Here is a 72089-nt window from a genome sequence, read left to right as displayed (position 1 = left end):
TGCACTCACACACCAAGGGGAGATGCGCACATACATCGAGGGGGATATACACAAAGAGCAAGGGAGGGACACACACACACAGCAAGGGAGTGACACGTGCACACACAGCGAGAGAGGGACATGCGCATCAATGTGCTTATTGATTGAATCTGTGGATGAATGCCATGCCTCCAGGAATTCCATGGCTGTTCTCTGTTTGGCTTGTCCTATAATAGTAGTGTTGTCTCAGTCGAAATCATGTTGTTTGTCATCTGCGTGTGTGGCTACTAAGGTCGTGTCGTTTCATGGCTAGTTGGTGTTCATGGATGACAATTGTTCGCTGTCTTCCTGTTTGTCCTATGTAGTGTTTTGTGCAGTCCTTGCATGGGATTTTGTACACTACGTTGGTTTTGCTCATGCTGAGTATCGGGTCCGTCGTCCTGGTGAGTTGTTGTCTGAGAGTGGCTGTTGGTTTGTGTGCTGTTATTATTCCTAGTGATCGCAGTAGTCTGGCTGTCAGTTCTGAAATGTTCTTGATATATGGTAGTATGGCGAGTTCTTTGGGTCGTGGCATGTCTTCATTCCGTTGTCTTTCCCTGAGGCATCTGTGGATGAAATTGCGCGGAGTTTGACCCCACTCCGCAGCTCACCAATAGGAAACAAGACACTGAGAAATCTACAAAAAAAACGGACAGATAATCCGGTTTGACCTACCGAGAATGAAACCTGAAAGCAACAACACCCTCAGATTCTATGCACTGCCTAAAGTGCACAAACCAAACATCCCATTCAGACCAATAGTATCACTACCAGGGACACCATCACAAAAACTGGCTAAAGAATTACAGCAGAAACAGAAACACCTGATCAGCGGATCCAGACACTCTGTACAGTCAACACAGGAATTCTTGGATATCATCAGAAATACACACATAGACAAGGAAGAAACCATGGTCTCATTCGATGTAACGGCACTGTTCACCTCTATCGACAAAACCCTAGCCAGAGAAACAATAGCCAACCTGCTGGACATACAGAACAGACAACAAGACGGGGAACCTATCAACAAAGACGGCATACTCAAACTACAGGACCTGTGCCTCACAACACACGTCACATTCAACAACCAAATATATGAACAAATCAACGGCACACCCATGGGATCACCCATCTCTGGACTCATAGCAGAAGGGGTAATGCAAAGATTAGAACAAAGAGTCTTACCGCAAATTCAACCCAAACTCTGGGTCAGATATGGGGATGACACCTTTGTAATCATTAAAAATACAGAAATAGAGAACACACACCGGATCATCAACGCCACACTCACAGGAATCCGATTCACTGGAGAGGAAGAAAAGGACAACCAACTCCCATTCCTAGACGTGATGGTACAGAGAACACCGAACGCAGAATTCATCACAAAGGTATACAGGAAAGCCACACACACAGACCAAGTCCTGAACTACGAAAGCAACCACCCCAACACACACAAAAGAAGTTACATCAATTCACTGTTAAAAAGGACCACAATACACTTCAGTATACCAGAACTGCAAAAAGAGGAAGAAGAACACCTGTACAAAGAATTCGCCAAAAATGGATACCCGCGCAATTTCATCCACAGATGCCTCAGGGAAAGACAACGGAACGAGGACATGCCACGACTCAAAGGACGAGCCACACTACCATACATTAAGAGCATTTCCGAACTGACAGCCAGACTACTGCGACCACTAGGACTCATAACAGCACACAAACCGACAGCCACTCTCAGACAACAACTCACCAGAACGAAGGACCCAATACTGAACATGAGCAAAAGCAATGTAGTGTCCAAAATCCCATGCAAGGACTGCACAAAACACTACATAGGACAAACAGGAAGACAGCTAACGATCCGCATCCATGAACACCAAATGGCCACGAAACGACACAACCAGCTATCCTTAGTAGCCACACATGCAGATGACAAGCAACATGAATTGGACTGGGACAATACTACTATGATAGGACAAATCTAACATAGAACAGCGAGGGAATTCCTAGAGGCATGACACTCAATCACAGATTCAATCAATAAGCACATTGACTTGAACCAAATATACCGACCACTGCAACGGACAGCTGGAACTGACAACCGGAAGCGGCAGATACAAATCACTCTAAATGCCGGAGGAAACATCACAGAAGCGCTTCACAGTAGGATCCCAAGCACTGAGGATGTCACCTAGACAGGGGATGAAACATCTGCAACACAAATTCCCAGCTCGGCGAACAGAACCACAACAGTGATCATGTAACTATACGGGTAATTCAGAGGCACGGGCTGTGAATCCAAGGCAGTGTTTAACACCCTACCACAGTCGATGACAGAGCTTAAATTCGAATGACAAAAGTTGGAATAAAACCTAATTTCACTCATTGAAGCCCGAAACCGTTAAGATATATTTTTATTATTTTGCTGATAGTCGTTGGTAAAGAAATTTAACATTATTATCCAGTCCGAACTCAGTGTGACTTACATTTTTGGGTCCATTTTGTATTGAAAAATGGCCGCGTGGTCAAGGACAATTAGTGATGGACAACAAATGCTGCCCTTGCCCATGATGCTGGCATCCCGTGAAACAACAGCATTAACGGTGAAATAAACCAAGGAACGGTAGGTGCTAGAGATCGAAAATAAAATTCTCCAGCATCTCAAAGTGTTGGAGAATCTCAGCAGGTATGGCAGCCTCTGTCAGGAGAAATGCAGATAACGGTTTGAGACCAGTGACCCTGCTTCACAACTGAAAGCAAACAGGGAAATAATATTATTTATCCTGGTATCATGGATGGTTGGGTTGGAGGGAAAGGTGGGGGCTAGGTTTAAATTGAATGGATGGAGAAATGGCCAGAAAAAGAGAGGAAAAGAAATGAAAAGTGAGCAAAGGGATTGCTGATGAAAAACTGAAAGGAAAACAAAATGGCAAGTTATTCTCAGATTTCCTCATTTCCCATATTCCTGAATATCGTATCCATTTAGATATGTCCCTGTTTAAAGTGAGTTAGGTTCCCTCTATCTCTCTTCTCTGGTGGTGCCCTTGTAGTTGGTGAGATATTGAGGAAGGTAATACTACATTGTCAACTGCTTCTTTGAGAGGGAAACTCTTACTATGGGACTGTGCAGAGATGCAATGGCTTTCTCAGCCAGGAAGAGAATCTCACGAGTGGAAAGAGTTTTCAACACTGAGCGTGTGCACCTTCCGTGTGGGGAATTGACGTGATCCTGTCATTGGAAAATCAGTGGAGTTACTGTGGATGCTTATCTCGGGTTTGTATTGTCAGCCGCTGGGTCTGGTGACCCCACTCTATACACTGCATTTACAGAGTGTCTGGGTCCATGGTAAACAAATGGATATGAGGTGCCATAGAAGGAAAGCTCGAGAAATAGGGAGGTGCAGGACAGTACATTATCTTTATTGGGATTTCCCGGGACATTTGTCTCAGCTGGACCAGGTGTCGGGTACGAAAGCAGTTTGTTTCAAAATTGAGGTGGTCACTGAGCTGTGTCCCCTCCTTCAATATACTGTGTAACCTCACACCAGTGACAGGACTGTGCTGATGCTCACCATAAATTAAACTGGATTAATTCTGGAACTTTGCAGGCAGGTGTGAGTAACATATCCATCATCACCGGAGTGCAGTCCTCCGATATATTCACTTTCTGACAGAACCCATTTGTCTGCTGAGAGCAATATATTGTGTCCATCTCCCTGAGGAAGATGCTGAAAGAAACTTCCAGAAATACAAGGGAACAGAGTGACTGGTGAAAATGAGGAACAGCAGGAAATTAGAATTAATAAAAGGTATGTCTTTCAAAGTCTCATTGAATTTAAGGTTGGTATGTTGCTGTATCTGATGAGCTACATCCCCGAGTATTGAGGAGGTGGCAGTAGAGCTCGTGAAAGAATTACTGATTATTCTTCAAAGCTGGTTAGATTCTGGAAAGGATCCTCCAGACGTGAAAGCAGCTATTGTAAACCTAAATATTTAAAACAGGACGGAGAGAGGAAACAGCGAACTAAAGAGTGGTTAGCTTGATGTAAGCTGTGAGAAAAAAACATTGGAACCTTTTGTGAGGAATGTGACAACTAGACACTTGGGAAATAATGACATGATTCGGTAGAGTCAATCTAGAGTCAGGAAGGGGAAATGATCTTGATCTTTGATAAACCTGCTGGATATTGTGGAGATTTTCTGTTGTGACATCTACAATTGAGAACCTGTGGGAATGAAGTATTTGAATGTTCAGCAGACGTTTGACATGGTTGAATACAGATGAGTGGGGAATGTTAGAGTCCATGGGTAGGTAGGGGTGGAATACACCGAATGTATTATAAGTTGGATAATCGAGAGAATGAAGAGAGTAGTACAATTATCTTGAGTGAAGGATCAGTATTTGTGCAGTAGCTCTTCACAAGATATAAAATATTTCAGATATGAACAACAAATATCATCATTCACATTTATGATCATTAAATAGTGAGAGGTTGGGAAGTTCTGTTGTTGAAACAGACCTGGATGTACTTGGTCATAAGTCACAAACAGAATTTTTACACAGCAGGAAGTAAATGATATGTGGCTCTTCATGCAAAATGATTAAAGTACCAGAGTAAATGTATCTTTCCAAATGATAATTTTTTGTTGAGAGACTGTTAGGGTTATTGTGTACAGGTTGAATCAGCTTTATAAATAATGATCCTGTCAGCGATTCAGTCCAAAGGGGTTTCACCAGACTAAACCCTGGCATGATGCTACCATGAGGAGAAAGTGAAGAAATTTGTGCTTAATAAAGTATGTTAAGGTGTTTGTGAGTTTATATTTAAAAAATGCTGAAGCACATTGAGTGTTGAAGATTCAAAATTGCCTTATTAGATCAATTAAAGGAATACCCAGGCAAATTCACATTTCCTATGCATTGGAGTGCAAATATATCTACTGTAAATATAATGGATGGTGCCTGTTCTCGTCGAGGAGAGATCTGCATGGTAACAGCATATAGATTGTGGTTTTTGAGGGTGGTAGTGGTGGACGGTTCAGCCAGTTACAGTATTGCAAACGGAAAACGCAACAGAATCATCGAGCCTGCGATAAGAAAACATGCATCATTCTCCCTCACTACTAACTTCATGAGAGCGATGGCTGATGGGAGATGTGATCAATAGCTAGCGGTGCCAATATTCAATCCAGTCCAGTAGTTTTTGTGAACTGAAGGAACCATACTGAAAGGGGTTAAATGGAGCTGTTTGTTCAGGGACTGTGATTGATGCCAGTCTCCATGGATCCTAGTTGTGTCACTGGATGTTTTCCGTCTCTTATTAGTAAGGGGCCTCTTGCAGTGGTTTATGCCATTGTAGCAGCAGATGCATCAACTCCAACGCTCAAAGGGACACAGCTGCAGAGACACAAAAAGGAGATTTAAACATCTGAGAATAGTCTGGAATGATCCATTAATGGATCAGAATCTGAGAACATTAGACTGGAAAGCTGCAACAATGGACAGGAGTTTATCCGATGTTCTTTTCTTTTTTTCGTGGTCTAAGTCAACATTACCAGTTCGGATATGGGCTGCACTGCTGCTTATCCAGGCGGGTTACTATCCTATCCTCGCTATTGTTGGTGTTCCTGGTAAGTTTCTTCATCTCTATACATTTATTAATCTCTTCAACCAAGGCGAAATTCTTTGCTATTTCTATTACCTTTCTTTGACAAAGACAGAAACTATTGTCTTCAGTTTCAAATGCAAATTCCATTCTAAAATGCAAATTTCAGAACCGCCCTCACAAACATCTGAGAACAAGACTGTTCACAATACCGAAGTATCTTTCTTCCCTGAATTCATTTATGTCTCGGTATTCTGTCCATTACCAAACCAACCCACTATCAGCTCGATTATATGCCCAGTCACCATCTTGGCTTCAATGCTGACGCTTCATTATCTATTATCTATGCTTCAGTAAAATTCAGACGTTATGGTTCCACCTCTCTTCTAAGCACTCTTTCAGTTGCAAATATTTCGATCACATCTTTGTTCTTATCTCTAAAATAACTTAATGACAGGAACACTCTCTCAGAGCAGTAATGTCGGAAGAAATGTAATTCAGATGCACAGGTTATTACACAGAAAGACACTTTTCCACATCCTACCACAGACGATGTCAGAAAGTAAATACACAAGACAAGAATTTGGAAAAAAACAAGTTTTACTAATAACAACCATTACATCTCCAGCATTTACGTCTATCTATTTCACTGATCTCCTTTGGTAAATAGATCTTGCGTTACTCTCTGGTCTGGCTTAAGATTGATGTGAGACCCACAGCAACGTTCTTGGTTCTGTACTGCCTGAAAGAATAACCTCGCAGTAAATGACATTTGGTTAGGTCAACAAATGCTGCCCCTGTCAGCGATGCAGACATTCCAAATAATAACAAAATTTAAGGTTATATAAAACAAAGAATGATTCAACAGATCAGAAACAATGAAGAACGAGAAAGTGCCAGACAAACTGAGCAGATTTGGCAGCCCACTCGGGTCGAGAGAAAAATAGAATTGGCAATTCGATTCATACATCCGAACTGAACACAGTTGGGAAATAGTGTGATTGATGTTGGTGACACCGACATCTGTTATGAAGAGGAGAAGGATTGAGTTGAATAGATGGAAAAAGAGAGAGATAGAGAGAAAGAAACAAACAAAGGGATTGTTGATGGTCAGCTGTGATGGAAATAAAAACTGAAATTAAATATTACTTATGTTTTTCTTGTTCCCACATTATTGATAATCTTGACCATGTAAGGTATATGTCAAAGTCCCTCCTTAAAGTTATTTATGTCTGTTGGTCTCTCTTCCCTGAGTGTGATCATCGTCTTTTATTCAGTAATGGGAGGCTGGGCTAGTATTTACTTCCCTTTCCCCATTGTCCTTGAGAAGGTGTTGGTGAGCTGCCTTCCTGACCCACTGCAGTCTGTGGGCTGTAAGTAGTCAGTGCTGAGATCCATGCGGTTTCATGTATTTTGAGGCTTTGAAGTTACTGATATAACTGGGTGACTGGCTTGGCTATTTCAAACTACAACTGAGAGTTAACCATATTGCTGTGGAGTTACATCTAAGCCCGACCAGCTGAAGATGGTAGTTTCCTTTCCTGAAGGGCATGATGGTGCAAGGTAGGACAATCGACATTGGTTTCATTGTTTCATTTGATTCTTAATTCCTGATATTTTATTGAATTTAATATCCATCATTTGCGTTGTGGGATTCGGATCCGGTGTCTGGGTCATTACCTGATTCCCTGGATTAATATTCGGAGATAATACAGCTAGATCATCGCCTCCTCAGTATCTCCAATCAACTCGAATGGAAACAGTGATGTTTAATTGGTGTGACTTTGCTTCATGAGGCAAATAAATCATTGGCAAAAAATGCCATCCTCCTCAGTTTGTATTTATGAGAAGGCAAGATGATGGGAAGTCTCTTGGTGAAAAGGAGCTGGATGTCCTTGATCATGAGGCACTAACAGAATTCATGCAGAGCAGTCGGGTACTGGCAGGTGGAACTACATTGGGTTGAGATATCTGGTTGGCACGGACAGGTCCGACCAAAGGATCTGTTTCCATGCTGTACATCTCTCTTACTCTATGACTCAGCAAGTAATCGGCACAACAACTGAGTGGTATCGTTCATTACAAAATGATTAAAGAATAAGAGTGAAGACACCGTCCTGCAGTTGTGGAGTATACTTGAGACAGTATTTTCTTTCATTTATAATCAATGATCTCCTTGGTACAGAGAGACGGTGTAATGGAGTTTCACCAGGCTAATCCCTACGGTGATGGTATCATGAGGAGAGTGTGAAGGAGTTTGGCTGCCCTTTCCTTACCTCCTGCCGTTAGCTCAAGATGTTTAATTTGCAACTGAATTCTTGCCATCTCTGATTCTGTTGGTTTCTCCAGCAAGTTTAATTGACGAGATACCGCTGTAATTATCTCTCCTTTCCTCACAGAAGCAGTCAGTTCCAATTCCAACTTTTCTGCTAATTCTTGCAACTTGTCTTATTCATTTTTCGTAAAATTTCCAAAGTCACTGCATGCACACCCAGAAAACGTTTGGCGACTGAAATAGCCATTACAATTCTAAGTTTTCTCAACCCAATCAAACTAATACGCAAAATGAAACATTTGACTTTCGATAAAATGCAGAAGAGGGAAAAAAGAAAGCAGCATAACAGAGAGTAAAAAGAAAGAATAGCAAAAGAGAAAGCAATAGGGGAGAAAGAACTTTTGAAGAACAAAAACTGACAATTAAAAAGAAAAGTCAGTGTAAAAGGCAGGAGACAACGTCTGAGGGTGCGCTTAGTAAGGAAGAGAGTGAGGATGGGAAAGCTTCTGGTAGTCAGAAGCCTAGTGAGAATTTGTTTGAGTATGTTCAAGCGTTGCCTCAATTTGATGAGAAGAATGTGATACCCTTTTCATCTCATTTGAAAAGTTGGCTAAACAAATGCAGTGGCCAGAGTCTATGTGGATTTTGTTGATCCAAACGAAACTTGTAGGTAGTACTGGTGATGTATTCACAACCCTATCAGAGGAGGTATCGGGGGAGTATAAGGAGGTTAAAAAAACATTTTGTCTGCACAGGCAACCTTTCAGGAATTTAATGAGAGATCCTGGTGAAACCTACACTGAGTTTGTAAGGATCAAACAGACTAATTTCGATAGTTGGATAAGAGCTTTAACATTCAAGCAAAGCTATGATGCCCTTAAAGATGTTAACTCTTGGAGGAATTCAAAAATTAACTGCCTGAAGTAGTGCAATCTCAGGTGGAAGAGAAGAGAGTGTAAGCAGCAAGGTTAGCTACTGAAATGGCTGATGATTATGAATTGGTCTATAAACATGGTTTGGCTTCCAGAACCAGTTCTGGTCTCTGAGGGACACAAATTGGAGCAAACAGATATCCTCACATGCAAAGGGAAAGGTAGATCACAGTGTAGATCATAAGGATCATTTACCACTGTAATAAAGACAACCTTGAGGGGGACAAAGAAGTTAAAAACCTGTCGTGTTTTCATTGTAAAAAAGAGGGCCACACAAAATCACAGGTTTGATGGGCTGGGAGAAAACCAGATGGAGGATAACCAAACAAGCCTGGAAGTTTTGTTGGACTCGTAACAAAAAACGTAAGGGAAGGGAGGCAACTGCCTCAGAGTATACAAGATGATCAGTGGACGTGCCAAATCGGCAAACAAAACTTACATGAAAAGGTAAAGTTTATTCACATAGGCCAGGATTAATTGGTAAGAAGGTTTCAATATTAATTGACACAGGATCTTTTCAGTCTGTAATGGTGAGGGGTGAGGCTTTATGCACTCTTGACAGACTACTTCCAAAAAATGTGCTGGTCACAGGAATTCATAGTGAGGAAAAAAGTGCTCAGTTCTGTAAAGTGAGGCTAGAGTGTCCAGAGAAGATTGGAGCATGTGCGGTAGGTGTACTAGAGCCCTAACTTTCAGCTCTAGGAATAAAATTTGTCCTTGCAAATAATATAGCTGCTTCACTGGTAGGCGTGCTGCCTACTATAGTTGAAAAGCCAGTGGAGATGCAGGCAACTGAAGACCTGGAGAATATGTCTCCAGGAATTTCCCCTGATTGCATCGCCAGAAGATCACAGAAGCACAGGTTTAAGCAGGATAAAGGCACAGATAACGAAGCTTACATAGAGTTATCCAAAAGTTTCTTTTTGACCAGATACGTGGAAAACAGACGGAGCGAGTAGGAAAATATGAACGTATTTTTAGCTCTGCTAAACTGATGGAATTACAGCAGAAAGATGTGGAGTTACAGAAGTTATATCAAAAGATATTTAGCAAGAAAGATAATGAATGCATTCCTGTGTGTTATTACTTAACAAATGATGTTTTAATGCAGATATTGAGATCAGCACACATTGAAGCAGATCGGACGTGCACAGAAATTCATCAAATTGTTTTGTCTGTTGGATATAGAAAGGGAGAGCTGCGAGTGGCACGTGAGCTACAACTTGGAGATCATTTCGGGGTGAGGACATTACAGGCTGAAATACAAAGATATTTTCACTGGCCTGGACTTCACAAAGATGTAGTGAATATTGCCAAATGTCTCAAACATGTCACATATGCAGTAATAAAACCTGCAACTTTACTATCTATTCCAGCATTTGAGGAACCTTTCACAAGAGTCATGATAGATTGTGTAGGTCCCCTATCGCAAAGACTAAGTGGGAGTAAGTACTTCTTAACAATAATGGATGTGTCAACTAGATTTCCAGAGGCAGACCCATTATGCAGCATCACAGGTAAAAGAATTGTAGAAAAAAAATACTTATTTTTTACGTAGGTACGGACTACCAAGAGATCCAGATATATCAAACCTCACATCCGAACAATTCAAGCAGGTGATCGATAACTTGGGAATAAAGCAATTCCAATTTGCTACATACTATTCGGAATTACAGTGAACATGAGCGAGATGGCATCAAACAGTGAAGACCATGTTGAGGGTTTATGGCCAGGATAATCCAGATGATTGCGATAAGGAAATTACTTTTCAACTATTTGTGATCAGAGACGCACAGAATGAATCGACCAAATTCAGACTATTTGAATTAATTTTTGACCATGAAGTAAAAGAACTGTTAACATTGCTTAAGGAGAAATTAATAAGGCAGAATTCCGAGACCACCCATTTAGACAATGTGTCAAATTTTAGGGAACGATTAAATAGAGCTGGAGAGTTGGCTAGACAGCATTTAAAAGTATCGCAGCATACAATGAAACAGGAAGTGGATCAGAAATCACAAATTCGCAATGTTGCAATTGGAAATAAGGTATTGGTGTTACTTCCAGTCACAGCGGAGCCTTTAGAAGCAAGTTTTAGTGTACCTTATCTAATTGGGAAGAAATTGAATGAGGTGAACTACTTGGTACGGACTCCAGACAGGAAGAAATGTCACAGAGTGTGTCATGTGAATATGCTCAACAGGTATTTTGAGAGGGAAGGAAAGCAAGAGGAGAAGGTATTAATGATTACAACACAGAAGAAGACCCAAGTTCAGAGGATTCTGAATTGGACGTTCCTAATATCAAATTGAACAATGAGAAAGTTGTCAAAAATTTGGATAAATTACTGAGTTACCTTCCACGAGAAAAGCAAACTAACCTGAAAGAGTTATTACGATATCTTGGAGAGATATGCGGAAATAAACTGGGAAGTACGAACATAATTGTGCATGGTGTCGACACAGGAGACGCTGTTCTGATTAAATAACATCCTTAAAGGCATTATCCTCTAAAGTTGTCAAGGGTTCAGAAGGAAATAGAGCACACGCTCCAAGATGGCATAATCGAAATGAGTTACTGTGCTTGGAGCTCATGTATAGTCATGGCGCCAAAGCCAGATGTTACCCAGTGAACATGTGTGGACTATCACAAACTCAACTTCGTTACAAAGACTGATGCATATCCTATTGCATGTTTGGAGAACTTTGTCGAAAAAGTGGGAGAAGCTACTTACATTTCTAAGTTGGACTTGCTCAGAGGCTACTGGCAAGGACCTCTGTCAGAAAGAGCAAAGGCAATTTCGGCTTTCATAACACTAAATGGATTCAGTTCAAACTTGTGGCATTTGATGTGTAAAACGATCCAGCCACCTTTCAGAGACTGATAATGAGGTCATTGTCGGATTCCCCAACTATGTGGTGTCCATTGATCACCTGGTAGTTTTTAGTGACTCTTGAAAGGAACATTTACAGCATTTATAGGACTTGTTTGATCGACTTCAGAAGCCAGGCTTGCTGGTAAACCTAGCTAAAAGTGAATTTGAGAAAGCCAAGTCACGTTCCTGTGTCATGTTATTGGACATGGACCAATGGCCCCATGAGATACAAAAACGAAAGTAGTTGGGGAATGTTCCAAACCGTCGACAAAAATAAATATGTAATACTACGGTTCGTGGGATTGACTGGATTTTACTGAACGTTTGTGCCAAACTTTAAGCCGTGTGGCTGCTCCACTCTCCGAATTGTCAAGGGCAAGAACTCTCAGTGGACAGAGGACTGTCAAAAGGCATTTTCCAGCCTAAAACCTGTGTTAGACACTGCCCCAATATTAGCTATTCTGGATTACACGAAGTCTTTCAAGGTGGCTATCGATGCCAGTGATGTGGGCATTGGTTCAGTGTTCCTGCAGGAGGATGATGAAGGAATCGAAAGACCGATCGGGTGTTTTTCTGGCAAGTCGAACGTACATCAACAGAAATGTTCAACAGTGGAGAAAAATACTTTAAACTTGGTGTTGGCATTACACCATAACTGTGTTTATATTACCAGCAATGCATCTGAAACAATCGTACACACTGATCACAACACATTGACATTTGTGGAAAAAATTAAAGACAAAAATGCCAGACTGTTTACATGGAGCTTGTTGATGCAGCCATTCAATGACAATTGTGCGTGTGGCAGGTTGCGAAAACGTGAAAGCTGATGAGTTGCTGAGACTAGAATGAGATATGGAGGTGTTCGGTGGTGGGTATACAGCAGCCTGGTTTTGTCTGGGTTTGTGCATGTTTGAGTGTTTACAATTAGTACAGTATATCTGTCAGTTTTAAGACTACTAACTGGGTCTGAAGGGTTAAAAATGCAGCCACCTTTTATCATTGATGTTTTTTTTTAAGGGGGGAAAGATGTGTCACAAAGCAAGTCCCTTTTTGTCTAAAAGCTGTTCCTTGGCTCAAGTAGACTCTGTCCTTGGTTTTTTTTCAGAGGAACAATAAAACGGGGCCAAGTTCCAATCAGAGCTGAAAATTGTGTTGCTGGAAAAGCGCAGCAGGTCAGGCAGCATCCAAGGAGCAGGAGAATCGACGTTTTGGGCAGAATCCCTTCCTCACTTTCTCCAAGCTCCGATCAGTCTGGTTTGGTACAGAGATGAAAAGTACTTTCAGAGGTCTTTTATTTATATGGAAACAGATGAGTCTTCAGGCCAAAGTGGCCATGCTTGATGAGTGACCAGTATACTGAACGGAAAGTGGTGAGCTGCTGGAGCTGAACTCGCTGAGCTGAGCAGTTTTCAGTTGAGTCTTGAACTGGGAAGTTCAACTGGGAGCTGTGTGGAAACTCTCTCTCTTTTCTGACCTTCAACTTCAACCTGAAAGTTTGTGTTCCATTTATACTGTTTTTTTTATTATTGGGAGTTTGCTTATTGGGACAGTTGTGTGTATTCGGAATAGCATAATTAAGTCCAGCTGAATAGGTTGAATTCTGTCGTGATTCTTTATTGTGTTCTTTGTGTTTCATTGTGTAATTGTATGATTAACGTTTTTGTCTGTTTCAAAATCTAGTAGTCAACCTAGCTAAATTACCTCTGGTAATTTTCATTGTACACTTACCGAAACAAATTGCAAAGGTGTGCGCTCGGCTGCATGCTTAAAAGTGTTTGGAGTAGTCTAACCTAGTTCATAACATCTCGGAGATGGAAGATCCCTCCTTGGGACTTGGCACAAACCATTCACTTTCCCTCCTCATGGTCAGCAAACCACGTGAACAATAGCACGTGTGTACCATTAGCAATGGAGCCAGGAGGAACAACATGGAGCAGTCTGTCTTTGCAGTCTATGGCTCATTGGTTTGTCGTGTTGCAACAACAATGACATCCTCCAATTTCAGTCAAACAGTTTGGATGGGCTGAATGGCCTCTTCTGTTCATGTGTCAGTGTCTGGAGGAACTGAATGTCTTCCTCCTGGCCCGAGGGCAGAGGTTCAAGGACTTCAGTGGGCAACCCTTAGTTCATGCCTACCAGCACGCTGTGCAGACTAGACTCTATCTTCCTGGGTTATAGGAGACAAACAGAAGGCTGGAAGAACACAGCAAGCCAGGCAGCACCATGAGCTGGGAAAGTCAACATTTCAGTTATAACCGGTCTTCAGAACTGGGTTGGGGGGTAGGGGGAGCTGCAGATAAAGAGGGAAGGGAGTGGTTGGGGTGGGGAGATCAGAGGGATGGTCAGTTACGGCTATGTGGACACAAGTGCGAGGTGCTACCTGGTTAGGCGATGGGAGGGATGAATCCGGTTGGGAGCTGAAAGGTAGGGTCGTGAGGTGAAATGGAAAATATCCCAGTCACTTCCTATTTCAATTCTCTTTCCCAATCCCTTTCGAACATGGCCATCCTTGGCCTCCTCCATTGTCACAATGAACCAAAGCATAATTTGGAGGAATAAGATCTCATCTGTCACCTCTGCAGCCTGCACCCCGGGGTCTCAACATTGAATTCTCCAATTTCAAATTACCTCCCTTCCAATCCCCCCCCCCGACTCCCTTCCCAAGCCCCCCCCCACCCCGTCCATTCCTCTGAGCCACCTTTTGTCCAGCTATCAACTGGATTCAGCCCTCCCATCAACAACTCGCTGATATCTTTATCTGTGTTCACTAATCCCCATCTCGGCACTCTGCCTCCTCCTCCCTCATCTGCAACTTTATCTATAGACCCCCTTACTGCCATCCACAGTCCTGAGAAAGGGTTATATCCAAGGCATACACTTCTCAACGTCTTGATGCTGCCTTGCTTATTCTGTTCTTCCAGCTTCCTGCGCGTGCATTTTGGATTCCAACACCTGTTTTTATTTTAAATTGTCTTCTTGTGTAATAGGCAGGAGTGAGTGAACGCATTGCACCTCTTGTTATCCAATAGATCTGATAGGCTGAATGGCTTTCTTATATTACTGCGAAACTAGCTAGAGTTGCTGATGGGGTCCCTCTTTCTTTTAACCGTGGAAATGTTTATTCTCCAGCAGTGCTTTTGATTCATGTTACCTATATATTAACAGCACAAGCTTGAATGTTGCCCAGATTTGATACTTTATTACCTTAGGAGGTGACCGATTGTTCTGGACATTGTATAATTTTCAAAGAATATCCCCACCTCTGATTGCATGAAGGAGGGAAAGACATTGTTCCAGCAGCTGAAGATGTTTATGCCGAAGAAGCTACCCTGAGGATTGCCCACAGAGATATCCAGGGACTGGGAGGATTGATGTCCACCAGCCCCATTGTGTTCTGAATGACCCAACCAGTGGGGAGTTCACAACTGATTCCCATCAAGTTCAATTTTGTTGTCTCCTTGACATCTTGCTCAAATACTACCGTGATATCAGGGCCAGTCACTTTTGCTGTGTTCATATCTTCTATCCATGTCAATAGGCCAAGGTATATGTGTGGGGAGTGGTTACTTCTCTCAGGGAATAGTGATGGTTGGGGCCAGACAGTTAGGGGAGGGTACATCACTGAAATGATTGGGGGTTGCCAGTGGGTGTCAATGGGTTTTGACCCGTCAGAGAGTGGAGGGCTACAAAGAATTGGGCATGAAAGAGAAATTGCGGCCGAGTGCAAATCAGCCCTGACTTACTGAATCGAAGTGCAGGTCTGAGAGGCTATGTAGCCCAGTTTTATTCCAGTGTACCTCATAGTCCAGTCACTTTGTGGCCTCTTCCATTTCCTGTGTTACTGACTTCAAGTAGCTGAATAGATTGATCCTGTTGATGTGCAACTGGATACTGGTGCTGCATGATCTGGTTACAGTTTTATAGGTCCGAGGGGTTTATTGGCCTCCTCCTGTAATTGTATATTAGGCTTCAGGGGCTAAAAAACCTCATTCTGTTCTGCTGTAACTGAAATCCATATCGACTAAATCTACTTCCAATGAAGAAATTGAGCACGGCAGATGCTGGAGCTCAGTGTCGAAAAGTGTGGCACTGGAAATCATGACAGGTCAGGCAGCATCAGAGGAACTGGAGAATCGATGTTTTGGATGTTCCTGATTAAGGGCTTATGTCCGAAACATGGATTCTCCTGCCCCTCGAATATGCCTGACCGGCTGTGCTTATCGAACACCACATGTTTTGAAATATACTGCCCCACACAAATCAATCTCCCTGGTCACATCATCAACTTACTTTAAGAGAATTGTCAGGCACAATCTTCCTCGCAAAAAAGCCATACTTACTATTCCTAATCAAAGCCTGTCTTTCTAAATCCATGCACATCTTATCCCTCAGAACCTTCTCAAGTAACTTACCTACCACGGATGTTCAACCTACTGATCTGTCGTTCCAAGGCTTTTTTTGTTTAGTTCTTCTTGAATAAGGGCACAACATTTGCTATCCTCCAGTCTTCGGGACATTACCTGTGGTTACTGATGATAAACATTAAAAGCCAGGGTCCCCGCAAATTCTTCTGGAGCCCCTTGAGGTGCTCTTGGATATATCAGGTAAGGACCGTGAGATGTATCCATTTTCAAACATTCTAGTATGTCCAAAATCTCCTCAACTATGATATAGATTGGCTCTAAGATATCACCACTAACTTCCTCAAGTTCTCAAGTCAACATGTCTTTCTCCACGGTAAACATAGAATAGAAATATTCGTTGACGACTTCACCCATCACATAGAGTTCCACACTTACTTGTCCACATTGGTCTTTGAGGGGTACTATTTTCTATCCAGTTTTTGATTTTTCTTTTAATAGATTTAAAGTAACTTTTTGGATTCATCCTAATCTTCTCAGCCAAGACTCTTTTTTGCCCCCCTTTCACCCTACTACTTCCCTTTTTCAGAACTCCTGTATCTCTAATATACCTCCAGGAATTCCCTTGATCCCAGCGGCCTGGATATGAGCCAAGCCCCAAGTTCAAACATGAACCTGTGGACCAGTTTTTTCCCTCTCCATAACTATTTGAATATTAATAGAACTACGGTTACTGGTCACAAAGTGCTCCCCCACTGTTAACTCAGTCACCTGTCCTGCCCTATTTCCTAAGAAAATTTCGTGTTTTTCCCCTTCCCGAGTAGAACTCTCTGTACACTGCTTGAGGAAACTTTCCTGAAGCTTTTATCGGATTCTATCTCATCAAATCCCTTAACGCTCTGGCCGTTCCAATCTGTATTAGAAAAAAATAAAAGCCCCCATTATGATAACCCTATTGCTCTTGCAGGTTTCCCGTCTCTCCCAGCACATTTATTATCTCATTCCTGTTGACTATTTGGGGGCCTATAGCACATCCACAATCACGTCACAAACACCTTCCTATTTCTTAACTCCACCCACAAAGCCTCACTGGGTGATTCATCAGTTATTTTATCTCTGATTACTGCTGTGGTACTCCCCTTAATCAGAAATACAACTCCACTCCCCTCCTTCCAACATCTCTGTCTCACCTAAAGCACCTGTACCCTGGCACATTAAGCTGTCAGTCCCATCCATCACTTAGCCATGTTTGCATAATGACTATAACATACCAGTCCCACCTACTTATCCACGTCCTGAGGTCATCAGCCTGACCTGTAGACCTTCTTGCATTGAAATATATGCAATTTAATCCAAAAGGCATTTTTCTGTGTCATTTTCCAGCCTAAATTTACTATTTCTGATTACTCTATCTCCTTCCAGCCTCGCACTTGCCTCCCTGCTCTTGAGGATACCATCCCCTGCCAATCTAGTTTAAACCCACCCTCGTAACACGAGCATAACTGGACGCCAAGATATTGGTGTCCCTTCCAGTGCATGTCTCGGACGGTAATCTCCCTTAAGGAGGTTTTTTTTTCAATGTTTCTCCGAGCTCTCTGTAATCTTGCTCCAGAACCTCGGCCCTATTTTAACGGGTAGCATTTGTGCCAACGTGCATAATGACTTTTGGATGCTCACCCAACCCCTTGAGAATGTTCTGCAGCCACTTGGAGACATCCTGGACCCGAGCAGCGGGGAGGTAACCCACCATCCTGGATTCCCGTTTGTGGCCACAGAATCTCCGATCTGTCCCTCGAACAATCGACCCTCCTATCTTTAACGTCCTGTTTACCTTTACCCTTTCCTGCTGTGCCCCAGAGCCAGTGGTAATACCACCAACCTGGCTACTGCTGCTTTCCCCTGAACGTACATCGCCCCCAACAATCAAAAATGGTCTACATGTTATGGAGAGGAATGGCTACGGACTATTTCTGCACTCTCTGCCTATTCCCTTTGCCATTCCTGGTGATCGCGCAGCTACTCTCTGCCTGGAACATGACAGGAAGCAAGGAACGCCTGTTGTGTTTATTTAAATACAACAGGACTGACAGGTAAACTCAGGGCGATGAATGTTGGAGTGGAATATTACAGTCATTAAAGAAACATACCTAGGGGTGTGTCACCACCCTAAAGCGCTTACCTATGAAGTCCTCGGTATCTCAGATGACCCTGAGTGCATCCTAAATTATCTTCAGCCCAACAAGTCCGCACTGATCCTCCAAAGAGCAGCCCACTAAGACTCACTCCCCTACACTACAGGCAAATTAGCACGACCAAATCACCGAACCTAACATCATTGAACTGTGGGAGGAAACCGCATCACCCAGAGGAATCCCATGCAGACACGGGCAGAATGCACAAACTCCACACAAGCAGTTGTCCAAGCCAGGATTTGATCCCTGCTCCCTTGTGCTGTGAGGCAGCAGTGCTAACCACTGCGCCACCGTGCACCCATCCCCAGCTCCCTAACACGGACTCCCAGGAGATGAAGCTGGGTGCACAGTCCACACGTATAGACATCAGGGACGGTGAAAATCTCCGTGAGCTCCCACATCCCACAAGAGGAACGTGCGACTGTCCTAACTGCCATCTCGACGGCTATAACAATAAAGTTAAAAGGACTTTATTTCAGTTTCCCTGTACATTTTGCTGAGCTGCAGCTGTCCGAAGCCTCTCGTGTCAAAGCCTTACTGCTTACTCTGCTCCAACGGCATGTCTCTCTCCCTCTCCAGATAGAGCTATGGTCAGCGAAGGAAGGAGACACGACAGTGATGCAGTGTTTAGGTCTTCAGCGCTCCTTGACACCTGGCCACTGACTACCTGTTCCCCAGTGCAGATCTCTGCTTGGCCTTGAAGGGTGTCTTGCTGAGGTCTAGCTTCTGGTAGTGGTGACTTGTCCATGCAAATCCTCACCCGAACAGGCAATCTGTGTTGTCGCAGCCCTCTCGTGCTTTCTGTCTATTGGTATCGCGTTTATGAATTCCTTAAATCCCTCGAGAGAGGTGATGTTCTTGTGAATACAGGGCTATTGGAAAAGAACACTATTAGACATAGGGACAACAATATGTCTATCCTCTAACTGAGTCTGCTTTTCCTTCGATTAGGTTATTTTTATTTTGTTAATCCCCCATTCCACTTTTCTGCAATTTCCCATAACACTTGTATAAAAATCTGTCTGCATCAGCCTTGAAGATATTTAATGGTCCAGCCTCAACAGCCCTCCGAATTTTCTACAACTGATTCCATCTCACTGATGTGAGACTTGGTGGTCTTTAATCTGGTGATTTGCCCACTCTATCTTGCATAAACTTCCAATTCTTCCTCAGCTCCTGTGAAAATTTGCTCAAGGGTCAAACGGTCACTCTCCCTGAATCCAGAAACAGCTTCTCCAAACTAAAGACCGATTCGTAGCATGTATTTAACATTTTCTCTGGCTGCGTAAACAGGTTATCCCCTTAGTCCCTAACACTCCAGTTCTTTCCCGCATTATCGTCTTCCCCTTAATATACACCAAAAATATGACTTTGGATTCTTGCTAATCTAACCCGCTAATGTTTTATCACCGCTCCTGCTGCTCTTCCGCTGACTTTTTAAGTTTAGCCCTCCACTTTCTATATTCTTTTAGGACCTTCATTGGCCCGCTCACTTGGTACCTGATTTAAGCTTCTCTTTCCTTTTTCATCCTGTTCTGGATTTGTGTCGACACCTGAAGTTCTCAGGGCTTGTTTTCCTAAATCTTATCTTCGGTGTAACATGCTGGGCCGAGACTTTCATCAATTCAATTTTAATCAAATGATCCCCCAACCCCCGCCCCACCTTGTTTTGCTCCAGTTTCACCCAGAAGCAACTGCACTTTGGCCAGATTCTGTCATTTTTTTCATAAAATCTGTCTACCCAATCCAAAATCTTTTATGATTCAAAAATATTTGGGGCCTTTTCCTTAGCAAAGTCAAAATGTGTGATATCACGGTCACTGGTCCTATAATGCTCTCCCACTTCTTCTTGGAATACCTGACTGGCTTCGTTCCCCACAGTGAGTCCCAGCACTGCACTGCCCTTTGTTGTATCTGCTCTATGTTGATAGAAGTAGCTCTTGGGAATAAATTTCAAAGCACCTACCCGTCTTAAGAAGTTATCACTGCCATGATGAACTTTTGGAATTGAAATGTCTGAATATAATGTTCCTATTATTGATTTTACACATATCAATAACTTGGTTATATACCTACTCCCGTACTTTCATTTATCTGGGATTCCACAATATATCCCAAGCAGTGTTTCTGTCATGGTTTTGAGACGGAGTTTTACCCACCAAGCCTCATTAGAAGATCCTTTCAAGATATCGTCCCTTTTTAAGCCAGTAACTGACTCCATAATTTATAAGACAACACTACCTCATATTTTACCCTATCGCCTGTCCTGACTATAGTTCTGGTACCACAGAATACTGAGTTGTCAGCCATGACCTCCCTCAAACACATCTCTGTAATGGCAAAAATAACACACTTCCACATATCATCTCTTTTCCTTGTCATATCTCTCAGTCTGATAATATTCCCAGCATTAAGGTAAAGCACATCCAACCTGAAATATATCACCTGGAATACTCTGTACCTTGGAGTTCTTCAGTCATTCACTGCTCGTTATAAAGCTGTCCAATTCATAAATCAAAACTGTAACTCTGGGACTGAATGAATATTTATTGAATTGCAATTTCGTGTTTAGTAAAAGTGTTCATCAAATGCAGGTTTCCAGAACTGAACAGTCAGCTCTAACTACAACTGGTTTCTGCTGATTAATCGCCTGCTCAGTGTGCAGAGGTGACAGCCCTCAGTAATGGGCAACGTGAGGACTGTATTACCTGGTGATCGGAGCCGAAAAGTGTGATGCTGGCAAAGCACAACTATTCAGTCACCATCTGAGGCACAGCAGTGTCAAAGTTTTGGCATCTGCCCTTCATGAGAAAGCCACTCGTGCCTTCCCATGTTTTCCATTCGATAATACACAGGATATTGGGAACCATACTTGCTCAGGAAGGCAGCACTGTACAGAGCCCTGAAATGGAAAGCAGTCAATCAGTTGGTTTGACAGGGAGTAAACAAGTTGAGGTCAAATACAGACTGATTGAAGTACAAACATCAGGATAAATAAATCCCTCAGCCCGACAGGAAACACCCTTGGTGACGACAAGAAGAGAGGAAAGAGATTTTTGTGCTTTTGGCGATGGTCTTTGCGTCTTCACTCTCTATTTGAGTAGCATCGGTTGATTGGAGGGTGGCAAATGTTACTCCCTTGTTCAGGCAAGGAAACATGGATTGTCCTGAGAACGACAGACCAGTCAGTCTTACAGCTGTATTGGCCAAAGAATTGGAGAGGATTCTGAAAAAATCATAGTTTGACTAGAAATAGTAAGCATGGGTTTGTGAGGTGCAGGTCATACCTCACAACCTTTATTGGATTCTTTGAGGATGGGATTAAACGCACTGAAGAAGGTGGAGCAGTGAATGCGGAGTGCATGGATTTTAACAAGGCGTTTGATAAGCTTCCCCATGGTAGTTTCATTCAGATAGTAAGGAGGCATGGCAAACAGGGTGTTCTGTCTGTCTGAATAGTGAATAGGATAGCCCATAGAAGACAGTGGGTGGTGGTAAATGGGAAGTACTCAGTGTGGAACTAGGTGAGCAGTGGTGTTCCGTAAGGATCGGTTCTGGGACCTCTGCTGTTTGTGATTTTGATAAATAACTTGGATGACGAAGTGGAAGGGTAGATTCGTAAGATTGATGATGTAACACCGGTTGGTGGAATTATGGATAGTGTGAAGGGCTGTAATAGTTTGCAACAGGATAATGACAAGATGTAGGACTCTGCTGCTTAGTGGCATATGGTGTTCAATATGAAAAAGTTGGATGCGATTCATTTTGGAAGGTCGAAGTTGAATGCAGAATACAGGGTTAGAAGCAGGATTCTTACATTGTGGAGGAACGGGGATCATATGGGCCATGGAATAGCTCCCACAATGTTTCTACACGGGTTTATAAGGTTGTTAAGAAGGTGTTTGATGTGTTCATTAGCCGATGGATTGAGATTAAAAACTGCGAGGTTATGCTGCTACTCGATCGAGTCCTGGTGAGACCACACTTAGAATATTGTGATCAGTTCTGGTTGCTTCGTTTTAGTAAAGATGAGGAAGCTTTGGTGAGGTTGCTGAGGAAATTTATCAAGATGTTGCCTGGACTGGAGGGCATGTCCTGCAAAGAAAATTTGAGGGAGCTCGGGTACTTTCCTCATTGTAACGAAGAAGAATGGAACGTGACTTGACAGCGATGAGAGGCATAGATAGAGTGGATAGCCAGAGACTTTCTCCCAGGGTGGAAATGGCTATCTCGAGGGGGTATGATTTGAAAGAAATTGGAGGAGGATTTCGGGGAGATGTCAGAGGTAAGTTCTTTACACAGAGAGTGGTGGGTGTGTGCAATGAACAGCCAACAGTTGGAGTAAAATCAGCTATATTAGGTATATTTAATTGGATAGGCACATGAATGACAGTATAATGAAAGATATGTAGGTTAGTTTGATCTTAGAGTAGGATAAAAAGTCAACAGAACGTCAAGGGCCAAAAGGCCTGTACATGCTGCACTGTTCTATCTTTCCAGTTTCACCCAGCTTGTGGATTCCCCTTAAATTGTTGAATTTGTGCGGGAGTGATGTGTGTGAGATCAGGAAGCTTTGGAGGGGTGTAAGGCCAAAACCTCCAGTTATGGTGTGCATTGTTACAGTCACCTGAAGGCGAGTATAATATGTTTGTTTACTTAGACCAGACAGAATCCACCAAGTTCAGTTATTAATGTGATTTGTGGATTGCCATTTGCTGCTGGTTACTTCACATACATTCTACTGTTTGATCCATGTCGTAATCTCTGACCATTCATAGAGATGTACAATTCTATTTTGAGACCGGAGAATGTGAAGGTGACATTTATTGGATATGGCTTTAGAGGTTTCTTTGTGAGACACAAGGCACTGGAATAGATTGTCAAACTGTTAACTTCTTCACCCATGTCTGGTCCAGGGTGCAGATATATGGAGTCTGGGAGACAGGTCAGATTTCATCACTGTAGGTAACTTGTATGGTGAGATTCTGGCTCTCCATGTCAACACGTCTGCTCTCTGGGCCAGGGTCTGACTAAGATGAATTTCAAAAGATTTTTGCTGGTCAGCCATTAGTATTTAACCTGGACAATATTTGTACCTACACTGAGACCAGTGATAGTCTGTTGGCGGGTTACCCCTCTGCCCAAGGAGGTTTCCAACTTATTTGTTTTGAAGTAATGTTTCACTGACTGCCCTGAACCATGTTAGAAGCTCCATGCACAGATTTTGGAACAGGCCACCGAGTCTCTCTGCATCACAGGCAACTGTGAGGTCTAATAACACTGTAAATGATTTCAGATAAATTGGAAGCAATTTTCAGCGTAGCATATTGCAAGGTGTTGAGTTTACTGACCCGAACAATAATCGGATGTTTGCTATATTTCATGAATTGGAAAACAATAAGATGAGAACGATAATCATTCAACTGAACTATAATCTCTTAAATCAATTCTGTTAATTGTATATTTATGAAACTAAAGTATAAACTCCTGTCAAAATTTCTTAACTCAGAAATAAAGCATGTACATTTTATTTTATCGAAGAAAGAACATAACTCTTATGGTGATTAGAATTAGATATTCAATGTCAAGATTCAAAGCAATGTTTTGCCACTCCAATATTTTTAAAGTGGTTGGCTTCTGAGTGATTGCATATTCAGAGTGAGCAGAAGATTGAACATACAAATAGAATAAGCGTTCTTATAAATTTATATATATATCAATCAGTTTAATTTCTCACTGGAATGTATGATCTTCAGCTATTTGCCTTAATTTTAAAATGGCAATAATTCAACATGGACTGTAAATATTAAACTAAATAAATTATTTGTGTTATCAAATTTCAGTGAACAATCATTTGAAAACTTCCAATTTTTAGAATGAATGATATTTAATATGAAATGTAGAGAGTGAAAAAGACAACGAAGATAATATCGTGTCAGAGAAATGTCAAAGCTTCCAAAGGGGTTTGTGCCAAAGCAATGATATATTTGTTTTAGCAATTAGAACAACACATGTAAAATATTAATGTAGTAATCATTAGATTTCATAATGAAGCTGACCTTGCAATACTTGCATTTTAAATGCTTATGCTGCACCAAATAATCAGATATTTGTGAGCATTTACAATGTGAAATAATTGGATACTGATTTGTATTTAGAGCTGACACATAACAGAGTACAAAACTTTAAGGTACAGGAGGAAGTCATTGGCATTATGTATGAATCAGTTCCAAAAATGTCTCCAAACACCTCTAATACGCCAGCCCTCTCTCTGTTGCCCGTTAAATTAATAATTTCCAAATGTATATCCAGTTCTGTTTTGAATCTTCATTCACAAATTTCCCAGTCAGTCAATTCCAATTCGTAACAACTCCCTAAATAAAGACACTTTTCCTTATTTTACTCCTCGCTCTTCTCCTTAAAAACATGAAATTATAATTCTTTGATGCTATAATGCCAACTAAGAGAGTAATATTTTTCACTCTGACTGTTTATTCATACTTTTGAGCACCGCAATAAATTCATATCTTTGTCTGTTCTGCTCCAAGAACAATAAGCCTTGCAAGAACTGTAACAAACACTACAACGGAAAAACAAGCAGAAAAGTAGTCACCAGGATATATGAACATCAACTAGCCACAAAATATATGACACCAACACTAATTTCTTGCGTACTGATAAGGAAGTACGCCACTCTGATTAATCTGCATATCCATCCCAGGACAGGCCAAACAGAGACAAGCCCAAGTATTCCTAGAAACATGGCATTCCAACCGGAACTCCATCAACAAACAAATCAATTTCGATGCCATCTCCCACCCTCTGACGAAAAGGTCCGGAAATGACAACCGAAACACTTAAATAGAAAGTGGGAGATAACGCCAGCACTTCACTGGAGGCTCACTTACTGAGACAGTCAATGGAACAAACCAGGAACTGCCATTAGCTATTGCTTCAGAATATATCAGTGTTCATGGCTGCCACCATGTAGAATCATTGAATGAAAATGCGAGCCTGCACCACCAATTGCATATCCAAAGGCTTTTTTGAAAGTTTGTGAGATTATCTGCTCAATCACCCGCCGAGGGAATGCACTCCAGACACATGTCACCAGGGGCAGAACGGTGGCTCATTGGTAGAACTCCTGCCTTCGAACGCGGGGACCCAGGAGTGATTCCAGCCTCGGGTGACAGCCTGTATGGATTTTGCACATTCTTCCCGTGTCTGCGTGGTTTCCACCAGGTACTTCGGTTTCCCCCCACAATCCAAAAATGTGCAGGTTAGGTGAATTGGCCATGCTTAATTGCCCATTGTGCTCAGGGATGTGTAGGTCAGGGGTAAATATAGGAGGAACGTATTTGTGTGGGCTATTCTTTGGAGGGTCAGTGTGGATTTGTTGGGCCGAAGAGCCTATTTCCACACTGTAGGAATTTTATATTCTATGTCTGTGCCACTCTCTCAGTTCAAAACAGACTCACAAATCCTCTCTCAATCCCCTGCCTTTCACTTTCAGCATGTCTCCCTTTGTTTTTGACAATTCGAGTAAGGTAAACAGCTGCCATCTCTTCATCCTCTCCATTCCCCTTATGCTCTTGTACACCTGTACCAGTTTCCCTCCTCAACCTTCCCTGCTGCAATGAAAAACAATTCACAGTTTGAGCACACACTTGTATTGTTAATTCAGATGTGCATTATCTCACATTTATCAGTGTTAAACTTCATCAGCCATTAATCTGGATAGAGAAATCATCTGTTTATATCGTCCTGTAGCCTAACCCTTTCCTTCTCACTGTGAACTACTCACCTAATCTTCGTGTCATCCCCAAGATTAGTTACCATTCCACTGCCGTCCAGCTTCCACATTCTAACCATCATCATTTATGAATATCACAAACAAACCTTGATTTCCTTCCTGTTCTCCAGATGTTATTCACAGAAGAGGAATTAAGAATTCCAGTCTCTTGCTGTTCTTATTTTGGGGAATTTACAAAGTGATGTAGTTAACATCTATTGTGAGGAAGCTACTAATAGCATTTTCGACACAGAGTTGAAATCATCTTTTACACTCTACCCCTCATCATGTCTTATTCATAAATTTTGTACCTAATTTAAGATGAACTAGGGTTTGGCACCTTGCACTGGAACATTTGTCATTTGTGTGGCGCTGTTCGTTTTATCAATAGTAGGAGCTGAATCTTTTCATCTGCAGGATGGACACTGACTCATTGCTTGAATCAGTGAATGTGATGAGCATAAATATTCAATTAAATTCTACGTTATGGACAAACTGCAGGAGATCAAATCATATGCTCATGTCTACCTTGAATTGGAAGCAAATACATACTGTTTAAAAAAAATCAAAAATGTTGAGACACCATACCGGGAAAAAAAATGTCATCTGCATTTGATGGAGATACAGAAATACAGAGTGAATGTGCAATCTGAACAAGAATCAAGTGATAGAAAAAGAAATGCATCAAATCATACTTTTCAATGGAACCAGATCCCAATTTTCCTGAACAGGGATATATTTCACCCAACATCACATTTGCTAAAGCAAGATTTTCCCAGTCACTAAAACTTTATTAGCCATTCTTCCTCCCTCTTCTTACTCTTTTTGTGCACTCCTGCTTCCCTTACAATACCCTTCTGCTGCTACATACTCTTCCATTGATGATATCTCTTCACATCTTTCTTCTCCCACTCCCACTTAAGTTACACCAATTCCCTAGCTACTCCCACTTCCACTGACCATTACATTCTGGTTTTGATTTCCAACGGGGGTGATGGGAACTGCTGCCTTCTGTGCTGCTATTGGTCTTTATTGGATGATGAGATTGAGGTGATCAATGTCCAATTGGAGCTGATGTGTGTCTGTCACTGTCCAATGCACCATGAACATGGTGGTTCTGTTCCCCATAGAGAGTGGAACTTTATTTCTGACTCTTTGTCACAACGCTTAACCAAATACCCTCATCACAAATAGGACAAACCTCTCCTCAGAATCAGACGACCATGCATCAGTTTTTCCTTAAACGTTGTGAGAACATTGTTCAAATAAGCCATGTTCTATGGTTTTGCTCTTTACCATTTTAACTGACTTTCCAATGTCATGAGAGGTCAGATCAGAGTAACTTCCCTTGCATCAAAGTAATATTTGACTCTTGCAGGATCATTAACCCTCAGAAAACTGTGGTTAACGGGAATCAGAGGAAATTCTGTGCTGGTAATTTCCTCAATGAACAATGACACATTCCCTAGACCTATTGGGAATGACAAATAAACTCTGCCTTTGCTACTGCTTTCCGAAACTATGGATGGATTTGTCTTATTAATAACATCATTTGTTTTCACGGTTTGGTCTAAAGTCTCAGAAAACAAACATCTTGCTGGTTGAGTGTCACCCCAATGAAATCAGAGCATTCCAATAAAATAACGATTCTGATTATTTTCAGTCAGTTACTTTATGAGGACTGATCGTGCGAAGTCACTGTCACTGAGATCAACATTTTCTCTGTCCACCAGCATCTCATCACATTGGCTCAAGGCTGCACCATTACCCAATTCTACTTCATTCTCCAGCTCTTTCGCTGTGCTCGCCAGCTATATGAGGACTACAATAACTTAGAGATGACCACGAGGCTCTAGAACCTGCCACCCCCTCCCATTCCCTGCGCTCTGAGCCCATCCCCTCCCCAAGCCCACCTCCTGTCGTGTATTCACCATCCCTCCTAAACTGCCACGCTGTAATGCTGAATGTTCTGTACTCAGCAAAGGTCTTAGCTTTATCCCTCTGTGCCCCCACTTTAATGCATTTCAGGAATGACATAATATTGAATTTCTCTTCCACCGTCTTCTCCTTGGTGTCCAGTTCTTTGGACAAGAGTGCACTCACCACTCTACAGACCCTTCGCCCAGCTCCAACACTCTCCTTCCACCTGGACTCATTCCTCTGGCATTTACGTTGATTCAATATGTACTTTGAGAACTTTCAATGTGACACTTTTTGTTTTATTTTCTCTGCATCCCCTCACCCTATCCCACCTATCACTCTCTGAACAGACTGTACTCTGTATGCTTTGATACAACCCTGACTGTGTTATTCAGCCTGTGCCGATAAGGGTGGTGCTGCTGTAGTTTGATGGACTCACCTCTCCATTTCAGAGGCTGAGTGTCAGCTCTCAGATACCTCCACACATGACCTGCTCCTCCATAACCCTGCCATGGCACATCAGGCCATTTTATTAACTAAATCTGGCAATATTTCATATGGAGATTCCCACCCAATCACCCCCATCGAACAGTCCCGAAGCTGATGGTCCTCTGATAGCAGGGCTCGCTTTTTTGTCCTCCTGAAAATCCACAAACAGAACTGCCTGGGCAGACCCATTGCTTCAGCCTGCTCCTGCCACACTGGGGGTGCATGGATACACACGTGGGCCCAAGTTATAACTGTTCCTTCATGGGGTACGTAGACCGTTCCTTGTTCCAGTTCTTTCTAGCCTCCACCCAAACTGTTTCTCCGATACGTAGATGTTATCTTAGCTGTTGCGCCTCTCTCTTGGCCAGAATTGGAAAAGTTCATTGTTTCCAATTTGCACTCCTCCCTCATTTTCATCTGGTCTACTCTGACTCCTCCCTTTCTTTCCTCGAAATCTCTGCTTCTATTTCTGGGGATAGGCAGGTCACTGATATTCAGTATTAAGCCACCGACTCCCACAGCTACCTGGAGTATACACCCTCACACCCTGTTTCCTGCAAAGATTTCATTACATTCCCCCAATTCCTCCCTCTCAACCGCATTGCTTCTGATGATGTCAACTTCAAAAATGTGGCCTCTGAAATGTCCATCTTCGTCCTCAACGAGAATTCCCCAGCACTGCTGTCCACAGGGCTCTCAACCAGTTCTGACCAACCTCCTGCACTTCTACCCTCACCCTCTCTCCTCCCTCCTGCAACAGCGTTAAAAGTTCTCCTTGTCCTTACCTACCATCCCACCAGCATTCACATGCCGAAGATCATCAGTCTGCATTCCCCCACCTCCGGCGAGATGCCACCACCAGACACATATTTGCCTCCTCTCCCTTTTCGGCCTTCTGAAGTGACCATTTGCTCCAGGACACCCTGGTCCGCTCGTATTTCACTGCCAACACCTCCCCCCACCTCCCCCACCCCCCCACCACAGGACCACCTCACTTTCCCCTGCAGGAGGTGTTACATTTTCCCATTACCTCCCTCCTCACAAACCAAGGGCCCAAGTATACCTTCCAGATGAAACAGCATCCTACCAACATTTCCCACAATCCAGTCTACTACATGCGCTGCTCACATTGTGATCTGCTCTACATTGGGGAAACTAAAGGTAGACTGGGTGAACACTTCACAGTATATCCAAGCTGTACCTATGCAAAAGACCCTGATTTTCCAGTTGCCTGCCAGTTTAATATCTCATCCTGGTCCCTGCCCAATATCTCTGTGTCAGACTTGCTGCAGTGTTCCAGGACATTTCAACGCAAGCTGGAAGAACAACACCCCATTTTCCGTGGTTCTTTTGGTTACAAATTACTCGAGATTCAACTGAGTAGCAACTTTTCTTATATCGTTCAGATCAGTCAATTTGTCACAGTTCAGAAAGCAAAAAATCGATGGAGGGAAATTCAGCAGGTCTGGCACTCTCTGAGCAGAGATACACAGAATTAAAATTTGATTCCAATATGACTTTTTCAGAACAGTGTCACATCATATTCGATATGTTAACTTTGTTTCTCTCTGCAGATGCTTCCTCATCTGTTGCGCTTTTCCATCATTTTTTATTTGTATTTCATGTTTTCGTATCACTATATTTCATATTTCTTGACAGGGTTACACGCTGAATTTGGTTATATATGGACAATGTTGTCCTTTCCTGTTCCTATTATCGTTGGTGTGTCTGTGACACCTGTGTTACGGCTGAAATCTCTTTCTTATTTAAGATTCAAAGGTAAAAGAATATTTTTCTGAATATCCTGTAAATCTCAGGAACGCCACTTTGTTTGAAAAGACATTTCAGAGGCAGTTGAAATTTCATGAGATAACAGGAATAAATTATTGATGGTGGAACACTCTGTGTCCTTCGTTGAACTAACTTGTCTACCCTTCTCCAAAGGCTTTGATTACATAACACAGAATTATTTACAGCAAAAATTCTGCCCATTGTCTCTTCCAGTTTTGAACGACTATATCTCTCCTTTTTGTCTCCTTTACTGTCCCCATAGCCCTCCACATTTTGTTATTAGCGTTGCTTTTAATTTTAAGTATCCTGCCAGATATGGACAATACGATCAAACTCAAACAAAAAAAAAAGAACTTAGAGGGCAAGCTCACCACGTCTTTCAGTGTCTGTGAAGAGAAATCAAAGTTAATGTTCTGGTCCAGTGATCCTAATCGATCTGTATTCCCAATGATTAAATGGTTTATATATAAAATATAGTTCACTCTATTACATTTAAAATGATCCTGTTCAGTTCACTTTGTCATTCAGCATTGCATCTCCCAAATGTTGGAGGTTTCCTTGTTGTGCATTAGATTTAATTCTGTCAGTCAGAAAGAGAGATGATGACTGGGGAATATCATTGTATTCCCCATGCAGTCTCCATAGCCACTATCCCCATTCTGTCCTATCTCCCAGCCAATGTCATGTTCATTCGAAGCTGACTCATTAATGCATAAGTCTTAATGAATAAGTTCATTGCAATTACCACTTTTGGTTTTGGACTGAGGCCAAAATGCATAAAAAATGCTGTTTCACAGCAAATAAAACTGCATTTAGACGTTTGTCAATTTGTATAAATAAATTATTGAAGCATATTCCCTAAAGAAGTTCCAAAGTTGCCTTATTAGAGCAGTGAAAGGAACATTCAGAGAAGTCCACACTTCCTGTATATGTTCAGGGCGACTGTGCCCAGTGACAGTGTGTTGGCTGGCGTTTGTTCCCGTAGAGGAGAGATCAGCACAGTAACAACATCCTGGTTGTGTTTCTTTTGGGGGGGGGTGGGTGGAGAGATTTGTGGAGACATGGTTTCAGCAGAGTAAACGGACAACAGAGCAGAATCATCTAGCCTACGAAAAGATAACATCCATCATTCTCCCTCACAACTGACTTCACTAGAGCAATTGGTGATGGGAGATGTGACCAATAGCCGGCAATGTCAACATGTAGTCCAGTCCAGTTATATTGTGAACTGAATATACTGGATTGAAAGCTGGGACTGGTTGCTCAGTGACTATGATTAATGTCAGTCACCATGCAATGTAACAGTGTCACTGGAGTATTTCCCTTTCCTATTGGTGAAGGGCTTCATTCAGTGTGCTATCCCAGTTTAGGAGCAGATGCATCAATTCCAACAGTAACATAGATCAACAGCTGCCTAGACAGAGAGAACAGATCTCAATCAGTGAATAGTGGACTGGAACATTACAGCAATGGAGAGGAGGTTTTTCTTGAATCTTTTCAAAGATTTCCCCCTGCTGGGAATGTCTACCATATCGGATATCCACAGTGCTGATGATTGTTCTGGGTGGGGTGGAGGGTGTGCAACTAACCTATTCTCGCTATTGCTGGTGTTCTCTTCCTCTGTTCATTCATTAATCCTACAAACAAGTTTGAACTTCGTTGCAATTTCTGTTATCGATATTTGTCAGAGAAAGAAAATCTTGTCTACAGTTTCAATTGCAGTTTCCTTCATTACCCACGAATTACAGACCACTCCCTCACCAACATCTGAGAACAAAACTGTTCAAAACCTCGAGATCTCTTTTTGCCCTGAACTAATTTATGTCTCGTGTTCTCCCTTTTACCAAATCTGTCCACTACCAGCTCCAAATATCCCCAATCTTCATCACTGCGTCAGTGCTGTTGCTGAACAATTCATTGCCTACACGTTGGTAAAATTCAGACTTAATGTTTCAAGCTCCCTTCTGTTCACTTTTCCGATTACAAATATTTCAAACATAAAATTGCTCTTGCCTCGGACGTTACTTCATGATTAGGACAAGATATGAATGTAGGAGTGTCGCTGGATGTAATTCAGAAGCAAAGCTTATTAAACGAAAGGTATTGCTTCAAGTAATTTGTTTCAATTCCACCACAGATGATGACAGAACTTCAACAAAACTGATAAGAATTGGAATAAAAGTGAATTTCATAAAGACAACCGTAAAAGCAACATTTTGTCTGAAAGCCTTCCTGTTTTGCTGATCACCTTCGGTAAAGAAAACTAATGTTATTACCCGGTCTGGGTTAAGTGAGACTTCAGCCCCATGACAATGTGCTTGACTTTATATTGGCTTGTGGAATGGCCTCAGAGTCAGGGCAATTTATGATGGTCACCAAATGCTGCCCTTGGCAGAGATGCCAACCTCCCACGAAATAACAAAATTGAAGGTGAACTCAAATAAAGGAATATGCTGAAAATCTGAAATTATACAAGTCAATGCAAAGAAACGAACAGAAAGTGCTGGGAAACTTTCCTGAACTGAAAGCAGCTGGAAAAGAGTGTGATTAATACGATTGACAGGAGAGTTTGCTTTGAAGGGAAGGAGGAATCAATAGAGAAAGAGGGATATACAAGAAAAAGAGGAAACAAAGAGAATGATGATTAGCTGGGCTGGAAATCAAATGTGAGATTCACCTCATTTATTTTTCGCCATTCCCATCTTCCTGGATATCATGCCCATGTACATACAGGTATTCCCCGCTTTTCAAAAGTTCGCTTTTCACCACTTCCTTTCCCGAATGACCGACATTAGGGCCTTGTTTCGCTAACCAAAAGAAATCCGAAGAGGATTTTCACTTTTTCGAAGAAAGGCGATTTTTTTTCCCATATAAATTAGTGCTACTGCACTTTACACCATATCAGCTAGCGGACGGTTTCATTCAGATAGCGAGGGAAAACTGCATTTGTCTAGGACCATATTTTAAGCGATTTGATTCCCCGTCAGTGTTCCCTGCGTGTGGTCATCTACTTGGATTTGTTCACGGGATATTGGTATCTCTCAATGGGCCAGCATTAGTTCACTTTCACAGTTGCACTTGAGAAGACCTTGAGCCAATGCAGTTCACGGGATTGATCTGATTTGATTTGATTTATTTTAGTCAAATGTACAATGGAAAGGTTTGGTTTGCGAGTCGTGCAGGCACATGATAGTAAACAAGAAAACAGAGATCGTGGGGTACTTACACACAGTGAGGCAAACATGTTTACAGCTTCACAAGAGGTGAGCAAAGCAAAATCGACATTAGCAAGACTAAGATTATTTGAAAAGTTAGAGATGTCAATTCGTCAGTCTAATTATAGTAGGGAAGGAAGTGTTCCTGAGCATGTTGGTTCATGTTTTCAAGCCTCTGTGTCTCCTCAAGTTGGAAGACGTTGTAGGAGATCATTACAGGTTTGGGAGAAATCTTTGATATTGCCAGCCTTTCTGGAACAATGACAAGTACAAATGGACGGAAGATTGTCTTCCGTGATCGTCTGGGCGGTGCACACAACGTCTGTAGTTTCTTATGGTCCTAGGCATGTCAGACCATTATGCACGTGACTAGAATGTTTTCAGTTGCCTGTGCACAGAACATTGGGAGACGGGTTGTTCTAAAATAGTTAGATTCACCAATTGGCTGTGAAATGGATACCCATGTTCTGGTTGCTGTTTTGACAACAATTGAAATTTAACCAGTAATTTTAAATTATGTCTTCGATACCAAAACCCAGTTGAGTTAATTATATTGCCAGCATCGAACCAATGAGACATCACCGGCTTCAAACGAATAGAGAAGCCATCACCATCACAACGAGGGAGAAAGAGACAAATACGAAGGGAAGGAGAGAGAGAACACAGCGAGGGAAACAGATGGACAATCAGTCAAAGAGAGAAAAGAAACAAAACAAGGAAACAAACAGTCACATGGACAGGGAGAAGGGGAGGTAATAGGTTCAGGGAAAGAAACAGAAGGCAGGGAAAAGGAAAACAGAGGGAAACAGACAGGGAGAGATACACAGGGGGATACACAAAGGACACGGGGAGCTGGGGATAGGGTCACAGCGAGCTGGGGGATATAGGAGAAGCTGGGGGTGAGTACCGGAGTGAGCTGGGAGTGAGCACTGGGGGGAGCTGGGAGGAGGGAGGTGAGGATTTATTTTGACCTGTACCAAGATGTCCAGGCAGATCATAGTAAACAAGGATGTACAGAACGATGGGTGTAAAACATGTCTGAGAGGCATATAGGTTACGCTGCACAGCGCATGCGCTAGGCGAGATCAACATAAACAAGATCAACATTATCTAAGATTAGAGAGTCTATTCATCAGTTTAACAACAGTCACGAAGAAGCTGTTACTGAACCAGTTGATCTGTATTTTCAAGCTTCTGTATCTTTTAGCCTGATGGAAGAGGTTGTGGGAGATCTTTACAGGCATGTGATGGGTCTTTGGTAATGTTAGAACAAAGAACATTCCAGTACACCAGGCCATTCGGCGGTCAAATCCTGCGCTGATCCAGATCCTCGATCTAAATCAGTCGCCAATTTTCTAAGGGTCTGTATCCCTTTGCTCCCTGCCCATTCATGTAACTTTCTGGAAACATCTTAAATGGAGCACCACTGGTCACAGTTCTCCATTTTGAGAAACTGCCTTACTCTACTACGCTCTGTACCCTGTTGCCCAGCCAGTTCTTTATCCATGTAGCTAGCACAGCCTGGGCACCATGTGACTTCACTTTCTCCATAACCCGACCATGGAAAAACTTACCAAACGCCTTCCTGATGTCCATGTACATGACATCTACAGTACCTCCCTCATCAATCAACTTTGTCAGTTCCTCAAAGAATTCTATTAAGTTGGTAAGACATGACCTTCCCTCCACGTAACCATCTTGTAAAATCACTGATAAGACCATTTTCATCCAAATAAGAAAAGACCCTATCCCTCAGTATCTTCTCTAGCAGCTCCCCTACCCCTGATGATAGGCTCACTGGTCGATAAGTAACTTGATTATTCATGCTACCCTTCTTAAACAACAACTTTTCAGTCCTCCGGGACCACAGTTGTGTTCAAAAATGGTACAACGATATCTGTGAATGCCCGAGCTATTTCCTGTCTCCCTTCCCTCAAGAATCTGCGATAGCGGTGGAGCTTCTCGTCAAAAGGAAGAAGGTAATTTACATAAGATGGAGGAATCTAAGGTCAAGCTGAGCTCTAGAGGATTACAGGCAGGCGAGGAAGGACCTTAAAGATGGTCTGAGGAGAGACAAGAGGGGGCATGAGAAAGGCTGGGCAGAATGGATTAGGGAGAACACAAAGGCATTTTACACTTATGTGAGGAATAAGAGAATGGTCAAAGAAAGAGTAGCGCCGATCAGGGATAGCATAGGGAACTTCTGTGTGGAGTCTGAGGAGGTAGGGGAAGCCCTAAATGTGTTTTTTTGCTTCTGTCTTCACGAAAAAAACGAACTTTATAGTGAATGAAACGTTTGAAGAGCAGGTGTGCATGCTGGAATGGAGAGAGATAGAGGAAGCTGATATGCTGAAAATTTTGTCAAACATTAGGATTGAAAAGTCGTCAGGCCTGGACCAGATTTGTCCTCGGCTGCTTTGGGAAATGAGAAATGCAATTGCTTTACTACTTGTGAAGATCTTTGCATCGCTCTCCACTGGAATCATACTTGAGGACTGGAGAGAGGCAAATGTAATTCCTCTCTTCAAGATAGGAAATAGGGAAATCCCCGGCAATTACAGACCAGTAAGTCTCACGTCTGTCGTCTGTAAGGTGTTAGAAAGAATTCTGAGGAATAGGATTTATGACTATCTGGAAGAGCATGGCTTGATTAAATGCAGACAACACGGTTTTGTGAGGGGCAGGTCATGCCTCAAAAAAACTTATCGAGTTCATTGAGGATGAGACTAGAAACGTTGATGAGGGTCGAGCTGTGGATGTGGTGTATATGGACTTCAGCAAGGCATTTGATAAGGTTCCCCATGGTAGGCTCATTCAGAAGGTCCGGAGGAATGGGATACAGGGGAACTTAGCTGTCTGGATACAGAATTAGCTAGCGAACATAAGACAGCGAGTCGTAGTAGAAGGAAAATATTCTGCCTGGAAGTCAGTGGTGATTGGTGTTCCATAGGACTTTCTCCTTGGGCCTCTACTGTTTGTAATTTTTATTAATGACTTGGATGAGGGGATTGAAGAATGTGTCAGCAAGTTTGCAGATGACACAAAGGTCGGAGGTGTCGTTGACAGTATCGAGGGCTGTTGTATGCTGCAGCGGGACATTGACAGGATGCAGAGATGGGCTGAGAGGTGACAAATGGAATTCAACCTGGATAAATGCGAGGTGATGCATTTTGGAAGGTCGAATTTGAAAACTGAGTACAGAATTAAGGATAGGATTCTTGGCAGTGTGGAGGAACAGAGGGATGTTGGTGTGCAGGTACATAGATCCCCTAAAATGGCCACCCAAGTGGACAGGGTTGTTTAGAAACCATGTGGTGTTTTGGCTTTCATTAACAGGGGGATTGAGTTTAAGAGTCCTGAGGTCTTGTTGCAGCTCTATAAAACTTTGGTTCGACCGCATTTGGAATACTGCGTCCAGTTCTGATCGCACTATTATAGGAAAGATGTTGGTGTTTTGGAGAGGGTTCAGAGGACGTTTCCCAGGATGCTGCCTGGACTGGAGGGCTTATCTTATGAAGAGAGGTTTACTGAGCTCGGACTTTTTTCATTGGAGAAAAGGAGGAGGAGATAGGACCTGACAGATTATACAAGATAATGAGAGGCATAGATAGAGTCGATAGCCAGAGACTATATCCCAGGGCAGAGATGGCTAACACGAGGGGTCATAGTTTTAAGCTGGTAGGCGGAAACCACAGAGGGGATGTCAGAGGCGAGTTCTTTACACAGAGAGTTGTGAAAGCAAGGAATGCGTTGCCAGCAGCAGTTGTGGAAATCAGGTCATTGGGGACATTTAAGAGACAGCTGGACATGCATATGGTCACAGAAATTTGAGGGTCCATACATGAGGATCAATGGTCGGCACAACGTCGTGGGTTGAAGGGCCTGTTCTGTGCTGTACTATTCTATGTTCTTTGTTCTTTGTTCTAGATGTGGGTAGCCTTTCTGCCGCAACGAGCCGTGTAAGTAGAGGTGATGGTTGGGAGATTGGCTGTGCACCCAAACTTCTGCAGTTTCTTGCGGTCCTGGGCAGAGCATTGCTGTATGAAGCCGTGATGCACCCAGACAGTATGCTCTCAATGGTGTATCTGTCGAAGAAGTACATGCTGATTTTCCTGAGCCTCCTGAGGAAGAAGAGGCGTTATTGAACCTTCTTGACTGTCACACCTTTGCAAGAAGACGAGGGAAGGTTATCAATTATCGTCACTCTGAGGGAGTTGATGCTCTGCACTGCCTCAACCACTGTTGTAGATGACGGTGTGTTCCTGTCCTTTCTTTCTGAACTCAATGATCAGTTCCTTACTATTTCCGAATTTGAGAGAGAGGCAATTATCATTACACCATGCCACTAAGCCCTCAATCGCCTTTCTGTATTCTTACTCATCGTTGTTTGATATCCCTCTTGATTTGGTGATGTCATCAGCGAACTTGTAGCTGGCGAAGTTTGGAATTTGACAACACAGCCGCGTGTGTACAGGGAGTACAGTAGGGTGTGAAGACAGAGATATTGGAGGAGAGGGAGTAGGGTATGGGGATGAGGACACAGCCATGGGAGTGCAGGGAGGGCAGGAGGAGGCTGAGGGCACAGCCATGTGTGTACAAGGAGTACAGTAGGGGATGAGGACACTGCTGTGGGTGCACGGAGAGTACAATAGGTGGCTGAGAACACATCCTCCAGTAGTTTCAGTGTTGAGTTTTATTGTGGAGAATGTACAGATACCTATCTTCACGGATTGTGGTCTGTGTGTCAGAAACCAGGGTATCCTGTTGCAGAGGGTTGATCCATGATCAAGGTCACGGAGTTTTGAGATACGTCTGGAGGGGATAATGATGTTGAAGGTGGAGCTGTAGTCAATGACCAGGAGTCTGGTGTATGCATCCTTGTTGTCCAGATGTTTCATGGATGAGGGCAGGGCAGGTATATGGCATCCATTGTGGACCCATTACATCAGTCAGCACATTATAGGATAGCAGGTCAGGCTGGGACACTGGAGCTGATGTGGGCCATAACCAGCGTCTCAAAGCACTTCACGTTTATTGAGGTCAGAGCCACTGTGGGGGAGTCATTAAGGAATGTTGCACGTATTTTCTCACGAGGAGAAAATGAGGACTGCAGAAGCTGGAGATCAGAGCTGAAAAATGTGTTGCTGGAAAAGCGCAGCAGGTCAGGCAGCATTCAAGGAGCAGCAGAATTGACGTTTCGGGCATGAGCCTCCGATGCACCTGTGCCTGATGTCACCATGGCAGTCATGATCAGTCTTCCTGCAGGTCAAGTCAAGGAAAGCGACAGGCCTGGAGAGTGTTCCACGCTGAGCACTCAGATCCTGTAAGGACCAACTGACAGAGGTATTTACAAACAACTTCAACCTCTCCGTCCTGAAGCCGACATCCCAGCCTGCTTCAAGAAAACCACTATCATCCTTGCACGTGAGCAAACACAGAGCTGAAAAATGTGTTGCTGGAAAAGTGCAGCAGGTCAGGCAGCATCCAAAGAGCAGGAGAATCGATGTTTCGGACATGGGCTCTTCTTCAGGAATGAGGAAAGTGTGCTAAGCAGGCTAAGATAAAAGGTAGGGAGGAGGGACGTGGGGGAGGGGCGTTGGAAATACGATAGGTGGAAGGGGAGGGAGAAGTCTGAGGCGGTCCAGGTAAATTCTCAGACTCCTCCCTCTCCTTCCTCGAGCTCTTAATTTCTATCTCGGATGACCGAATCAACACGGACATTTAATATAAACCGACCGACTCCCACAGCTACCTAGACGACACCTCCTCTCACCCTGCACCCTGTAAAAACGTCATCCCATATTCCCAATTCCTTCGCCTCCACCGCATCTGCAACGTAGAGGACTAGTTCCTAGAGTGAACAACCCAGATGGCCTCCTTCTGCAAAAACCGCAATTTCCCCTCAGACATGGTCGACGATGCTCTTCACTGCATCTCCTCCACATCCCGCTCCTCCGCCCTTGAACCCCACTCCTCCAACTGCCAACACAACAGAACCCCATTGGCCTTCACCTAACACCCCACCAACCTCCAGATACATCGTATCATCCGTCGTCATTTCGGCCACCTCCAAACAGACCCCACCACCAAGGATATATTCCCCTCTACTCCCCTGTCAGTGTTTTGAAAAGACCACTTCCTCCGTGATTCCTTCATCAGGTCCACACCCCCCACCAACCCAACCTCCACTCCCGGCACCTTCCCCTGCAACTGCAAGAAATGCAAAACGTGCGCCCACACCTCCCCCCTTACTTCCCTCCAAGGCCTCAAGGGATTTGCCACAAATTCACCTGCACCTCCACACACATTATTTACTGCATCCGCTGGAACCGATGTGGCCTCCACTATATTGGGGAGACAGGCCGTCGACATGTGGAACGTTTCATAACACACCTCTGGGACACCCAGACCAACCAACCCAATCACCCCGCGGCTCAACACTTCAACTCCCCCACCCATTCCGCCAAGGACATGCAGGTCCTTGGCCTCCTCCATCGCCAGACCATGGCAACACGACGGCTGGAGGAAGAGCGCCTCATCTTCCGCTTTGGAATCCTTCAACCACAAGGGATGAATTCAGATTTCTCCAGCTTCCTCATTTCCCCTCCCTCTACCTAGTCTCAGTCCCAAACCTCGAACTCAGCACCATCTTCCTAACCTGCAATCTTCTTCCTGACCTCTCCGCCCCCACCCTCTCTCTGGCCTATCATCATCACCTTAACCTCCCTCCTCCTATCACATTTCCAACGCCCCTCTCCAAGTCCCTCCTCCCTACCTTATATCTTAGCCTTCTGGGCACACTTATCTCATTCCGGAAGAAGGGAGCATGCCCGAAACATCTATTCTCCTGCTTCTTGGATGCTGCCTGACCTGCTGTGCTTTTCCAGCAACACATTTTTCATCTCTGATCTCCAGCATCTGCCGTCCTCACTTTCTCACAGTCCTTAGGGAGTCAGGAAGTGCCATTTACATGAACCACCTGAACAAAAGCCCTGAGGGCATTTTTGCTAAGTTTCGAGTTGTTACAGTGATGGTTGGATGGGCAGGCGATATTAATGAAGTAGGGAGACTGCAGAAAAACTTGGACAGTTTAGGACTGTGGGCAAACACGTTGCTGATGGAATATAATATGGGCACGTGTGAGAGTATGCACTTTGGTAGGCGGACTAGAGACAGACACTATGTTCTAATAGGATCCATTAAACCTGAAGCACAAAAGGATTTTGAAACCCTCGTCCTCTGTTACGGTTACTGAGCAGGTTCAGTTGACAGTTAGGAAAGCAAATGCAATGTTCGCATTCATTTCAAGGGATCTAGAATTAAAGAGAGGAGTCATACTGCTGAGTATTGTAATGGGCAATGGTCAGACGGCATTTGGAATATTGGAAGCTATTTTGGGCAATATCTCTGGGAAAAGATCAACTGGTGTTGGAGGTGATCCATCCTGGGGATGGTGGCTTGTCATAAGCGGCAGTGTGTGTACTCGATGGAATTTTGAAGAATGGGAGGCGAGGCATCTGATAGAAACTGATTGTATCAATCTTTGCAGTAATCAGTCAGTGTGTAGAAGATTAGTCCACTACTCATAGAGACTATGATAAAATGACACAGTTTCACAGCGAAGGAATGGGCTGAATGGGCTCAATCTATTGCAATATCTCATGCTGTTATGGTCATGTGGTCTATTTTTTCAGTGCAGAATTGTTTGTCTCTGAGCAGCTCTTGTAACCCTTGTATTTGTATGTTGATTTGACTTCACGTTCTGTTCAATGGCAACCTCTGTGATATGAACAATGGGAGGATTCAGTGTCGGCCAGTATTCCATTAAACGTTGAATACAAACAGCTATATGTCAGTCTCATGTGGCGGGAGTACACTGTCTCTCAATTGATTGCCATTTTCAGTTTGGTATTTTCGAAGGATTGATCCTGTTACACCAGTATTGTTGAATTTAACAGAACAGATGCAATTTATCACAGCACACAGCAACAATAAGTTATCGAACACTGAACACCCTTCTAATAACAGAAACGTCTACAATGTTCACAATATGTTTCTGTGTTTGTTTCAGGTTTATGCTATCTACAGTACATTTGCTTGTGTTTGATGGAGAATTGCTGCAAATATGACGGCGTTATTGTAAAAGTGGCAAGGGTGCTCGGGCTCCACGAGTGCTTGGGAATCTTGCCCAGCTCCTTCTGTGAGTGCATGTTCCTGATTACCTTCTCTGTCTCTCTCAATCCCTGAGTCCATCCGTCACTGCATGCAGCCTTTCATCCAGCCACCCCGGGATTCCCCACACCCCATCGCCTGGTACTGGATGCTCCTTACACAGGGAGCGCTCAAAGACACTGGGCACGTTCTGAACTGCTAGGGATGCAGGGTAAAGACCCTACCATTTAAAAGAACAGAATAGCTATAATCCAATTGAACAGCAAAGCAGAGTAAACAGGCAGAATGGCAGCCATCTGTTCTGACATTTTCTGGTCTTTAGGGCTAATTCTGTTTATCCTCATACATCTACAAAAAGATGCTCCATATGTATACCTTGTCACACAGGTTTGGTGAAGGTGATAGATATCAGACCCTATGGTCATTGCGACTGATTCATTGGGCTCCACCTTTCTGGTAAATGAGATCACACTTAAGTTTTTATTGCCAAGTCCATCCATTTTAAAGTAAAGGTACTTGCCAGAGTTGTGCTGAAAGGATATTTTAATGTTGAAGAGACTAGAGTATGCCACGTGCCAGTGAGGTTAGGAATAGGAAGGCAGTATAGTTAAAAACATGGCCAAAGAGCTGGTAGGGTAGGCAGCACTTGCAATATGTGGATCATTGGGATTCTAGGGTCGGTAGGATATACACAACAAGGACAGGATGCATCAGAACTGGCAGCAATCTCCAATATGTGGATCATTGGGATTCCCGACAGGATACACACAAGAAGGACGGGATGCATCTGAACTGGCAGCAATCACCGTTATGTGGGTAATTGAGATTCCTGGGTCAGTATGAAATACACAAGATGGACGTGAACTGTCATCAATCTCCTGGCAGGTAGGTTTGCTATTGTCACTCAGGGGTGTTTAAACGAGTGTGGTGGTGGGGGGACGTTGGGGGAACTAGAGCAGTATGTCCACAAGCACAGTGACTGAAGAGGAGTTATAGACTAATCCCAGTACAGCTAAAGCCACCAACAACCTCGCAGAGGGGAGTGAACACAATCGGGCTGGCAGTCTGAACTATGCTGATTTTAATGTGAGCAGTATGACAGGCAAGACAGATGAGCTTGGAGCTTGGAGTTTGAATGAGTATATATAACTATGATATAAATATTACAGAGATTTGGTTGAGAGAGGGATCAGAAAACAATCAATCCAATGGGTCCAGAGGGAGTTGAATAATGTGCAGTGAGAGGCTGGAGACTATTGTTTGAAGCAAAATAAGCATCCAGCAGTTTATTGGAAGTGGACAGTGTGTGATGCAATGTACAGATTGAAGGGACAAGGGAGGAACCTGAAACTGTCTGTTTACAATATTTTCTGCTTTACTGACAGTCTTTTGTAATCTCCTGTTACCAAAGAATAGTCGAGGAGAATTTACGTCAGGGAAACTCAAACCAAATATCAGGTCAGGATCTGATGGAGTTGGGCTGAAGTGTATTTATTTCAATGCAAGAATTATTATGGGTAAGACCGATGAACTGACAGCCTGAAACCATACATGGGACGATGATGTTGCGGGTTTACAGAGATTTGGTTGAGCGGAGGAAAGGAATGGCCGTTCAACATTCCATGATTTCGTTGTTTTATGCGAGATGGAGAGGAAGGTAAAAGAGGTGGACGAGTTGTTTTACACGTGCACTTGAAGAGAACATACAGGAGAGATCATCCACTGCAGCAATATGGGTAAAGCTCAATTATAAGATGGCTGCAAGCACTGCCTTATTATAATCCCTCCAACAGCCACGGAGCGATGGAGGAACGAATATGTACGAGGTGAAAACAATGACTGCAGATGCTGGAAACCAGATTCTGGATTAGTGGTGCTGGAAGAGCACAGCAGTTCAGGCAGCATCCAAGTACCTTCGAAATCGACGTTTCGGGCAAAAGCCCTTCATCAGGAATAAAGGCAGTGAGCCTGAAGCGTGGAGAGAAAAGCTAGAGGAGAGTGGGGGTGTGGAGAAAGTAGCATAGAGTACAGTGGGTGAGTGGGGGAGGGGATGAAGGTGATAGATCAAGGAGGAGAGGGTGGAGTGGATAGGTGGAAAAGGAGATAGGCAGGTAGGACAAGTCCGGACAAGTTATGGGGACAGTTACCGAGCTGAAAGTTTAGAACTAGGGTGAGGTGGGGGAAGGGGAAATGAGGAAACTGTTGAAGTCTACATTGATGCCCTGGGGTTGAAGTGTTACGAGGCGGAAGATGAGGCGTTCTTCCTCCAGGCGTCTGGTGGTGAGGGAGCGGCAGTGAAGGAGGCCCACGACCACCATGTCCTCGGCAGAGTGGGAGGGGGAGTTGAAATGTGGGGCCACGGGGCGGTTTGGTTGATTGGTGCGGGTGTCCCGGAGATGTTCCCTAAAGTGCTCTGCTAGGAGGCGCACAGTCTCCCCAATGTAGAGGAGACCGCATTGGGAGCAACGGATACAATAAACGATATTAGTGGATGTGCAAGTAAAACTTTGATGGATGTGGAAAGCTCCTTTAGGGGCTTGGATAGAGGTGAGGGAGGAGGTTTGGGCGCAGGTTTTACAGTTCCTGCGGTCGCAGGGGAAAGTGCCAGGATTGGAGGTTGGGTTGTTTGGGGTCATGGACCTGACCAGGGAGTCACGGAGGGAATGGTCTTTGCGGAAGGCGGAAAGGGGTGGGGAGGGAAATATATCCCTGGTAGTGGGGTCTGTTTGGAGGTGGCGGAAATGTCGGCAGATGATTTGGTTTATGCGAAGGTTTGTAGGGTGGAAGGTGAGCACCAGGGGCGTTCTGTCCTTGTTACGGTTGGAGGGGTGGGGTCTAGGGCGGAGGTGCGGGATGTGGACGAGATGCGTTGGAGGGCATCTTTAACCACGTGGGAAGGGAATTTGCGGTCTCTGAAGAAGGAGGCCATCTGGTGTGTTCTCATTTGGAACTGGTCCTCCTTGGAACAGATCCGGCCGAGGCGGAGGAATTGGGAATACGGGATGGCATTTTTGCAAGAGGTAGGGTGGGAAGAGGTGTAATCCAGGTAGCTGTGGGTGTCGGTGAGTTTGTAAAAAATGTCACTGTCAAGTCGGTCGTCATTAATGGAGATGGAGAAATCCAGGAAGGGGAGGGAGGTGTCAGAGATGGTCCAGGTAAATTTAAGGTCAGGGTGGAATGTGTTGGTGAAGTTGATCAATTGCTCAACCTCCTCGCGGGAGCACGAGGTGGCGCCACTGCAGTCATCAATGTAGCGGAGGAAAAGGTGGGGAGTAGTGCTGGTGTAATTACGGAAGATCAACTGCTCTATGTAACCAACAAAGAGACAGGCATAGCTGGGGCCCATACGTGTGCCCATGGCTACCCCTTTGGTTGGGAGGAAGTGGGAGGATTCAAAGGAAAAATTTTTAAGGCGTCCTCGGAAGGTGGGCGGGAGTCCTGATTGTGAAAGTAAGCTCGGAGGTGGAGGCGACGGAAGAACTGTTGAAAATCACGGCGTGTATTAAATACATTGATGCGTGGACGGAAAGGGAAGAAGGTGAGTCCTTTGCTGAGGACTGATCGTTCGTCTTCAGTGAGGGGGAGGTCTGGGGGGATGGTGAAAACTCGGCAGGGCTGGGAGCAGGGATCTGGTGTGGGTGTAGAGCTGGGAGTGGGGGCGGAACCTGTAACTGGAGTGGGTGTGATGGTGGGGGGAATGGGGGTGGAGTCATGAGCAGGGGCAGTGTTCCCCTCGGGGTTCTGGGGGGTGGGGATAGTGACAGTGGGGTCTGTGGTGGGCATGTCAGCAGAATGCAGGCGAGTGGCGCTGGTGTGGGTGGAAGTGGTGGTGCCCACGGCAGTAGGGGTGGCGGGAGTCACTGAGCATGTGGCATCAGCGATGATGTGAAGGGCAGAAGTGGTGTCAGGTGTGATGCATGAGGAATTGTGAGGGGTGGAAGTGGTTGTAGGAGTGGCCATGATGGGTGCGGAAGTGACATCATCAATCAGCGTGGGGGTGGAAGATGCATCAGCCACATTGCTAATGGTGGAATAGGTTCCGAGGCCAGGGGAATCTTCTGGAATGTTTGAGGAGCGCTGGTTAAGGAGGTGGGTGGATAAAAGTTTGTTGTACTTGCAGTTTTTGATGTTTGAGATGGAAATGAAATACTGTTTGTTGAGAGTATGAATTCTCCTGAGGATGCAGTCCAGAGTGGGTCCTTTGCAATTCTGAGAGAGTTTGGCCCTCAGCTGGGGCAGGGCTGACTGTAGAGAGGTTAGGTGCCGGCGCATTGTTGCAAGCGTGGAGCAGAGAATCTTGAAGGAGAACTGTTGCTGGTGTTTTTGAATCTGTAGTCTGTACTATTTGTCCTGTTCGGGTCCGAACTCAGCTGGTTTAAAAGTGGTCTGGAGTCCGTGTGGGATGATTCCCCCCACCATCACACACATTCCAGTTACAGGTTCCGCCCCCACTCCCAGCTCTACACCCACACCAGATCCCAGCTCCCAGCCCTGCCGAGATTTCACCATCCCCCCAGACCTCCCCCTCAGTGAGGACGAACGATCAGTCCTCAGCAAAGGACTCACCTTCATCCCCCTCCTTCCACGCATCAATGAATTTAATACACGCCGTGATGTCGAACAGTTCTTCCGTCGCCTCCACCTCCGAGCTTACTTTCACAATCAGGACTCCCACCCACCTTCTGAGGACCCCTTCGCCAACCTCCAACACACTGCATCCACCTGGACACCCCGCGCTGGCCTATTACCTGCCCTCGACCTCTTCATTTCCAACTGCCGCCAGGACATTAACCGCCTCAACCTGTCGACCCCCCTCCCCCACTCCAACCTCTCACCCTCACAACGCGCAGCCCTCCAATCCCTCTGCTCCAATCCCAACCTCACCATCAAGCCAGCGGTTAAAGGCGGCGCAGTGGTAGTATGGCGCACTGACCTCTACACCGCTGAAGCCAAACGTCAACTCGAGGACACCTCTTCCTACTGCCCCCTCGACCATGACCCCACCCCCATCACCAAACCATCATCCCCCAGACCATACAGAACCTCAGCACCTGAGGAGATCTCCCATCCACAGCTTCCAACCTCACAGTGCGGGAACCCCGCACTGCCCGGTTCTACCTCCTTCCCAAGATCCACACGCCTGACCACCTGGCCGATCCATTGTCTCAGCATGTTCCTGCCACACTGAACTCATCTCTACCTACCTCGACACTGTCCTATCCCCCCAATCCAGGAATTCCACACATACATTCGAGAAACCACCCACGCCGTCCACCTCGACCAAGACTTCCGTTTCCCTGGCCCCCAACGCCTCATCTTCGCCATGGATATTCAATCCCTCTACACCTCCATCCTCCATGACCAGGGCCTCCAAGTCCTCCGTTTCTTCCTCTCCAGACGTCCCCAACAGTACCATTCCACCGACACTCTCATTCGTTTGGCTGAACTGGTCCTCACCCGTAACAATTTTTCCTTTGAACCCTCCCACTTCCTCCCAACCAATGGGGTAGCCATGGGCACACGTATGGGCCCCAGCTATGCCTGTCTCTTTGTTAGCTACATAGAGCAGTTGATCTTCCGTAATTACACTGGCACCATTCCCCACCTCTTCCGCCTCAACATTGATGACTGCATTGGCGCCACCTCGTACTCCCGCGAGGAGGTTGAGCAATTGATCAACTTCACCAACACATTCCACCCTGAACTTAAATTTACCTGGACCATCTCTGACACCTCCCTCCCCTTCCTGGACCTCTTCATCTCCATTAATATCGACCAACTTGACACTGACATTTTTTACAAACCCACCGACTCCCACAGCTACCTGGGTTACACCTCTTCCCACCCTACCTCTTGCAAAAATACCATCCCGTATTCCCAATTCCTCCGACTCCGCCGGATCTGTTCCCAGGTGGACCAGTTCCACCACAGAACACACCAGATGGCCTCCTTCTTTAAAGACTGGAAATTTCCTTCCCACGTGGTTAAAGATGCCCTCCAACGCATCTCGTCCACATCCCGCACCTCCGCCCTCAGACCACACCCCTCCAACCGTAACAAGGACAGAACGCAACTGGCGCTCACCTTCCACCCTACAAACCTTCGCATAAAGCAAATCATCCGCCATCATATTTGCCACCTCCAAACAGACCCCACCACCAGGGATATATTTCCCTCCCCACCCCTTTCCACCTTCTGCAAAGACCGTTCCCTCCGTGACTCACTGGTCAGGTCCATGCCCCCAAACAATCCAACCTCCAATCCTGGCACTTTCCCCTGCGACCGCAGGAACTGTAAAACCTGCGCCCAAACCTCCTCCCTCACCTCTACCCAAGGCCCTAAAAGAGCCTTCCACATCCATCAAAGTTTTACTTGCACATCCACTAATATCATTTATTGTATCCGTTGCTCCCGATGCGGTCTCCTGTATATTGGGGAGACTGGCCGCCTCCTAGCAGAGCGCTTTAGGGAACATCTCCGGGACTCCCGCACCAATCAACCAAATCGCCCCGTGGCCCAACATTTCAACTCCCCCTCCCACTCTGCCGAGGACATTGAGGTCGTGGGCCTCCTTCACCGCCGCTCCCTCACCACCAGACGCCTGGAGGAAGAACGCCTCATCTTCCGCCTCGGAACACTTCAACCCCAGGGCATCAATGTAGACTTCAACAGTTTCCTCATTTCCCCTTCCCCCACCTCACCCTAGTTCTAAACTTTCAGCTCGGTAACTGTCCCCATAACTTGTCCGGACTTGTCCTACCTGCCTATCTCCTTTTCCACCTATCCACTCCACCCTCTCCTCCTTGACCTATCACCTTCATCCCCTCCCCCATTCACCCATTGTACTCTATGCTACTTTCTCCACACCCCCACCCTCCTCTCGCTTATCTCTCCACGCTTCAGGCTCACTGCCTTTATTCCTGATGAAGGGCTTTTGCCCGAAACGTCGATTTCGAAGGTACTTGGATGCTGCCTGAACTGCTGTGCTCTTCCAGCACCACTAATCCAGCACGAATATGTACTTCGATTAAGGAAAGGTGTATTAAAAAGTGAGTGGTCATAGTGAGTCACTTTAGCATCCCCAATAATGACAGGGGGTCCCTTGGCGCAAGAGGCTTAGACGGGGCAGAATTTCTTACCTGCAACCGTATGTGTATAGACCAACGAGAGGATGAGCCATACTGGACCTTGGCTGATGACCCTGGTCAGGTAACTGACCTCTCAATCGGATACAATATTAGGAAGAGTGATCACAGCTCTCTCAGACTTAAGATAGTTACGAACATGGATAATTCAGTATCTTGTGTGAAGCTACTGAATTGGCGGAAGGCAAATTACGTCAGTATCAGGCAGAGCTAGGACGTGTCAATTGGGAGGAGCTGCTATCAGGGAAATCCACATTTTATATGTGGGAACTGCTTGTTAAATCCTGACAGCAAAATCATCTCGTGAACGTCCTCCCGCCTGCTCGAATTTCAATCTATTTTGTTTGAACAGATATTTCAAGGCCGCTGCATATCAGACAACAGGAAGAGATAAAGGATGATTCTGCACTGTGTCCGTCTCAGGATCAGCTTGTCTCTCCAGGCACCTAAAGTCTTTATTGTGGGTCAGAGAGCTTCAGAATTAATAAGAGCACTGAAGGAGGCCATTTAACACAGTGTACAACGACGAGCTCTCCAACACAAGTTGAAAACTGAGAGAACTGTGTGTGTGTGTGTGTGTGTGTGTGTGTGTGTGTGTGTGTGTGTGTGTGTGTGTGTGTGTGTGTGTGTGAGAGAGAGAGAGAGAGAGAGAGAGAGAGAGAGAGAGAGAGAGAGAGAGAGAGAGAGAGAGAGAGAAAGAGAGAGAGAGAGAGAGAGAGAGAAGTTAACAGAGAAAAAGGAAGTCAAGAGATAGAAAAGAAATGGATAGGAAACGGAGCGACAGAGTGAGTGAGAGCAAGGGGTGTCAGGTGAGTGTGAAGTTAGATCAGAAAACAGCATGAGGACAAATACACAGACATTTTATTTAGAACTCCCACAGACTGCAAGCCCTTTGTCTGGTGCCGTACCCTGTGAGCACTGTGAGCACCTGTCATCCCAGATCATTTATCGCCAATAATTTCACAGAGCCGGGTTGCTGACGGCTGACCAAGGTCCAAAATAGCAATAGATTGGTTCCAGGGAGAAGGTGAATTAATTTAAATATTCTGAGTTTACAAGAACTTGTAGTGCTTCTAGACACTGTGATAGAGACAGGGCGAGAGAATCTCAGTGAGGGGATCACTGACTGAGGGGAAATCAGCATTTCAGCTGTGGGTCAAATAATGACTGATAAAGCTTGAACACCTCGTCCGTGGTTTTGTAATTCACCTTTCAATTCATATAGCTCCACATTGTAAGTGTATTTTAACAGACTTGTCTCTTTGTAGTTTTCATGTTTTGCTATGTGCAGAAATGGTTTTTTTTCTTGTCCCTGCATTTTGTGTTAAATAAACACATTTTATGACTGAGGAAGAAAGGATCTGTTCCGATAGGACAGTCTTCGTATGAACCGTGCTGGGACCAGAGTCCAAGTGAATCTTAACTAAGGCTGTAGATGGAGCTCTAAACTGATCATATTGTGTGTGCGTTGGCAGGGTTGGGGGTTCTGTTATAGGGTTTAATTAGAAAAGAGGAGGTAAGTGTACAGAGCTCAGGAGAGGTTATTAAAATCTCCAGCACAGATGCAAATAGGACAGTTGTGTATGGAAAGTGTAAGCAATTAAACTTTCAGCACACTGGACAAACAAATGACAATGAGAGGAGAGACCTTTAATACAAGATTGAAGGGTTAGATCTGAAGGCGAGCAGTATAAGGAATAGAGTAAATGAGTTTGTGACACAGATTGAAATTGATAGGTATGCCGTGATGGGCATCACAGAGAGGTGGCTGCAAGGGGATCAGGATATTCAAGGACATATATACTATCGAAAAGTTAGGTGGCAGAGGGAGTGGGTTTACTTTATTATTAAGAAATGAAATTAAATCAATAGTAAGAAAGGAAGTAAAGTCGGATGGTGTAGAATCTGCGTGGGTAGAATTGAGGAACTACAAAGTTAAGACAACCACAGTTGGAGACTTGCACAGGCCTCCAAAGAGTAGTCAGAAGCTGGGGCACAAGATACACCAGGATATAGAAAAGATCTGTAGGAAAGGCAAAGTTACAGTGTATATGGGGGATTTCAATATGTAAGTGGAATGGGAAACCAGGTTGGTAGTGGATCGCAAGAAAAGTAATTTGAGGAATTTCTACAGGATGGCTTTTTGGAGCATCATGTGGTGGAGCACACTCGGGAACAGATGACACTGGATTTAATGATGAAGGCTAGATAAGGCAGCTTAAGGTGAAGGAAAACTTCAGAAGCAGTGATCAGAACATTGTTGAATTTAATTTGCAATTTGAGAGAGAAGGTAGAATCAGAGTTAACAATATTTCAGCTGAATAAAGGCAACTGGAGAGGCATAAAGGAGAAGCTGGGTAGAATTGACCGGGACAGGGGTCTAGCAGGAATGACAGGGGAGCAACAATGGCTGGTGATTCCAAGATTAATCCAAGAGTCACTGCAGAGATTCATGCTGAGTAATAGAGGTATGGTACAGGGAGGATGAGGCAACCAGGGCTAACAAGGGAAGTCAGGGATTGCATATAAGCAAAAAAGCAAGCATATAATGCGGTGAAGGGCAGAAGGAAACTGGAGAATTGGAACCAACAGAAAACAAGAAAAAATAAATAAGGTGGGCAAAGATTAAATATGGGGGTAAACTAACCAGCAATATAAAGGAAATTGGAAGAGATTCTTTAGATATATAAAATGCAAAAGAGAGGCAAAAGTGAATATGGACCACTGGAAAATGATGCTGGAGAGACAGTAGTGGGAAACAAAGAAATGGCTGAGGAATTTTGCATCTGCCTTCATGGTGGAATACAGGAGTAATTTCCCAAGTATTCAAGATAGTGAGAGGATAGTCCTGAATATGGTGGCCATCGCCAAGAAGAACATGCTAGAATACGGAATGGCCTGAATGTGGATACCTCACCTGGACCAGATGGACTACACCCCAGATTTGAACGGGAGAGAGCTGAAGAGTTAGTGCATGTGTAATCTTGCAGGAATGACTGAAATCAGGAAAGGGCCAAATGGCTGTATAATTGCGAGTATTACACCCCGTTTATTAAGGGAGTTAGGCACAAGATGGAAAACTGCAGACTAATTAGCAGAATGGTTGGTTGTGGGTCACATCATGGATTCCATCGTGAAGGATGGGAGTTCTGGATATTTGGAGGTCTTTGGTAAAATCGAAGAGAGTCAGCATGGTTTCATCAAAGGGAAGACATGCCAGACAAACCGGCTAGAATACTTTGAGAGAGTAATGAGCAGATTAGATCAAGGAATACCAATAGATGTTATCCATCTGCACCTCAAGAATCCTTTGAAAAGGTGCTATGCATGATGCTATTGAGAAAGGTTTGGGCCCATGGTGTTAGAGGCAAGGAGCTTGCATGGATATCAGTTTGGCTGTCTGACAGAAAGAGAATGTGGATTAAAGTGTCCTTCTCAGGATGGCAGCCAGTGACAAGTGGTGTTCCACAAGACTCAGGGTTGGGACCACAACTTTTCACTTTGTGCATTCATTATCAATATGAAGGAACTGAGGGCATTCTGGCTAAGCTTTCAAACAGTGCAAGGATAGATAGAGGGACAGGTAGCATTGAAGAGGTGGTTCGGCTGCAGGAGGGTGCTCGAGCGCATCTCCTTAACTTCCCGCAGCTCCGCCCTTGTACTCCACCCTTCCAACTACAACAAGTTAGAACCTCTCTGATGCTTTCCATCCATTCCACCAACTTCAGGCTACAACGCATCATGCTCTGCCATTTCTGCCACCAACAGTCAGACCTCACCAACAGAGATATACTTCCCTCCCTACCCCTATCATCATACTGCTGAGACCATTCCCTCACATACTCCCTCGATAGGTCCACGTAACCTTACCAAGCCACCTTCCCCACCACCCGACACCTTCCCTTGCCACTACAACAGGTATGAAACCTGTGCCAACATCTCCCTTCTTACCTCCACCCAAGGCCCCAAAGCATCCTTCCACATCAGGCAGAGAAAATCCTGTGCATCCAAATATCTCATCTCGTCTGTCCATTGCTCCTTGTCTCCTGTACATTGGAGAGACAGGACGTCAACTTGCAGAACGGTTCAGGGAACACTTTCGGACACACAAACCCAACAGCCCCACTGCCCTGTGGCTGAATACTTCAACTTCCCCTCCCACTCCACCAAGGTCTTGCAGGGTATTGGCCTCCTCTGCTGCCAAATTCTAGCCACTTGACGTCTGAAGGGAGAACGCATCATCTTCTGCCTTGGGACACTTCCAACACACGATATCAAGGACAATATCACCAGTTTCCTCATCTCCACTCCCTCCACCTTATCCAACTCAGCACTGCCCTCTTGAACTGTTCTACCTGTCCATCTTCCTTCCCATCTATCCACTCCACCTTCCACTCTGACCTATCACTATCACCACCAATCTTCATCTAGCAATCGCCTTCCAAGCTAACTTCCTCCCAGCCCCAGCCCCTCCCATTTATATCTCTGCCCCTCTCTGCCCACCCCACAATCCTGATGAAGGCTTTCTGCCTGAAACGTCGCATCTCCTGCTCCTCGGATGCTGCCTGACAGGCTGTGCTTTTCTATGGCCAAAATGTTTGGTTCTGATCTCCAGCATCTGCGGTCCTCACTTTCACCTGCTGAAGGATTTTCACAGGTTTGGAGAGTGAGCAAAAAAGTGGCAGATGGAGTACAATGTGGAAAAGTGTGGGAAAGCATTTTGCCAGGATGAATAGAGGCATGGACTTTGTTGTAAAAGCGAGCAATTTCAGAGGTCTGACGTGCAAAAAGACTGTGGAGTTCTAGTCCAGGAGTCCTGAAAGGTAAACCTGCAGGTTGTCAGTAGTTAGGAAGGCAAAGACAATGATGGCATTTGTTTCTAAAGGGCTGAAATATAAAAGCAGGAATGTACTTCTAAGGCTCTACAAGGCTTTAGTCATGTCACGTTTGGATTATTGTGGGCAGTTTTGGGTCCCATATTTCAGGAAAGATGTACAGGTCCTGGAGTGTTTTCAGACGAGATCCACGAGAATGGTGCAAACATGCAAAGCGGGCATGCATATAAGGAATATTTGAGGGCTTTGGGTCTCTATTTAACAGAGTTCAGAAGAATGTTAGGAGGCCTAATTGAAACTTACAGAATACTAAATGACCTGGGACAGAGTGGATATTGGGAAGATATATGCAATAGTAGGAGACACTAGTACCCAAGGGGACAGAGTAAAGTGAAGACCTTTTCGAACAGAGATAAGGAGAAACCTCTTCAGCCAGAGAGTGGTGAATCCATGGAATTCACTGCCACAGAAGTCAGTCGAGTCCAGATCATTGGGTATATGTAAGACTGAGACAGTTAGATTGTTGACTGTAAAGGGGATCAAGGGTTACAGATAGAAAGCGGGAGAATGTGGTTGAGAAGCTTTACAGCCATCATTGAATGGTGGAGCAGGCTCAATGGGCCTCATAGCCAAATTTCTGCTCCAATGTCTTCTGGTTGTATGGTTAATATTGGCTCTCCTCATTACTCATTGGAGTTGTATTCTGGAATTTGATCTTCAAATGATTTATAAAGAGTCACATTTCAGTACTGATGATTGGGAATTATCATGTTCCCTCCCTCCAGTCTCAGCAGCCATGCCCCCAATATCATAATCACACTGCAATTGAAATCCAGTGAATGGTACGTAATCACAGTTGATTGACATCGATAACATTAACAGCAAGACCCTCACCTGCCCTCATATTTTCTGTTAACATATCCATGTCCTGTGTGTGTTATCACTCATGCTGTAGTAGGTACATTTTCCTGTCAGATTATGTACAAGAAACGTTCTCTCCATATTTTACTGACACTATAATCAATGATCAGTAGTTATAGACTGTATGTTTCCATTTATAAATGGAGAAACTTGTTTATGTTCTGACAATCCTTTGTCATTACTCCCATATACAAGGCAGATTGAATGATTACATGCATTCAATCTACCATCTCCAATATTCCTTCCCTCAGTAACCCCCACATATTCCATGCCAAATATGCAAATTTTAAACATTCTTTTTAATTTTAATAAAACCAATATTGAATTGAAAGGGGTTAACTGGAGATATTTGTTCAGTGACTGTGATTAATGTCAATCTCCGTGGATCCTAATTATCCCAGTGGAGAGTTTCTATCGTTGAATGATAAATGGGCTCTGTCAATGTGTTATCCCATAGTATGAGTAGGAGCATCGCTGACAGCACTAACAGGGATCAACTGCTCGAGAGGAAGGCGGGGGGGAGTGATCAGAATCTGAGAACATTACACTGGAACGTTACAATAATGTTTCAGAATGTGAGGACCTTGGATTAGAATGTTCCAACAATGGATCAGAATCTAAGGTCAGTAAACTGGAATGGTACAACAGTGTATCAGAATCTGAGAACTTTAGACTGGAATGTTCCAAGAATGTATCAGAATCTGAGATCATTAGACTGGAATGGTTCAACAATGTATCAGAATCTGAGATAATTAGACTGGAACATTGTAATAACAGACAGGAGTTTATCCTCGGGTCTTTACTATCTTTCGCTGCCTTGGATATCATTAGCATCACGGATCCAGGATATCGTTTGGATTATTCACGGTGGTTACTATCCCATCCTCGCTATAGTTGGTGTTCCTGGTAAGTCATTATATTTGTCTACTAAACCGGGTTGGACTGAATTTCTGCTCATGATATATAAATTTTGGAAAGTACAAGACAACGTCTTCAGTTCTAAACAAAAACTCCTTTCCTTCTAAATTATAAGTATCAAACTACTATTTATAAATTACTCACTGATATGCAAGAAGGAACCAGAATGTTCTCAAACTCCATAATCCATTTTGTCCTTCACAGATTTACATCTCCAGCTCCTCCCTACTCACCAACCCTATCCAATACCACCGTCATGATATCCCAGTCTTGTTCTCAGTTTCAGTGCAACTTCTGAATAAACCATGATTTGTGCGTTTGTTTAATCCGGATGCAACAGTTTCAAGTTCCTTCTAACCACATGTTCATCACTAAATAATTGCTCTTCAGGATGTTTAACTTATTCTCTGCACAAACGGGACAACAGTTTATGGTGTTCAAGCCATTGACTCATATTCGAGAGCCACAGAATAATACTCTGTTGATATCCCATGAGGGAGATTGGTGGAATTTAAAAGTAACTATTTTCATTTGCTCTAAAAGCCCATCTGCTTGCCCCAAGTCCTTTAGGGAAGTCAATGTGTCATTCTTCCCTAGTCAGGTTTCAGTGTGACTTCTGTGATGAACATGTGGGTGTACTGCACCTTTAAAAGAATTAAAAGCCAACAATAATTACCTGACAGTACCAAGTGTTTTGAAAAATAGATTTAGTGTAACATTTGGTTGAACAACTTGATTAGCTCATTGTCTCAAGACAAAAATAAATTCAGCCAAACAGCTTGAATTACACCTCAAAATACCCACCTCCAATCAAGTTTGAATTTAGTATATTGAGAATCTTAAAAGCCAATGACACGATCCAATGGTTTGGGGGTACAAGTCTTTTGGAAATTGAACAGTTGAGAGGAGAGCTGCCAAGTCGCCAGCCTGCAACGATTGCCTGAAAAATAGCTCTCCTCTCAGTACCTTTATTGAGTAGTAACTGGTAAAGCTGAATCCCAAAGAAGAAAAGAAGACAGGAATATAGAGAACAACTGAAAGTTTCTTGGTTTTGAGATTGGAAGTTTTGTTTTGTAGGTCTTAATTAGAAGTAGAACTGGACGAGTATCGTGGGGGTGGGGGAGGTAAAAGATAGGTTAGAGGAAGAATTTGTAAACAGACGTTCGTCTATTATTCCCTGTTATACTTTCAGAAATAAAGTTGTTAATTTTACTTTAAATATTTTTGGAGTCTAGAATTGTCACAGAATATGCAGTGGATAAAACTTTTCCCTGTTGCTGGTTTCAAATTAAGCAGGATAATTTATCCTATGTTGTAATGCTACAACCCTACAGGAATGTGTTTTACTCTTTGCTGGCCTGTGGAACAGCTGAACCAAACACTCAATTCAAGGTCAGCATAACATGCTGCCCTGACTAGGTCTGCATACATCCTGTGAGAGAAGAACAGAAGTAAACATAGCTCCCTTCCTATGTCGGTTTCCCGTATTCCTACAGCTCAGTTCTATTCAGGTCGGTGATCATTCCCTATTTTAGGTGAATTCAATCTCATAGAAATTCTCCCCGAGAGTGATGCACGTCTCCATACACATCTCTGGTTTTGGATTTATTGGACGGTTTCAAGTTGCATCTAAACTGCATTAACTAAGTGACTGCTCATGTTGTGAAAAATAAGTGTATATGAGGTGGATTGAAGAGTATGTTGTGAAGCAAACTAGAGAGCAGGTGATTTTGGATTTGGTGTCATGTGGTCAGCCGGGCTAATGTATAACCTTGCTCTTTTAAGGAATAGTGGCATTAATAAGGTGCACTTTACACGGTTCCTGTATACAACATACATTCTGGTTAAACATCATGGAAGACTGGAAGCTGGAGGGTCAAGTTAGCTTCAGTGAATTGGGAAAATACAACATAACATTCATTGGGAGACAAGCAATGATTGCTAGAGACATAGAGTCCGACAGCACGGAGACAGGCTCTTCGGCTCAAACTAGTCTATTCTGACCAAAAAGTCCATCCACGCTAACCCTATTTCCCTGCCATTGCTCCATATCCTTCTAATCCTTCTCTATCCGTGTTTTGTCCAAATGCCTTTTAAATGTTGTTAAATGTACCCGTCTCAACCACTTCCGCTGGCAGCTCATTCCATGTGTGTACCAGCCTGTGTGTAAAACAGTTGTTCCTCAGGCTCTCTTATAGTCTTTCCCCTCTTTACCCTCTATCCTTAAACTGATGCCCTCTAGTCGGTGATTGCCCAACCCTGGGAAAAAAGACTGATACATTCATTCGGTCCATGCCTGTCATGATCTTATACACTTCTGTCAGATCCCCCTCAACCTCATACAGGCTAAAGTAAAATATCCCAGCTTGTCCAAACTCTCCCTATAATTCAGACCATTGAGACGGTAACATCCTTGTAAATGTCTTCAGCAGTCTTTCCAATTTAATAACACACTTCCTATAGCAAATTGAAAAAAAAAACTGAACATTACGCTACCAGTATGGCCTCAACAGCATCCTATTAACTGCAACATAATTCCCTGATTTCGAAACTCAGTGATATGCACTGCTGAAGGCCAGTGTGTCAAAAGCTTTCGTCATTGTGCTGTCGACCTGTGAATCAACTTTCGGAGAAACATGCACCTGAATTCCAAGGTCCCTCTGTTCCACTACACTCCTTAGGACCCAACCATTCACCTTGAAACTCCAAACTTGATTTGACTTTCTAAAATGCAAGAACTTACACGGATCTATATTAAAATCCATTTGCCATTTCTCAGCCCACTTCTCCAGATGATCAAGATACAACTGTAATTTCTGATAAGCTTCCTCACTTTCCGTGATGCCGCCTGTTTTCGTGCCGTCTTCAAACTTACAAATCATGCCTGTATATTCTCATCTAAATCACAGTTATATGCAATATGTAATGGTCCCAGCACCAACCTCTGAGGCATTCCACAAGTTAGAGGCCTCTAGTCTGACCAGCATTTTTCTAGTATTACCCTCTGCTACCTACCATCAAGGCAATTTTGTACCTAATTTGCCAGGTCCCCTTCAATTCCATGCGATCTAACATTCCAGAGCAGCGTACCATGTGGAACCTTATTGAAGGCCTTACTGGAATCCACCGAGATTACGTATACCACTCGGACCTCCTCAACGTTGCTGGCCACTTCATTAAAGAACTCCAACAAAATTGTGAATCATGATCTGCCTAGCACAATCTCCTGTGCTGAATTTGATGAAGGGCTTTTGCCCGAAACATCAATTTTCATGCTACTCGTCTACTGCCTGACCTGCTCTGCTTTTCCAGCACTATTCTCATCTTACTCTGAACCACACCCTGTCTTTCCAAATGCATATGTATCCAATCTCTCTGAATCTTCTCAAGTAACCTACCCACTAGAATTTCGTTTCACTGGTCTTTAGTTCCCAGGTTTATCTTTGTAGCCTTTCTTGAATACAGCTCAGCATTTGTTACCCTCCAGTCGTCCAGGCTCTCACTCTTCCATCAGCGATGATAGAAAAGAGCCAACCAGTGCTCCCGCAATTTCTTCTCTATTCTCCCATCCTCCTGCGGTGTTCCTGAATATAACTGGTCAGGACCAGGAGTTTTTAGAAATAACGCAAAGTCTGAAACATACATCTATTTATTTCAGGTACCAACACTAAAGAGTGAGAAAGTGACTCAATGATGGTTAACATAACAAATTAGATAACATGTTAATCATAGGAAGTGACTTCAGAAGAATGCCAGCTATTGTGGAAACCTGAGAATTCTCAGAAATTAACGATCCAAAAAAGGAAGGCCATGAAACTGATAAGGAAATCAAAAAGAGAACATACATGCTAAGAAAAGGAACACAAAGACTGCATCAATCTGCGATCTATATTTCAATGGAAACAAAATAAAAGCAAGGTCACATGTGGAAATTTGGAATCGGGAGAGGAGAGGTAATTGTGGGGAACAGGGAAATGGCCAAAAAAAAACCAACCAGTTACATTGCATCTCTCTTCCTGGAAGAATATCCAGAAAATCCCCCAGTAATACAGAGTGATCATATCGGACTCATGGAGCTAAAGACATAAAGTCAATTAAAATCAGGAACAAGGTAGTGCAGCTGGAAAGAGCATTGCTAAGACAGATGTACTTCCTATCAAAATGTCAGAAATAAATCAGCAATAGTAGTATTAATTGCACTGTCGATGACTGTGTTTTATTTTCCTGTATATTCTGCAGAGGGCAGAAACTATTGTAGATAAATGGAAGTTAGTAAACCTGATCCAAGCACTATAGATGAATGGAAGGGATCCAAACAGCTTCAAAAGGAAAAAGACAGAGTGTGGAGAACTGCAGACCAATTAACTTGACATCTGTAGGGAAATTTTTGAAATCTATTACACAGGATGAGATTTTTGATATTTAGAAATTAACAGCAACAATGGAGAGAATCAGCATGCATTTCTGATAGAGATATCATATTTGATAAACTTCGGAATTGCTTGAAATGTTCTTATAGCATAGATAATGGGGAACCACTAGAAGTGGGATATGTTGGATTTTCGGAAGGATTTCTAGAAGAACTCAAATAATGAGTTCGTAAATGCAATGAATGTGAAGGGTATTTGGAGGAATATATGTAAGTGGAAAGTTAGAGTTTGGTTCGCCTTCATTTAAGAGAGTCAGAACATGAATGTAAAGGCATGTTGAAGCAGTTTCACAGCGTGTTGATGGGACTGTACCTGGAGTATTGCGAACAGTTTTGCTGAACGAATCTCAGAAAAAAATATACTGACAACAGAGGATGTGCAATGTGCATTTTCCAGATTAATCCCTCAGATAGCGAGATTGCCTGATGAGGAAACTCGGCCTATTTTCTCCAGCGCTTCAAAGAATGAGAGGTGGGTCACCGTGAAATGTAGAACATTCACAAAACATATGACAAGTTGGAAATTAACAGAATACTTCCCTGGCTCTCTAATCCACATTCAAGGCAAATAATGTAATCAGCTGGGACAGACCAGTTACGACTGCAATAAGGAGGAAGTTCTTCACTTGGAGGGGACTAACAAACACAGGGGCATGGAAACCTGCTGCTGGCAGGGTAACATTAGGGAGTATCCCCAGATAATCTGCAAGTGTGACAAGCGAAACAGAATATTGAGGGAACAATTAGGACTCGTTAAGACTTGCCAAGTTACAGCCAAATCAACATTAGTGGGAGGAGACAGGAGGTAGAGGTAGAAGGCTGTTTGTGTGACTGAAGGCCAGTGTCCAATGGTGTACCCCGGGGATCAGTGCTGTGCCCCTTAATATTTGTTATCCGAGGTGTTGGTGTTGGTATTGAGTAGACAATGGCAAACATCGCATAACACCAGCTTACAGTCTAACAGGTTTATTCAGATGCACGAGCATTCGAAGCGCTGCTTCTTCATCAAAGTGCACAAACATCTGCTGAAGAAACATCGCTTTGAATGCTCGTGCCTCTGAATAAACATGTTAGACTATGAGCCAATGTTGTGCGATTTTTAACCTTATTTCTTGTGGTAATCATAAATAATGCAGCTGTGAATATGGGTGAGGTGTGGGGCGGGGTGATAAGTAAGTTTGTGTTTCAGCCAATGATTGTCCGGGTGGTTGGCAGTGAGAACGAAAGTCTTATGTTTCTGGAAGATACAGATGGAATGGTCAGATGGGTGGATCAATGGCACATGGAATGTAACCCTGATAAATGTGAGGTGATATGCTTTGCAAGAAGGAACCAGACGGGGGAGGACTCAATGAATGGCAGCTCACTAGGAAGGTCAGAGGGTGCTTCTCCACACATCCCTGAATGTGATGGACAGGTTAATACAAATTTGGGAAAGCATAGGGGACAGTTAACACAGCGTTTATACATCAAAGCATAGATTATCAGAGCTATGCCAAATGTTTTTTTGACCAAGATGGAATACTGTGTGTAGTTCAGGGAACCACATTACAGGATGGATGTGATTGAACTCGAGAGGGTACGGAGGGGACTCAACAGGATGTTCCTTGGGATGGGGCTTATCAGCCATGGAGAGAGGCTGGATAAGCTCGGGTTGTTTAGTTTGGAGGAAAGAAGGCTGAGGGGGCCGTGCTTCAGAAGGATAAGATTACGAGGGGCATGGACAGGGTGGATAAACAGCAGCTGTTCCTTTTAGTCAAAGGCCCACAATTTTAAAGTGAAATGTTTGAAGTTTCGTGCGGATTTGAGGAGTGTTTTTCACACAGAGTTGTTGGGGTATGGAATGCGCTTCTTGAGACGGGAGTTGTTATGATAACCTCACAACCATTAGAAAATACACGGTTGTGCACTTGAAATGCCATAAGATTCACGGCTAAACGCCTTGTGTCGGAAAGTAGGGCTAATGTAGACCGTGCTGTATTTCTGATGGTACAGAGTCTGTGCTTCTGTGATTGTATGGTTGTGGAAGGTCAATCATTGCCGAGTTTAAGATAGGATTTGATGGATTTCTGAATAATATCTTATCAAAACTTTTATGAGCGAACTTCTGATATCTTCTGAAAATATATCGTTGGCAAAATGAAAAGAAAAAGGTGCAGCTTTCTTACAGTCTGTTACCGCATAATTGAGGACAGTGAAATAGCAGAACAATGAAAAAAATATTTCAGTTATGTCTTCACAGCAGAAAGCAAATCAAAAATAAACTTCCTAGCAATACTATGGAACTTTAGTCTGGTGAGAAAAAGGGAATAGAATGAAATTAGCAACGAACAGTTTTAGAGAAAGTATTGGATTGAACGTAATGGGTATACACAAAGTGAACAGAGATTTATGAAATGGGCATCATATTTGAGAAAGTGGCTTTTTGCAAAATTATGGAGAAGGTATCAATTCAATACGACTGAAATCTCAGAAAGATTTTTGATAAGCCCCAAGCCTTTCGTGCAAATTCGAATCCTGTGGGATTGGGGCTAATATACGGTCATGGTTTTAGAATGGGAGAGCTGGCAAGAAACACTGATAAGGAATAAAACCATGATTTTTGAACGGAAGGCTTGGATGATATAACAAGGATCAGGATTTGGAATCCAGCTATTCCCAGTACACATCATATCTTTGGTTGAGGGGCTCAAATGCAATATTCCGAAGTCCCCTGACAGCACTAAACGATGTCAGCTTGTGAGTGGGTGAGGAGGATGTAAAAAAAGCTCCAAGGTGTTTGTGACAGTGGAGCGACTGGGCAAATACCTGACAGATGGAGATCATTGGGAGCGATGTGATGTTGTGTACATTGATGGGAACAATAGAATGTCAGCCTATCATTTGAAAAGAGATTTGTTGAACAAATGTTGCTCTATAAAGGAAATTAAGCTGCATTGTTATTTATTTCTGTGCAGCCCTCTGAGTCCATGTAGGACAGTGAGTTCTGAACATGGAAGTCAACACTGTGAATGGCTTTGGCAAGCTGACCAGTGCATATAGACCCAGCAAGTGGGGAGCTGTAACATTGAAAATAATCTTGATCTCTCTGTAGACCAGTCAATGAAAGCAATGTTGCAGGAGCAGTAAGCAGTTAGGAAAATAAATTGTGTATTGACATACATTTCAGGGAGATTTGGACGCAGGAGTAAGGGTCATTTACTGCAGCTGTACAGGGCCTTGGTCAGACCTCACCTTGAACATTGTGCAATATTGTGTGCAGTTTTGGTCTCCTTACCTAATAAAGGACAAACCTGACATTGAGGGAGTGCAGTGAAGCACGACCAGACTGATCTCTGGGATGACGGGCTTGTTGTAGGAGCAGGGTTTGGGGCAACTGTGCCTGTATTCCATGGGTTTTAGCAAAATGAGTGGAGATCTCAGTGAGATATAAAACTCTGACAGGGAGAGACAGATTGGAAGCAGGGATGATAGTTCTCCGGGCTAGCATGCCTAAAACAAGGGGCCACAGCCATTTCATATTTAATAAATGCGTGTTATCGGAGAACTGCCTGTATATTGAATGGTGCCACAAAATTGATGGACCGAAGGGATTGCAGCAGTTCCAATTTTATATTTCACAATGTTTAAACATATTCAGTGAAATGAACAGTGTTTGGGGAAAACTCCATTGAGGAGACCTTTGGTCATGCATTAGCATGGGGGAAGCTCAATATGTTGAATGACCTCCTCCTTTCCCAATGTTTCTGTGCAGTCTGTGGGAAAGCTCTGTAAATGTTGTCACAAGCTGTCAGATGTTAGGAAGGAGGCCTCTGCAGGGTCAACAGGACTGTTTTTCCCATTCCCTTTTCCGATAATGAGGCTGCGGCCGTGTGTTCTGTCCGGTTATATCCTTTCAGACCTTGGAGCAGTTTGATACAATAGTGTGTCTTGCTGAGCAGATTTAGAGACCATTGAAAAAGTGATCATACTTCTATGGAGTCACTTTTAGGCCACACCAGGATAGCAAGGGAGATTCACTTCCTGAAAGTATATTGGTGAAGAAGATCAATGTTTACAATCAACATTGGACACAAGATCACTATTACTGACACCAGATTTTAATTAATTTTATTAATTACTTTTAACTTCCACGAGCTGCCAGACCATTAGCCTGGTCTTGATTAGTAATCTATTTACATTTCCACAACAGCACCATCTGCACATGGGGACTATCTGAAACCACACTGGCCTGGTTAGTTTTTGCTGCTTGAAACCTCTGTCAAAAAGAATTCCCACTAATTTGACTTTCGTGATGGGACTAAAGGGGAGGTAAATGGTCAGATTGTAGTTATTCCCCTCTTAGGAGATTGGACATAGTTGAGTAATGTTCCAGATTGCCAGGGAGATGTCAGAGTTGGAGCTGGAATGATACAGCTTCCCCAGGGACACGGCTTGTTGTGCAGCACAAGTCTTCAGTCCTATTGCAAGAATGGTGTCAGGGCCCATTGCCTTTGTCGCATCAACTGTGTTCAGCTGTTTCTTCATCTCACGTGCTGCGAATCGAATTGATAGAAAACTGGCATCTGTGATTCTGTGGGCATCATGAGGAAGGTGAGGTGTTTCATCCACTCAACAACGTTTCATCCGCGATGCCATCTTCTGTGTTCGAAGTGAATATGCTTCCCTCTGTTTTTCTCCCTGACCATGATTAAGATGTCCGTAGTGTCAATGATGCCATTCCTATGCAGTTTCAGAATCAAGGAACTTGTGCACCATGCATAATCGTTCAGTCCCCAGTGTACAGCGCTCCAGTTTGGATGGGATAGAACATAGAACATAGAACAATACAGCACAGAACAGGCCCTTCGGCCCACGATGTTGTGCCGAACTTCTATCCTAGATTAAGCACCCATCCATGTACCTATCCAAATGCCGCTTAAAGGTCGCCAATGAATCTGACTCTACCACTCCCTCGGGCAGCGCATTCCATGCCCCCACCACTCGCTGGGTAAAGAACCCACCCCTGACATCTCCCCTATACCTTCCACCCTTCACCTTAAATTTATGTCCCCTTGTAACACTCTGTTGTACCCGGGGAAAAAGTTTCTGACTGTCTACTCTATCTATTCCGCTGATCATCTTATAAACCTCTATCAAGTCACCCCTCATCCTTCGCCGTTCCAACGAGAAAAGGCCGAGAACTCTCAACCTATCCTCGTACGACCTACTCTCCATTCCAGGCAACATCCTGGTAAATCTTTTCTGCACCCTCTCCAAAGCTTCCACATCTTTCCTAAAGTGAGGCGACCAGAACTGCACACAGTACTCCAAATGTGGCCTAACCAAAGTCCTGTACAGCTGCAACATCACCTCACGACTCTTGAATTCAATCCCTCTGCTAATGAACGATAATACTCCATAGGCCTTCTTACAAACTCTATCCACCTGAGTGGTAACCTTCAAAGATCTATGTACATAGACCCCAAGATCCCTCTGTTCCTCCACCTGACCAAGAACCCTACCATTAACCCTGTATTCCGCATTCTTATTTGTTCTTCCAAAATGGACAACCTCACACTTGGCAGGGTTGAACTCCATCTGCCACTCCTCAGCCCAGCTCTGCCTCCTATCTAAGTCCCTCTGCAGCCGACAACAGCCCTCCTCACTGTCCACAACTCCACCTATCTTTGTATCATCTGCAAATTTACTGACCCACCCTTCGACTCCCTCCTCTAAGTCATTAATAAAAATTACAAACAGCAGAGGACCCAGAACTGATCCCTGCGGAACTCCACTTGTAACTGGACTCCATGCTGAATATTTACCATCTACCACCACTCTCTGACTTCTACCGGTTAGCCAGTTTTCTATCCAATTGGCCAAATTTCCCTCTATCCCATGCCTCCTGACTTTCCGCATAAGCCTACCATGGGGAACCTTATCAAATGCCTTACTAAAATCCATGTACACTACATCCACTGCTCTACCCTCATCCACATGCTTGGTCACCTCCTCGAAGAATTCACTAAGACTTGAAAGGCAAGACCTACTCTTCACAAATCCGTGCTGGCTGTCCCTAATCAAGCAGTGTCTTTCCAGATACTCGTAAATCCTATCCCTCAGTACCCTTTCCATTACTTTGCCTGCCACAGAAGTAAGACTAACTGGCCTGTAATTCCCGGGGTTATCCCTATTCCCTTTTTTGAACAGGGGCACAACATTCGCTACTCTCCAGTCCCCTGGTACCACCCCAGTTGCCAGTGAAGACGAGAAGATCATTGCCAACGGTACTGCAATTTCCTCTCTTGCTTCCCACATAATCCTAGGATATATCCCGTCAGGCCCGGGGGACTTGTCTATCCTCAAGTTGTTCAAAATGTCCAACACATCTTCCTTCCTAACAGGTATCTCTTCTAGCTTATCAGTCCGTTTCACACTCTCCTCTTCAACAATACGGTCCCTCTCGTTCGTAAATACTGAAGAGAAGTACTTGTTCAAGACCTCTCCTATCTCTTCCGACTCAATACACAGTCTCCCACCACTGTCCTTGATCGGACCTACCCTCGTTCTCGTCATTCTCAGGTTTCTCACATTCGCATAGAATGCCTTGGGGTTATCCTTGATCCTATCCGCCAAGGATTTTTCATGCCCTCTCTTAGCTCTCCTAATCCCTTTCTTCAGGTCCCTTCTGGCTATCCTGTATCCCTCCACTGCTCTGTCTGAACCTTGTTTCCTCAACCTTATGTAAGCCTCCTTCTTCCTCTTTACTAGACATTCAACCTCCCTCGTCAACCAAGGCTCCCTCACATGACCATTTCTTTCCTGCCTGATCGGTACATACATATCAAGGACACGTCGTATCTGCTCCTTGAAAAAGTCCCACATTTCCACCACATCCTTCCCTAACAGCCTATGCTCCCAACGTATGCTCCTCAAATCCTGTCTTACAGCATCGTAATTTCCCTTCCCCCAATTGTAAAATCTACCTTGTTGTGCGCACCTATCTCTCTCCATAACCAAGGTGAAAGTCACAGAATTGTGGTCGCCATCACCAAAATGTTCACCCACCAACAAGCCCACCACTTGTCCCGGTTCGTTACCGAGTACCAAATCCAATATGGCCTCCCCTCTGGTTGGACAATCTACATACTGCGTTAGAAAAGCTTCCTGGACACACTGCACAAACACCGCCCCATCCAATCTACTTGATCGAAAGAGCTTCCAATCAATATTTGGGAAGTTGAAGTCGCCCATGACTACGACCCTGTGGCTTCTGCACCTTTCCAAAATCTGTTTCCCAATCTGTTTCTCCACATCTCTGCTGCTATTGGGGGGCCTATAATAAACACCCAACAAGGTGACTGCACCTTTCCTATTTCTGACTTCAGCCCATACTACCTCCAGAGGCAGATCCCCCTCAAACTTCCTTTCTGCAGCCATTATACCATTTCTAATTAGCAATGCCACCCCCCCTCCTTTTTTACCACCCTCCCTAATCTTACTGAAACATCTGTAACCAGGAACCTCCAACAGCCATTCCTGTCCCTCATCTATCCATGTTTCCGTGATGGCCACAACATCGTAGTCCCAGGTACCGATCCACGCCTTAAGTTCACCCACCTTATTTCGGATACTCCTTGCATTGAAGTATGCGCACTTGAGCCCATCTCTGTGTCCGCAAGTAGTCCCTGTCAGTGCTACCTTCTCCACAGCCTCCCTACAGTCTTGGACATCCTGACACACAGCTAGCTTACTTGCTGGACGACAAGTCCGGATCCCATCCCCCTGCCAAATTAGTTTAAACCCCCCCAAAGAGTGCTAGCAAACCTACCCCCCAGGATATTGGTGCCCTTCTGGTTCAGGTGCAACCCGTCCTGTTTATACAGGTCCCACCTTCCCCAGAATGCAGTCCAATTGTCCAAATATCTGAAGCCCTCCCTCCTACACCATCCTTGCAGCCACGTGTTCAACTGCACTCTCTCCCTATTCTTTGCCTCTCTGTCACGTGGCACCGGCAACAACCCAGAGATGACGACTCTGTCTGTCCTAGCTTTTAGCTTCCAGCCTAACTCCTTGAGCTCTTGAATGACCTCCCCACCCCTCTTCCTACCTATGTCGTTGGTGCCAATGTGTACCACGACTTCTGGCTGCACACCCTCCCCCTTAAGGATTCTGAAGACACGGTCCGAGACGTCTCGGACCCTAGCACCCGGGAGGCAACAAACCAGCCGAGAGTCTCGCTCATGTCCACAGAACCGCCTGTCCGTCCCTCTAACTAGAGAGTCCCCTATAACTAGCGCTCTCCTCTTCTCCCCCTTTCCCTTCTGAATCTCAGAGCCACAGACCCCTTCACTGCAGCTTACACCTGCAAGGCTGTCCCCCCCAACAGTTTCCAAAGCTGCATACTTATTTTTTAGGGGAACGACCACAGGGGAACCCTGCACTGCCTGTTTCTTCCCCTTCCCACCTCTAACTGTTACCCAGCTACCTCTGTTCTCTGTCGTAACTATGTCCCTGTAGCTTCTATCGATCACCCTCTCAGCCTCTTGAATAATCCTCAGCTCATCCAGCTCCAGTTCCAGTTCCCTAACTCGTTCGGTGAGGATCAGGATCTGACTGCATTTCCTGCACACGAAGTCGGCAGGAGTATCGGTGGTCACCCCTACCTCAAACATCCTGCAGGAGGAACATTCCACCGCCTGCGCTGCCATGACTGTACACTGTCTCCAAAAACAAGAACACTGAGTCAATAACCTGTGGACTTTAAAGTTAGGTTAGAGGAGGAGGGTGGGAGGGAGGCCCTACGGAAGTTTGAGCATCTTTGACATACTTCTTTGGAAATTGTTCAAAAACAGAAATTGCTGAAGAAACTGCAGACGATGTTGCAGCATCTCCTGAAGTGAATGCAGAGTGAAACTTTCAGGTTCAGTGACCCTCTACAAAGCTCTCAGTTTCTCCAGCAATTTTTGTACATTTATTTGCAGTATCCATACTTATTTGTTTAATTGAAAATTTGTTCTGTAACTATTCATTTCTGGAGAAACTCAGCAGGTCTGTCTGCATCTGCAGAGACAGAAACAGAGTTAGCGTTTCAAGCCCAGTGTGACACTTCTTCAGAACTGAAAAGGATTGGAAACTGGGATTTTTAATCGCTTGCCAGAGGTGGGGGATGGGTGACAAGGAAAAGAGGGTGTGGCAAAAATAAGCTGGCTTTTAACAGTGGTGAACAAGAAGATGATAACGAACGGGTTTAAATTAAGACGTGGCTGGGGAAAGGGATTCTCTCTACTGAGTGCAAGATAAATAAGACACAATCACACAAGGGAGGCCAGGAGGGAGAATGTTGACTATGTGACATTATATAGATCTGGCCATAATTACGTTTTCACTGTCGAGATCATCAACCCTTTTAATTTGACACGATATCAAACATGGCAGTAAAACAATACTCAGCCTAAACTTAATATTGTTATTTGTTTTTCTCCACATTACAAAATTCTAAAACAGCAAGGAACGTTTACTAATATCAATAAGAAGTCAAACACATGAAAACTCCAGTGCTTATCTTTAAATGTTTGTTCTTGAAGTTAGTACTGGAGTGTAGAAGGTTGAGGGGTGACATTGTAGAAGTTTATAAAATCATGAGAGGCATGGATAGGGTGAATAGCCACGGTCTTTTCGACGGGATGGGGGAGTTCAAACATACAAGGCATAGCTTAAGGTGAAAGACGGAAGATTTAAAAGGAACGAAGGAGCAACAGTTTTACACAGTGGGTGGTGTGTGTATGGAATGAGCTGCCAGAGGAAGTGTGGTAGATGCATGTACAGCTGCAACATTTAAAACTCATTTGGACAAACATGAATGGGAAACAGTTAGAGGCATATGGGCCAATTGAAACCAGATGGAATGAGCTAAATTTGGAAAATCTGGCCAGCATAGACATTTAGAAAAGCTTCACGCAGGGTCAGTGTAGTTTTGTGAAAGGGAAATTATACTTTGCCCTGTAAAATCATGCAAAGAACTTCTGGAGATGCCAGAGAATGTAACAAGCGGACTTGATAAGGTGGATTAGGTAGAAACCAGGCTTTCCAGAGCTTTTCCACAAAGTAGTACAGAATAAAAGTTCTTACACAAGACTGAAGTTCGTAGGATGACGGCTAATGTGGTAACATGGGATGATGATTGGTTAACACATAGAGATCAGAGAGTCAGGATTAATGGATCTTCATGATCAAGGTCTATCTGCTGGAGTATCACAAATATCAGTCGAATGGCATTAGATTTTACAAGGTAAAAACAATGACTGCAGATGCTGGAAACTAGATTCTGGATTAGTGATGCTGGAAGAGCATAGCAGTTCAGGCAGCATACGAGGAGAAGCGAAATCGACGTTTCGGGCAAAAGCCCTTCATGAAGGACTTTTGCCCAAAAGGTCGATTTCGCTGCTCCTTGGATGCTGCCTGAACTGCTGTGCTCTTCCAGCACCACTAATCCAGAATCAGTTATTTACATTCTGCATTGATAGGCTGACGGCGGGAGCTAAGTGAAATACACATTCGAGGTTGTCGATGACTCTGAGAATCAAAAAGCAGGCTGTTATTTAATGGAGGGGACTTCCTGAAAAGGAGTGTTCCTATGTATGAAACATAAAGTCAGCATGTTGGTGCAGCAAGTAACTAGGTTGGTTCATTAGGCAGTTTCCTGGGCTAAAAAGGTTGAGTTGTTGAGAATCTTTAAAATGGTGAGGCTATTATTCATTGGGGTTTAAATGAATGAGGAGTGCTACCACTGAAAAATACAAGACACAGAAGGGGCTTGAGAAGGTAGGTATTGGCAAGTTGTTACCACTCCTGGGTGGAGTCTCAAACTCGAGAATATAGATACCGAATATGGAACATGGATTTCAATCTGAGACACAGAGTGATGTCTTCTCCCGGAAGGTAGTAAATGTCCAGAACTCCATAACCCAGAGAGGTATAGAGGGATACACGGAGTCGGCAAGAAAGTGGAGTTGAGCCCTGGAGTAGATCAGCCATGTTCGTATAAAATGACAGGGCAAATCTGAGGGGCCGAATAGCCTACTCTATTTATTCATTTCACATGTTGTGCTCTTGGAAAATAACTGATTGTTTTCCTGGAAGTTGCGTTGTGCAATGTTGCATTCAGGGAGAGCAGAGGATTTGCTTGGATTAACCCTGGGTGGGGTATGTGGGCTGTATCCCACCGTATCTGGGTCTGTAACATGACGCACATCTGGAAAGAGCGATTGGGAGTGGGGTCACTTCCCGACCCAGCCTGCATTTTCCAAATACCTTTCCAAAACTACACCTAACCATTCGAGTGACCTCGATCTGTCCCTATATATCAGGTCTGAAGGGCTGAATGGAACATCAGAACACAGGGCTGAGGCACACAAATGGGCCATTCGGCCCTTTGAAACTACTCCACCAGTAAATAAAAGAGAAAATGCTGGAAAATCTCAGCAGGTCTGGCAGCATCCGTAAGGAGAGAAAACAGCTGACGTTTCGAGTCTAACTGACCCTTTGTCAAAACTAAAAAATAAAGGGGAGAAATATCGAGGCATTTTTCCTCATATAAATATCTCTTTATGACTCCCTATTTTTTAGGTTTGACAAAGGGTCAGTTAGACTCTAAACGTCAGCTCTTTTTTCTCCTTACAGATGCTTCCAGACCTGCTCAGATTTTCCAGCATTTTCTCTCTTGGTTTCAGATTCCAGAATCCAAAGTAATTTGCTTTTTTTTCCACCACTAAATAAGGTCGTGGCTCATCTCATTGTGGTCCCAGCTACACTTTTATCTCCATGTACTATTATCCCTGATTCACCGTCAATGGACAACCAGACGAAACCAGCCTCAATATAAAATAAAGAGTCATTTATCACAAAGAGAATTCCCACTTGAATGAATTTTCCTAATTTCTGTTCTGACTGAGGTTGGAGGGTGTCACTGTTTCCTTCTCTAGTCCCACTCGTCCACTGCTCACAACAAATTTTAAATGTAACCAGGTTGGTGATATGGCCAATGACAAAGGTCTCAGACTGGATCAGGTTCAGTGATCGGAACAAGTCACGCAGATTTCTTTAGTCAGCCACAAGTAACTAACAGAACTAATGGATGTGCATGGTGGATCTGTGGTTTGCACTGCTACCTCTCGTCACCAAGAAGCTGGGTTAACTACCAAACTTGGGCTATGCTC

This window comes from Chiloscyllium punctatum, chromosome 18 (genome assembly GCF_047496795.1).
Source record: "Chiloscyllium punctatum isolate Juve2018m chromosome 18, sChiPun1.3, whole genome shotgun sequence".
NCBI lineage: Eukaryota > Metazoa > Chordata > Chondrichthyes > Orectolobiformes > Hemiscylliidae > Chiloscyllium > Chiloscyllium punctatum.
The sequence above is the reverse complement of the archived record's forward strand: the minus strand, read 5'-3'. Positions refer to the sequence as shown.